The 72,089-nt window shown below is 41.9% G+C and overlaps 1 protein-coding gene across 1 annotated transcript; it reads left to right on the forward strand.

Moving 5' to 3' along the window:
* The first annotated feature begins 24,800 nt into the window (after positions 1-24,800).
* On the forward strand, positions 24,801-58,182 carry LOC147636042 (Dihydrolipoamide succinyltransferase). The gene is made up of 13 exons (XM_086801487.1): positions 24,801-25,237; positions 35,547-35,607; positions 35,691-35,730; positions 35,823-35,893; positions 35,980-36,054; positions 36,320-36,375; positions 36,463-36,507; positions 48,559-48,837; positions 48,984-49,078; positions 57,040-57,130; positions 57,236-57,346; positions 57,433-57,627; positions 57,729-58,182. The coding sequence occupies exons 1-13, from the start codon at positions 25,073-25,075 to the stop codon at positions 57,918-57,920; spliced, it is 1,476 nt and encodes a 491-aa protein (XP_086657613.1). The 5' UTR covers positions 24,801-25,072; the 3' UTR covers positions 57,921-58,182.
* The last annotated feature ends 13,907 nt before the right edge of the window (positions 58,183-72,089 follow it).

Here is a 72,089-nt window from a genome sequence, read left to right on the forward strand (position 1 = left end):
GAAGCGTGCCTTCACAAAGACAAAAAAGAAAGGAGAGGTACAATTATATGGCTTCAAGACACATAATTGGCACAAGATATTACATGTATATAAATATTCACTTATTCATTATCTCTTTATGATACATAATTTGTACGCTTATATACGTGACTTTCATTTTTTCCTATGCATAGTTTATTCTTCCAATTGCTATAGTTGGCTGTGGAGAGAAGAAGGTGAGAGAGGCTATTTAGAAAATGGGAAGCTTAGTGAGGTATGAATCTTCTTTTCAATTTACTAGCTAAGTTATGTTGCATATTTGGTATTCTCATGCGCTTCAAAGTTATGTATAATAAATAGTACACATGATTGCTATGTATGTAGATACATATCCTTAAAGGAGATAGATCCTACATCCATTGAGATGGCTCCTCTCAATGCTATTGAGGTAGTGTGTATGATCGAGGACAACTTTCCTAGAACAATTCTCACTAGCCAATTGCATTTTGTGGTGCATTGGTTGATGAAGTGGCGCTTTGTGGTGTTTTTCATGTTCAATGGATGTTTTTCCTTGAAAGGTTCATAAAAACCTTAAAGGACTTTGTAAGACAAATAGCAAGGCCAGAAGCAAGCATGGCAAAGAGATGATTGATACAAGATTATCTTGTGTATATCTCAAAACATCTATCTTGCATAGATCCTTCCATGTCACAATTATGGAGCAATGAGGAGGATGACCGACTAATCACAAATGTGCCCACAAGGAAAAGGAAGGCAACAAAGACTGGATGAAGCATTACACCACAATGTGAATACATTCTGAATTCTAAATAGTCCCATCATGGAGAAGTGGATTAGGAGATACAAGGATGCAATCAATAGATGAAAGGATGAGAGAAGAGCTTTCAAAAGAGAAAATAGATGCTTGCCATTCTCGCCTGGCTTGGAGCCTCTACCAAATGTGATCAATATAGAATGGTTTCATATGGAAATACTAATGGCATCACAAAATGGAGAGATGATCACAAAAGAAGAGCATGAGTATGCAAGAGGATGTGACCCTCAAGTAAGGACATTCTTCATCTCTATCTCATGCTTCGATCGTTATATACCTTGTTTAATACACTATACTAAATGTTATGCTTTTGTTTAATGTTAGTACAAACTATATAATGCAATATGGTCAGAGAAAAGACAGTTTCCCACAGAGCATGTGGATTCTAAAAGAAACACATTTGATTGTGGTGTGATAGTAACTTTTGAGCAAGAAAGTTGAGCTAGTAGACATGATACCAATGTCATAGAGGACAATCTTGAGTATTGTGGAACTATTCAAGATATTCTTGAGGTTGGGTTTAGAGAATTTAGTCTATTCATCTTTAGTCTCAAATGGTTCAAGGTGATATATAGAGGTGCTCAAGAAACCGTGAAGAAACATCCAAATGGGTTCTTTCAAATTGATTCCACCGAGTTTTGAAATCATGAGAAAGATACTTTCGTACTATCAAAACACTGTCAATAGGTTAGTAACCCAACCAATCCCAATGATAAATCTTGATGTAGTATAATAAAAGTGTAACCCCTTTGCTTTGTGATATTAGGTTGTGTTTCACGCACCGATCGAATTGATCCAAAGTGGTGGTATGTTATACAAGTTTTCCCTCATGAAAAACATATCTTTCAAGATCAAGATGTGGAGACCAAATCTCTAGATGAGGTGCAAGTACTATCTCAAATTGGCTCATTGGAAGAAGATGATGAAGAAAACATTTTGGAGGAGGCCATGCATCTTCTATCAGTGCACGGACCCCTAGGTGTGCTAGTTGGCTTATGCACTGAAAATGGTTCTATGCCGGGGCCAACTCGTAAGGAGGCAATTTCAACAAAGGTGGGACCAAAGAAAGTCTAGCACACCAAGGATTGTTTTATTTATGTTATTTATTTTCATGATTGATTGGTGGATTGTTTTATTTATTCATGATTACCCAAAACTCTTTTTATTTCATTCTAGTTACCCTATCCCCCTTTCAAGTTCATCCTAGTTACCCTATCTCTCCTCCTCCCCCTTTCAAGTCCATCCTAGTTACCCTAACTCTCTCTCTCTCCTCCATGTCTACTTCACTCCCTGACCGCAGTGGTGGCACAGTGCCTGGGTTTGGTTTGGTTGCCTTCCTAGTCATCTTCTATATCGGCTCATGGACCCTAGTTGTGCTAGTCAACTTATTTCCTTAACATGGTTCCATTGCTGGGACCAGTTTGCAGGGAGGCAATTTCAACAAAGGCAGGATCAAAGAAAGTTTAGCACCAAGGAGGATTTGAACCCCCATGTCCTTACATTCACAAGGGCGTTCTGATCTATCCACTTCAAGAGCATCATCGAAGGACCAGTCCACAATGAGGCAACATCCCATCAAACGAAGCCTCAACCAGTTTTGAAGCATTATGCAAATAATGATGGGTAACTTATCCCTTGTTTTTCAATTACAATCACATAATCTCCGCCATTGAAAAGTGCACTACAAGTATTGTTTAGCTACCTTTCCTTGGAATCCTAGCATCTCAATGTTCTTCAAGAGGCAAGTAATGCACTATTATTATGTGATAAGAAATAGGTTGCAACATTTTTGGTGTTATGTAACATTTCTAGCATGGTGACACCTAAATTGCCATTGCATGCTAGTGCAATTTAAGCCTAATTTACTTATCGTAACATGCTCACCCAAGCTAACTTTTGATAGGAATCCATGCTAAACAAAGGTTTAAACTACTTATAATCATTACTATCTACTCAAAACATTCTCAATGCAAGAGATAGTGATAGAGAGTAGAGAATACCCTTGAAATAGCTACATTCATGCATAGCAAGAAAAAAGTCACATACAAAGCAAACCCAAGGTGGTGGGGAAATAAATAAAACTTGCGCAGGAGTGCAAACAAGGGAATGAAAGAATATTATGAATAGATTCCATTCATAGCTTAATTCCTGCTATAGTTGCCATTTGAAACATCAAGAAGAGACCACACACAAACATAATATTCATGTAAAATAGTCCTGAGGCTAGGCACAATATCAACCGGACTCATGTGAGAAACATCTCCACTAAGAAGGCGTCTGATCAATAGAAACATACCCACAAACAAGCATTGAAGGAGTTAACATGCATAGAAACATAGAGGGCAGCTACAGAAGGCTGCAAGGAGGGTTGTGTACAGCTTACCTTGCCCATTCCTCCCACCTTCTCTCTCTAGAAGGCCGTCTATAGCAATGGATTTTTCATGATCACACCCAGCCTGGTGTCACGAGATGGTGATCTCGAGGCATGTTCCGAGTCGCCTACACAGGACTACAAAATCTAGGCTAAAACAAAGATTACTTTAACAATGCTACATATTAAGCTGTATAGCTCTTTTTTAAGAGGACAAGAAGCCAATCATTTTAAGTACTAGAACACTCAAAATGGACACCCTATGCAATAGTTGTGAGTAAAAACGTACCAGGGTACCTTGCCGAAAACGTAAAACTATATCACACCAGAGAGAGGTTTCAACCCACAAAATGAAATTGCTTATATTCCAAAATCTGACAAGATTACAAAAGGGATCACGAATGTGATGAGAGAAGTCTTGTAGTTGTTCAAGGCACGGGATCTCTTGTCCCACAAGCCTGCATGTCTCTAAGACCTAGGTAGGAGAGGTAGGGCAAGGCCACGTTACTCCACCTCAAGGTGCTCCCATATAGATGCAACATATTCGGGGCACCCACCAAGGTCACCTCAAGAGAACCATGTGAGCTGGATAGAAATCTCAAGCCTCACATACACCCCCCTTTTGGAGAGCTTGAAGCCTCTTTCAAGCATTTAATATTCCATCATATCATCCCCTATGGTCTGCCAGTTGAAGCATTTTCTCTTCTGGCACCTAGGTGCAATCAGTCATGGGACAGTACTTCCATCTGACATTAAGTTTTGGCTGGCGGTGTTTAAAACACGATTTCAAAATGAGGCCGGCTCAAAGGTTGTGTCTTATCAAATCTCATGCAAGCACATACTCAATAGGCATTTGAAGAGAGATTTCAGGCATTCTTGCAGGAATACTCATCACATGTAAATGTATGTCGCTCTACGTCTCTAATGGATGGTGTGGGAAAACATGTTTGTGGCAAAAGCGTTGGCCTAGGTTTGGATGTCTTTTTCCACATGCAAATGTTGATACAACAAATCTAGTAGAGAGGTTATGGTAGTACATTAAGTACACTCTATTGGATGCAAAAATCAACAGATCAGTAGTGGTCCTATTGCATGCTCTTGTAGGCGACTCTCAAACTACCACACATGGGAGGGACCTTATTGGTTCTTCATGCAAAAACAAGAGATAGGTAACTACCCTCTTTGCTCGCACCATTTTATTTCAGCATGGTGATTTTCTTCTTTGAATTGCCTCTTCTTTCTTTGCAGTCGACTCTGGAAGATTTAGTGTCCAAGGTTCAAAAGCAAGAGTCACACCGCACGATTACATGCAGGCGAGAGGCTCTTTAAAAGGTACCAAGATGAACCGTCAACACTCGAAGTGATCGAGGAGTCCACGTTGCTTTTCAAAATCCAAAGCATGTCTTCACCTGCAACATGGTATCATGTAAGCATGCAATCCAGCTATTGCACGATTGTCTAGATTGGACGCCCAAGTGCAAGCATGTGTATGGGGTTTGGCTAATATTACAGCATCACTTTCCACATCTGAATGATGTATTGCCCACAGTTGATAGTGTGTGTGCTATGAGGAAGATGCAACACAATACTCAAGTTGTTGGAAATTATCATAATACAAGACTAAACATTGAAGGGCATGATCTTTACGTTGGTGGAAATGATGAGGGCATGGGGGCTAAGTAGCGAGGAGGTCGCTCAAAGGGCCAACTCGTATTGATGAACAAATACATATGTGTCTTCAGGACTTCAAAGGGCTGTTTTGCAGGATCTCCAAGAGAGTCTCCTTACTTGCGACTCCACACGAAAGGGGCTGATTTTGGAATAGCTGAAGATATCAAAAGAGAGTGTTGCTGCCTTGTTAGCTCCAAAAAAGATAGATCTACCTTTAAAAGGCTCTGTTCGCTAGATCCAGGCTCATGTCACACTCACTCGAATTGGTCATGGATGGGAAACGAACATAGATGACTACCACTCCCGTTGAGGAAAGGGGAGCCCCATCGCAGCCACCACAACATGGAAGGTTCACAGGAGTGCTCAAACGTAGGCATCAGCATCCATGTAGAAGTCGGATACGGCTCCCGAAGAGGGTTTGAATCTTTTTCCCACATTGCTATAGCAAGACTTTGATGAATTGACCCTCTGTAGACACAGTTGCCATACATGTCATGCATCTCTCCCCTTGTCGAGGAGGCATTCTGCAGTTGGTTATGAAGCCCACCTTATTAACAAAGTTGTCAAGCTATGTGCTGACACATCCATTGAGAGAAGGGTGTGATTATAACTTGTGTATATGGGCTGCAAAAAGATGAGGAGAGACACTTTAGCATGTGCCTCCAGAATGGGATTGTGCTTCAAAACATCCATGCATCTCAACATAGGATCATCCTTGTATATAGTGCTTCTTGAACAACAGTATCGCTCTTGGATTGGAATAATATCTTAATTGGGAACCTCAATAACCTCAATAATATTACTTACTTGGTTCTTGAGAGCAAGGTACAAACTTAATATATTTGTTCATTCTATGTTAACATGAGATCAATTAAGTACTTTAATTATGCATGCATCCTTTGTACTGTTACTATTGTGCAGCTTTAATCAGCACCTTCATCCTTCTTGGGACAATGGCATTTACGTTATCATCATCTATGCATACAGACAAAAATGAACTGATATATTCAGAGCTCTGGCATGCTTGTGTAGGTCCCCTGCTCTCACTGCCGTGCAAAGGCAGTCTGAATTGTCAATGTCAATGTGTGTAAACATTCTGCATTTTAGTGAAAATTTGACTTTCATACAGATGAATCTACTCAGGGTAACCTCACAGAGTCCTAGTTGGACATAAGAGAGTCAAACATCATCTTAGTATCATTGACATGAAGGTATGGATGAGGAGAGTGAAGATGAGCAGGTTGTTCAAGATTATCCATGTGTGCATCTTCATATGCAATGCATTTGGTGCATGCACGAGTATTTCCCGGTTGAAGCTCACAAAAGCACTAGAATTATGAAAGCTATCCATAGCTTTGGGCACAATGTTTGAGATCCCAACCTTATGCGAGAAGTTTTAGACAAATTCCCACTATCATCACAACATTGTGGATTACGACAACACCATGAGCTTCCGCAAGGGATCCATTGCATAACTATTTAGGTACGGTTGGGGATAGGGGGCTGCCAGCCCGGGGTGGGGGCTCGCAATCCCCAAGGTACGTGGTGCCTTCTTTGTAGAAGGTCATGATGTTGGATACCATAGGGAAAAAAATGGGAAAGAACCCCTTTTTCCATCTTGGAAAGTGTCAAAAACTTCCTCTGTCATTTGCCATGACTAATAGTTAAAGAAAACTTGCTTTTGAAATTTAAAAAAAAGGAATACAATTTACTAACTCTTAATTGCTCCTACTTGGTATAACAAAACCATAGCTATGGTTTAGTGTTTATTAGTGTTATACTTAGCAAAACACAAAAACCACAAGAACTTTTAAACAAATTCCCATTATCATTTCCACATTGCGGATTACAACAACATCACGAGTTTTGGCAGGGGAGGCATTAGTTAGGTGTGGTTGGAGACATGGGGCTGCTGGCCGAGGTGGGGCTGGCATTTCCCTGCCCCCAATCGCACCTAACTAGGTATGCAGTGCCTCCTCTATACACTTGCTTACTTTTACTACTCTTCTCCTCCTAAGACCCTTAAGAAACAAAGCATAAACTTTATAAAGTTGAAGAAAGAGAAGCTTACATGCTTATCAATCCACACTTAATGCATTCTTGCAAGGCGAGCGTCTGCTGTTGAAATGCATCTCTCCATTTTTTGCTTCACCCAAGTAGAGATATAGTCCTCCTTTGATGTAGTCTTGAACTTATCATGAAGCTCACTCCATGCATGCTCCGCCTTTAAATATTGACCGCGCTCATATTTCTGTCGATTGAGTTCAAATTTCTTTTCTTTCTCTTTGGATCTTAGATAGGATTGCCTCTTCCAACATGTTGCAAGAGGGTGCGGAGAAGTACGACTTATTGCCTTCTTCTTAGGAGGACGGCCGGTTTGCAACTTAGGGATGTGAATGTCTATCCCATGAATGTGTTGTAATTGTTGTATCATTAACTTCCTCCTTGCTAAAGTTGTGAACAGGTGTTGCTTGTGCAGCATTTACGAATAATCCTTCCATCCACCCAGCAATGTGATAATGAGAAAAGGAAAATCATTTGCTTCATCCATGAGCCCCTCTAACCTTTTCCCCTTGGCCTTTTGTTAAGGCTATCAGGGGTCGAATTTACTTTTGACGTATGCTGCGAATCCTGTTGGGGGGGCGACTTAGGAGATCCCATGCCTCCATGTACTATAGCCGATTGCTTTTCTTGCAATCGAGGACTTCGCCTTGGTGTGCTTTGGCTTTTGTTACAGTCAATGCCCAGCTTCTCTTCATCTTCTCCTATCATGGATGCCTTCTTCCGCCTTTGCACTTTAGGTTTCTTAGATACCATGCTGGCTAGGACCCCCTCTTTTCTATGCTGCTAGAACCCGCCCCATCCAGCGTTCTTGCATTGCTTTCCTGCTGCGTTCTTGGCTCAATGAGGGCTGCCTCCTTATTGCTAGGCACACAATAAAGAGAACCCACCACGCATGCAACCAAGGACCCCCCTGCTGCGTTCTTGACAAAAAATGCACACAGCAGAGAGACCCGCCCCGTCCAACGTTCTTGCACATAGTAGAGATACCCGTCTCCTGCTGCGTTCTTGGCTCAATGAGGGCTGCCTCCAAACTGGTGGGCACACAGTAGAGAGAACCCACCACACATGCAACCTCGGACCCCCTTGCTGCGTTCTTGACAAAAAACTAATAACAGCAGAGACTCATGCAACCAAGGAGACAATTCCGTGCACCCAAATCGGATCCTCCTACCACCATGTGAAATTGCCAAGCTGGCTTGCTTGGTTGCCACATTTTTATCTTTTTGGCTTAATTTTGCCGAACTAGACGCCAATTTATACCACATCAGGAAAGAGGCCGAGTTTACTTTATGAAGCCTTAGTTTACTACGTTGGACGGCACCGATTCTCCCAGCCCCTCCACACCCTTGATCCCATGGTGAGGAGTTAGTCAATTCATCGTGCCTTCTAGAGCTGAGGGGTGGTGAACACGAACAACCAACGCTAGAACTAGCGCCAACCACACCAAGCCAGGCCCACAAACAACGCAGTGAGGGCAATAGCAGTGCTTGTGCTCATAGATGCTCTGTGTTCTAGACTTTTCTAGACATATGAACAAATTCATTTTATGGCCTCATACATAAGAATTTACAAACAAAAATGAGCACCAACCTTTACTCCACACTCTTAATGAAGCCTTTGATGTAAAAAGATTCTTCCCGTGCCCATCAAGCATATATCATCAAGTACACTACGTGTGACTATGCACACAAATCAGCATGACTCTCTCAACTTGTGATCTATATCACAATAACCTTAGAATAGACAATTGGGACTATGCTTTATGAGAAACCAATGCCTGGGTGTACCTACACACATCTAAAAGTGTCAACAAAGCTCATTATGTGTGAATACGTATAGTGTGAGCTTCATCTTGTGTGTCTACGCACAAAGCAATCTGTCAATCTGTCAATCTCTTTGTTCATGTGTCCAAGCTCCTACCTAAGCCTTTGCATAGCTTTAAATACTTATTTTTTTAAGTGTTCCTACAGCAGAGGCCGCTAAGAGGCACGAGGCCTTGTATAGAGATAGAATTTGCCAGCTATAGAAAGAGAGAAAGATGAATTGCCTACGACGAATCAACAGTGCAGCTCAGCTGTAAAGTATTTTCACGCTTGTACATGTGTGCGCTTGCGCTCATAGATGTTCCGTGATCTAGACTGTGGGATCGATTGTTGCATCGATATTGATGGGTGCTCTCCTCAACCTTTGCGTGCTATGTTGCGCCATTTCTGTGGGTTGTCTTTGCACACTGTTGTCACGTTTGGCACCGTTTGTGGCTGGGCGTTGTTGCCTTGGCCATCTACTGCAGTGCCTGTGCAGTGGCTGCATTGAGCGCCGTCACTGGACGCTGTTGTTTGTGTCGTCTCCAATCGAGTAAATCAAAGAGAGAGAGAGAGAGAGAGAAAGAGAGGGAGAGAGAGTTTACTCTCCTCGTGCTGGCCATGTGTATGCCCCGTCTTGGCGTCTTGTTACCCTTGTTTATGCGACTGCTCTTGCCCTCTTTGCTGGCCAGCTATTATACAGGGCTATAGCGCTGTTGTACACGTCGCGTACGAGCGTTAGAATACTTTACAGCTGGGCTGCACTGTTGATTCGTTGTAGTAGGGAATTCATCTTTCTCTCTCTCTCTCTCTCTCTCTCTCTCTCTCTAGCTGGAAAATTCTCTCTCTATACAACCTCTTAGTGGCCTCTATGCTGCAGAGAACACTTCAAATAATAAAAATAATAAGCTTATTAAAGCCATGCAAAGGCTTAGATAGGATCTTGGACACATGAACAAAGAGATAGAGAGACTACCAGATTGCTTTGTGCGTAGACGCACAAGATGGAGTCCACACTCTTATGTACGTATTCACACATATGAGCTTTCTTGACACTTTTAGATGTGTGTAGTCAGCCATATTTATTTGAAACCGCTATTTGTACCCACATATTTGTAAATTCACTCTTTCACACACTAGTTTGTACTTTTTCCAAAACAATCACATTCTTGCACTCCCTCTAGATCAATGCTTAGCACCTTCCCTAGAAATCACTTCTTAAAAAATGTTACAAAACCCTCACACATTACATGCACTAGTTCATTTACGTTATCCATTCACTTTTTTATTTTAAAAAAGGGCTTGAGAGTAGATACACAACCTATCACAATATATTTCAAACCACTACCGCATATTCATCATCTTCATGGGAACACCTTGTCATTTTGAGGATTTATCCAAGGCAATTCTTCTTCACCATTTCTTGGACCCCATCTTGCATTTATTTAATCATATGAGCATTGTTTACATTTAAAAAACTACAGCCTATTCCAAATGAAAAATTATTATTATTATTTATATATATATATATCTTGGTCATATGTAATGCACGTGAGATTTTTTAAGATTTCACCATGTAAGGTGAGTAATAAGCCTAGTAGAATAGGTTTGGCAATCCAAGTCAAGGAGGGTAGGAATAATGGCTTAAATTATTTTAAATTGGGATAGTAATATAATCCACAAAGAGGGCCCAAAGACTTAGCATTTATTGGCATTTTCCACATGTGCACAAGTCTTACATCCCAAAGGAGAGTAGGTGAGCATTATGCCTAAATAATTCAAGATTCCATTTGATATTATATACATATATGTACACTTTTTCTTCCCAAGATGGCTTAGCAAAAAGTCTTGGAGACATGGGAGACCCACCAAAAGGACTTTTTTCAAGGTATACATTTTTAAATTCAATTTTTGACCATCTTCCAATCAAAATTTAGAAATGAGAATTTTCTGTTCCTTCTATGCATCAAAACAAAAGTCAAATTTACAGAGCACGAGGCGAACTTCAATTTTAGTTTTGGAAGCTCCTCAATCTGAGCTACACAGAAAAAGTTATAGCGAAAACAATGGACTGCAAAAATTCTCGACAGTTTACCCAAACCTCTTCCTCACTCATTCTCTTACCCACAATTACATTCACTTTTGTAATGATTTCACCCCAAACCTATTTAAGATAGCCTTTGAAAATCTTGGCTCAAAAGAAAATTGTAATCATATCTTTTGAATTTGTCTTCACCACCATGGACCTAGCAGTAGTTGAGACCTGGTCCAATTACAGCCTCTTCATCAAACCATTTTCACACCACTTAAATCCTTGCTAAGGGAGTCCCTCTCCACCTATAAAAGGGGCCATCTATCGCTATCAGAGAACAAGTTTTCTCTTAGTCCTCAAGCTCATGCTAGCCTCTTCTTTCCCCATCACCCATACCTTCACCAAAGTCTTTGGTTTTCCTCTCTATGCTCACCGCATCATGTGGCTCTTGCTAACATCACCCTAGGTGTGTGAAATCCATGTGTGATTAAGTCACTCTCTCTCTCTCTCTCCATGTACTTTGATAACTAATAAGTAATCTTTGGTCTATTCCATATGTTTTAAGTCTCAGTTTCTATTAATGGATTGTGTATTTATGACATGGATGCTTCCTTTTTTGTTATTCCATTGAGTTGGTTTAGGATCAAGAGCTCTCTTCTTTTTTGTCTTTGTCAGTGTGTTTCTTTTGGGAGGTGATAGACGCCACCTTTCAAGAAAATCGCCCTCATAAATTGGGAGGATTATTCTCCAAGCCCCTTTAGTTTACAATTTTCCTATCACTTAGGTTTGTCTTAGAAGGATGAACCGCCCTAATTTGCCAATTAGGCCAAAGCATCCTTATCAACCTATTCCAGCCTTGTCAATTCATGTGGTTCTAAGCCACCAAGCTAATTTACAACGTCTTGCATTGCTCTTCGGGGCTGAGTGGCTAGTAGAGATCAATGCATCCCAAGAACCATTCATTTTCCCCTTCTTAATTATGAGCTCACATTTGATGTATTTATATTTGTTTTGATATCCTAATATCCACTTTTCCTAAGCTCTATAGCAAGTTTTCTTCCTTTATTTTCTTAAGCCCTCATCTTCTTGAATTTTTTCTAAATGGCTACTTCTTTTCCCACCTTCCATGGGAGAGCAAAGGAGGATGCCATGGAGTTATTGGATAATCTAGAGATGGCCCATCATGGTCAAAAATTGAATTTAAAAATGTATACCCTAAAAAGAGTCCTTTTGGTGGGTCTCCCATGTCTCCAAGACTTTTTGCCAAGCAATATTGGGAAAAAAAAGTGTACATATATGTATATAATATCAAATGGAATCTTAAATTATTTAGGCATAATGCTCACCTCCTCTTCTTTGGTGATGTAAGACGTGCACATGTGGAAAATTCCAATAAATGCCAAGTATTTGGGCCCTCTTTGTGGATTATAATACTATCCCAATTCAAAATAATTTAAGCCATTATTCCCACCCTCCTTGACTTGGATTGCCAAATCTTATCTTTTAGGCTTATTACTCACCTTCTATGGTGAAAAAAAAATAAAATCCCACATGCCTTACATATGACCAAGATATATATATAAGAAAATAATAATAGGAATGTTTTACATTTGGAATAGACTATAGTTTTTTAAATGTGAAAAATGCTCATATACTTAAATAAATGCAAGATGGGGTCCAAGAAATGGTGAAGAAGAATTGCCTTGGATAAATCCTTAAAAATGACAAGGTGCTCCCATGAAGATGATGAAAATGCGGTAGTGGTTTGAAATATATTATGATAGGTTGTGCATATACTCTCAAGCCCTTTTTGTAAATAAACAAGAACTCAAGAGGGTTAAATTTCTCAATTCCCATGCAATTACCAATCTATTCGAGCGTGAGATAAGAAATTTATTTTGTTTTTCTTTATTTTTATAATTTTTATTACATTAGTTTTATCATTAACTTTTTATAACATAGAGAAAAGAGAACTAAATTGTAATCACACACATTTTAAAAATAATTAGCTATAGTTAGACAAGAGTGTGCATGAAAGAGAAACATTTCTAGCATTAAAGTTAATCATTTAAGTGGAACTCTTACCAAGCAAGAGGGGAAAACTTACAAATATAAAATATCTATAATTAAGACAAAATTGTGCATGAGAAAACTCTAGAAGAAGAGAAACATTTCTAGCATTAATTTTAGTCATATAAGTGGAACTCTTGCCAAGCAAGAGGGGAAAACTTACAATGTAAAATATCTCAAGAACAATAAATCATTCTCTAATAGCTAAAGCAAAGATGTGATTTTTAAAAAAAAACTAGCAAAGAAAATATGGATACTATGTGGATACACATGAAAGAAACATCACATTATGTGAAAGATATAAGACTAAGCATTTGACTCAAAACTCTTGCTAGCAAAGAGGGAGAAACCATAAACGATAGCTAAAAAACACTCTCTAGAAACTTCATGAGATACTAGATGTGAATTTCCTTGTCAAGGACACACTTAGAATGACCATAGTAAATGGTCTCAAACAATATATATATGCTCCCAAAAAAAAATTTTAAAACCTATCTTAAAGACTAAAGAAAAACTCAAACTTGAAACGGTCATGTTAGTTTCATGTTTGATGCTCTAGATTAGGGAGAAGATATATGCTCTAGATTAGGGAGAAGATATATGCTAGAATATTATTTACTATTAAGACTCAAGACACCCGAACCTTGAAGTGTGATTAGAAAATGATGCATATATAAATTATGATTAATCACATCGATGAGTACATGTTACTTATTATCCTTTTACATTGGAAAAAAACACTTTTAGAACATTAACATTTGTTGTTGTCCTTTTTATTGATGGCATACTAGTATGGAAGGGTATAGAGGTTGAGGAATTTGACAATAATGATCCATTGTTTGTTAAATTTCTCATTAGTATACTAGTATGGGATGGTATTGATGTCGGGGAATGACACGGGACCTCAAATACTTTTTGAAGAATAATTAAAAACTCACATAAACATCAAGAGCTAAACCATAGAATTGAATTCAAACTAACAAGATTAAGCATAAAAACAAGAAATAAAATAGACATTACCGTCAATACACTATTGGGTGCAATCTCCCCCCCCAAGAACTATCGGTATCCTCCCACTTCTTGGGTATTTATGTCTTTATTCATAAAAATAGCCCCATGTCAAAAATAATTGCATGCTTATGCATGGGCTTGCCCTTTATTTGCTTTTACCAAAAGCTTAGATAAATCCTTCTTATCTAAACCACTAAAGGAAAAATACATAAAGAATCCCAAGGGCTAATTCACGTGCTACAAAATTAATAGGTCTATGCCCAAGTATAACAAAAGTGGGATGCCAATAATAACACAAACATCTCATAGTAAATACTACAACCAAAATACCAAAAATGAGAACCTTCCCAATAATAGCTCACGCCAAATCACCACCATCATGTCTTAGCCATATCGGCTTATGAGCACAAGGCTCATAAATCTCACCAACCTATAGGTTGTCCATTCAAACACATTACATATTAGAACATCTGCTAAAATTACACAACAACATATAAGCATTGAATCCAACTCGTAGTTCCAGCCATCCCTAAATTCATGTCTTACACATGGAATATTCGGAATCACCCAAATGCCATGCTACAAACATAGTGGTAATTAGGTGTCCCCAAGTAACCACAGAGGGACGGACGGACAATTCCTACATGTTAATCTTTTTAGAATTGGTTAAAATCTATGGCATAAATTTCATTGAAGCTTGTATAAATACCTTCAAAAGATATTTATAGCAGGTGTCCCTCAAACTTGAGGAAGGTAACTTTTTGGTCATATTTTCCTAATTAACATACAAATGTAAAGGGAAGTTTCTAATAAATTTTCTCTTAGCATCTCATGATGGAACACTTTGCTAATGGTTCCACCATCTCTTGATTTTAAAAGGTCGTGACACAATGCTTTCGTTTGTAAAGAAGATAAGGGTTTACGTATATATAAGCTATCTAACACTCTCGCATAAAAAAATATGCTTAAAGTTTTGGACCACTTATAGTTTTACTCCACAAACTTTAAATTTGAGCAAGAAATAAAGCTTGTTCTTTGTAGGCAGCCACCACTGTGAAAGTCTTTCCCAATTACTAAGTTTTTGCTTTGGTAAAACTTCCTTCCTTTCTCTTTTTATAGGATAAAGAAGGCTTTGAAGCTTGTGTAAATATAAGCTTTTAAAGCTCATTTATATTAGTAAGCTTCTTCTTTTTTTACACAGCAAAGTCCTCCATGGCATTACAGCGCACAATTTTGAAAGGAGGGAAAAGCTTTAAAGCTTATATAATAATAAGCTTCAAAGCTTATATAATAATAAGCTTCAAAGCTTAAACTTGAAACAAGCTCCTCCACGGCATCCTAAAAGTGCACAGTATCCAGCTTTCTTCAAAAAAAAGATATGAAGCTTTGTAAGCTTATGGTATAAAGCTTTGCTTAAAAACAAAAAACTTATAATATATTAAGCTTTACTAAAGCTTATTAAAGCTTTATAAAAGCTTCAATAGCTTGCACGAATAGTCCGTCGATGGCCAGCCAAAGAATTATGCCACCAATGCGCAACGTGAATGAAGAAGAAAAAGAGATTTCCCCATCGCCAGAGGGTGGAGAGGAAAAGGACGAAAAGCTTAATTAAAAAATATAATATAAAAGAAAGACTTTTTCTTTATTCTTAAAGAAAAAGAAACCACTAGCACAAGTTTTTGAAGAAGAGAAAAGGAAAATTATGAGCCCTCCATTATAGATTTTGTGCAAGCTTTGTGCTTTGCAATTTTGAAATTAGAGTATTACTCCTCTTGACTTGCTGATTTAATCCATATATGTGGATCCTTGAAGAGGTTGAAGATTGAGAAAGGTGGTTTCACAAGAAGAAGGATGGTTTTTGGTTTGACAGAAGTGGTTTTTGATCAAAAGTTGATATTCAACCATAGCCCTTCATCTAAATTTTAATCCAATGACTCAAAAAACCCCCATAACCCTTCAAGCTTTTGTCCATGGGTTCTTGAGTCTTTCACTAATTTACCCTTTAGATTCTTGTGAGCTTCCCCCTATTCTTCAAATCTAAGTACCCCTATGCTCTGATACCACACACTGACACGAGACCTCAAATATGTTTTGAAGAATAATACAAAACTCATATAAACATCAAGAGCTAAACCATAGAACTAAATTCAAACTAACAAGATTGAGCATAAATTAAAATAAAAATAATAAATAGAATAGACATCACCTTCAACATAGGATTGGGTGCAATCTTACCCACCAAGAAGTGTCAGCACCTCCCACTTCTTGGGTATTTATGTCTGGGGGGGGTTTTTGGCGAGTGGATTCCAAAAAGATGCCCCCCGCTCCATGAAGAGAGAGAGGGGCAAAGTAAGTTGGAGAGAGCAACATGACATAATTATTTGAGAGGAAGAGGGCGATAGTGAGCCAGAGGGAGTGAACACAGAAAAACATGTCAACAACACATCCTCTACATTGAGGTTATTAGTTCAAACTAAAATTAAAACCAAGTTTATTCACGTACACCTAAATATAAAAATGTGAAAACCATCATCTTTACTACTATGGGCCTCACTTGTTCTCCGGGGTGTAGGCACAAAGTAAGTGAATGGTGTTCATACCCTTTCGCACTTCCTCTAGCAAGACACGCTCAAGAGATTCATCAATAAAACCATGGGCTCACCATAATGCAATTAAGCCCACCACTTTGTTCTCCAGGGTGTAGGCACAAAGTAAGCGAATGGTGTTCATACCCTTTCGCACTTCCTCTAGCAAGACACGCTCAAGAGATTCATCAATAAAACCATGGGTTCACCATAATGCAATTAAGCCCACCACTTTGTTCTTCACTTGAGAAATAGCATCATCATTTCCAGGAAGTGGAAAGGATGTGAGACCTTTCCATTCTTGTGCACCATCTATGGTCTTCTGCAGAACCTCCACATTGGTGGCCTCCCTCTAGATACGTGTAGCAACAGCTTCAATGCTAACATTTGATGAGGTCATCACAAACAAAATGAAGGAGGGTTTAGGGTGGTGTAATCTACTAATAAGGCTTGGTGGCAATGGTGTATAACAAAGTGCTTTGGAGCTTACCTCTATATTTATAGTAGTGGGAGAGGTGCACTCTACTTTTTCAACAAACAAAATAAAAAATAATATTTAACTTTTTTAATGTTAATAATAAAGGTATCTTTCCTCGAATTTCTACACCACAATAATGAGGTTACTTCCACAAAGGTTACATAGGTCCCAAAATACTAGAGGTCAACTGATTATCCATGCATTCAATTGTCTAAATTAGGGTACGTTCTCCTACGAGACAAGGCATTGTAAAGCTCAAGGTCGGATATGATAGGTTGGTGGATGAACATATTCTCGCTTTAGCTTAAGCCTAGCACACGTAAATAAATGAAGTACAAGTGCTTGCATGCAAGATACGACTTCTTCTTGGATTCTCTATCTGCAAAATCTAGACATGTACAACATGGTTAGTCTTTCACATGCACATCATATTTTACCACGTGTGCATCATCTCCGTGCGATTCGGTCTTGAAGACTTTATACTTATGCTCCACTCTCTGCAGTACTTCTACCATCATAGCTTTCATTTTCAAAGTGGCCTTTATTTTTTTGGCCGCTTCCTCTGATATCGATGTGTGGCACTTGACTCATGCCATTTAGCATGCCTGAGCCACAAGCCTCTATGTTAGTAGTGGACCCATATGGCGGATCTTTTGAAGTTGTTGTAAAGAACCTTGAAGCCCCATTGCTACGCATAACACCTTCTGCATTCTCTCTCTCCACCTAGTTTCCACCTTCCTATAATGAATATACCTCCTCGTAGGTTGGTTCCTATAGAGCAACTGGCCATATCTTGGGTAGTGGATTGGGCTTTTGGGTCTATGTTGTTGTGTCCACAATATAGCAATGAAGCACGTGGTTAGGGCATAACCACATCCATCATCTAATGAGACCATTAGGGTGATAGCCTTCAAAGGAAGGTGCAAGCACCCCCTTAGTAGATTCGACTGTGTGCTGCCCACACCTCTTACCCCCATGAGGCATTTTGCTGCATGTGACCTTGCTACCAATGCATGTCCTTCGGATTGCCCACATTGCTTCATTCACCTTGCACTCAATGACATTACCCTCTGTGACTTCTGCTGTTCTTTCTCGAGTACTCCTTGTATCATGTTCCTTGAAATTAATCTTCCGTGGCCTCCTAGCATACTTGCGGTCTCTTACATGTGTGTTGTACTTTGGTCGATGTGTGGCCTCATCTCATCAATATCAATTACCACAATAGACAGTCTCTTGTAATGTGCACCGATGAGAGGGGTAGGCGCCTTATACATGGGTGTTCCTTCAATTTCCTGATTAACTGCTCGGACCACTTGGGTTGGGCTTGTAGAGCATCGTTCTTTTAGTTTCTCCAAGCTTGGGCCTCTCCCTATGTTCTTGCCTTGAGAATAAGAGTCTGCCTTTGTGTTTTATAAAATTGCATTTGCCATTTGGTAATACATGCATTGCAAAGATAAATCTTATGTCTATATCCTTCCCCTGCTAGCCAACTTCCATGCTTGCTTTCTGCTAGGTTTGTTCTTGGGGTATTTGGACCATCATTATTTCTCTCTATCGTTGTCATGACTGAACCCCAATGTGCTATGCACACCTCCCACTAGCTCAACTAAGAGTCCATTTCTAACAAATTCCTATCCATCACATGATCATTGTGCCACCATTGATGTATCAATCAAGCCTCCACTGATGCAACTTCACTGTTGGTAGGATCCATACACTACTTCTCACACATTGCTTTGTGCTCTCCTTGAGATGTAACTCTAGTCATTTAAGAGATTGTACAATTAGCTAGCTCTAACTACCTAAATACTCTACATTGGTAAGCCATGGTCATCCAATCTGATATTCGTCGGGTGTGATCAAACTGTATCCACACATGATGTCACAGGTTGCTAGAGCCAGTCCGTTGCATTCGATTCACTGAATCCAACCCTGAAGAGGGTCCAATGGTGTACATCTTGAAAACATATCACTTCTCACTTGAGGACCCTTGACCTGGGAACCTACTTGTATGGAAGAAGTCGTAAGTGCACTCTTGCTTCAGCTTCATAAGTGCTTCCAAGCCAAAGCTCTCCTTTGAAGGCCCTTATCTGGCTATAGTGACTGACCTCTGAAACCTAAAAATCAAATTGTTCAAATATCACAATTTACTTATATAGATTATAATAACTCTTTTACATAAACCAAATTTCCCAACCAGATTAGCGTACTAGCTGTTTTCCACTAGTGGTCCCATCTCCTCTGCAATGTTAATGAACTCTTGTTCCCCAATGAAATGTGAGGAACCACCTTCTCGCACTAGTGTTACCATTACGATTTCTTTGTCCACTCACATTTGTACCTTCCTTGCCCTAGCATTGAAATCCACCCCTAGTACCCTGGACATCATTTTCCTTGTCCTATCAGTTAGTTCCTTTGATGTGCCTACATGTAGTACCCTGGACATCATTTTCCTTGTCCTATCAGTTAGTTCCTTTGATGTGCCTACATGTATATTAAATAGTACCCATGGCCTCTTTGCCCCTTCGTTCTCCTTAGAGACCATACTTCCACATAGAACTCAGGTTATCAAATTCTCATGATTTCCCCATCAAAGGCACATTCTCCTTGGAATCACAAGACTTAAGGTGAGCCAATATAGTGGAGACTGTGATTCTTGAGAGCCTAGGGCAAAAGGGTAGATCTAATGGGGTGTCATGCATGCAAGGCGCGAGTGGGCGAGTGGTGATATTAATCGGCTCGTGGGAGTGCATGTATTGTGTACATCGACGGGTGGTCGGCGTATCGCATCTTGCATGACAGTCGCCTCTAGTAGTTGGCTCCTTCGTGTGAGGATGAAGGAGCGACAAGATGGGGAGATTAGGACCCAGAGGCTGAGGAGGAAATGAAGCGAAGAGCTGAGGAGGCTCAGGTGGTCTACATCAAAAGGAAGTGTGTCCTTGATTGGCTTAACGAACACCTGTGTAATCAAGTCAAAGAGAAGGCATGCCTGAAGCTAAGCCATGAATTCATCAAAAGCCAAGTAGGTTTATTCTCTATGTGTAGTGTGTTCTTGTTTTGTCCAAAAAAACCTCCATCGAAGGGAGAACTAGATAGATGGCTGTAGGAATCCATCTTGCATAATTGTGTTGTTTCTAAGATATTCTATCTTGGTAAGGGTTTTTTCAATGTTTTGTTTTTCAAAAGGCAATCTGTGACTAAACTGTTTGCCAAGGGCCCTTTGTTCTTTGGTTAGAGGCTAATTCATGTCTTTCCCTTCGACCCTCTTTTTTATGTTAATAAAAGTCTGCAAAACGCTTGCCCTGTTTGGGTCGAGGTGATAGGGTTGCCCCCTTGGCTGAGACCAGCTTTGCGTGATATTGCTCAATCTCTGGGTCTGGTGCTATTTGTCCCTGTGATGAGGTAGGAGGAAAACAAGGGAATAGTGTATGTATCACATGGAATCCTTCTATTGAGACTCTGAAATCTGTTGAAGTTAATTTAGGGCAATTAGGGAAACTAGAACTGAGTCTCAAATTTGGTGCATTCCCTAGAGCTTGCTTCAGGTGTGGGGCTTTTGGGCATATTGCCAAAGATTGTCCGACTGTGGTGACCTCTAGAGAGGATCTTAAAGAGGAGTATAGGGGAGGAATTGACAAGGAGAAGGATATGTTAGAGTCTCAAAAAGTTGATCCTAAGGGGAAGGAAGTGATGATAGATTCTGGGGATAAAGAGAAGGAAAGAGGGTGGGATAAAGTCAAGTCTAGAGCCATGTAAGGCAAAGTAAAGCTAAAGCTAGGAAAGCTATGAATAGTAGAAGCTATGAGAATAGGAGGTATGGGAGGGCGGAGAATCAAAATTCTATTATTTTTTCTAATCCCTTTAGTCCAGTTCTTGAGAGAGATAATTCCTTGTTGATAGATCAATACCCTGATAAAGCTAATAATGAAGTTACAAAGGAGGTTAATCTAGCTCAAAGTAGTCAGAAGGACTGTGTGGAAGTGGAAATGGTATTGGAAACTCCATTATCATGATGAACCATAAAGAGCTAAAAGGAGGTACCTGGAATGTGAAAGGAATTAAAAACAAAAAGAAATATAGCATTTTTTGGGATCTAGTGAAGTCTTGGGACTTATTTGTTCTAGCTGTCCAGGAGCAATTAAAAACAAAAAGAAATATAGCATTTTTTGGGATCTAGTGAAGTCTTGGGACTTATTTGTTCTAGCTGTCCAGGAGCATAATCTTTCTGGTAACATTTCGAGGATGAACTGTTTTGGGGAATGGGATATATTTTATGGTGGCATCAAGTCAGGTTTTATTGGGGTTATGACCATAGTTAAGAGGGATCTTAGCCCTAGTATTATAGCTAATCATCCTGAGGGAAGGATCTTGATAGTAGAGATCATTTTTAATGGTTAGAGAATATGGATCATTAATATTTATGGGGCTCACAATCACAAGGTTAGGAGCTGCATGTGGGGTTGGATTGGTGGTGTAAATGTTCAAGTACCTTGTGTTCTGTTTTAGGAGACTTCAACATGGTAGAAAGAGTGGTGGTAGCACTATTTTAATAGGGAAGGAAAAAGGGAAGTGGGAAGATTTTAGAAGGGGCCTGGGACTTAAAGATAGTTGGTATCTTGGGGATTGGAAAGATAAGCCAGGGCATACATATTTTAGTTTGCAATATCTTTCTTCCTCACATCAAGAATTGATAGAGTTTTCTTTAGTTAATAGGCTGCTTGGGTGCCTCACTCTTTGAGGGTGACTGTGGATTACAGTTCTACTTTATCTGACCATCTCCCTTTAATGTGGAGTTGGTCTCACTGTGATGGGTCTGGTCTAGAATTATCTCATTACCCCACTAGGAAATTGAGAGTTAATAATTTACCGTTGAAAAACCCTCTCTTTGTGCAATATACTGAAGCAGCTATTAATAACTTGAAAAGGAGAATGGGAGCTGAGGGCTCTTGGAAACAGTTTGCCAATGAGATGCAAGGTGTCATTAGGGTTGTGGGAAAACTAAGAGCTGAGGAAAGGAGAGCTGAAAAAAAAATGGTCTGCTCTTCTAGAAGAGTTGCTATTGAAAAGACAAACAGTTGGTGGGCTGGATTCTGGTGACACTAAGCTGTACTTTAAGTGTCAAGCTAATATCCAAATGGTGGAAGATAAATGCTTTAGAGAACATGAATATTGGACCAGAAAGAGACTCTTCAGCAATAAAAAGAAATCTGACAACAAGTTTTTTAAACTTTCCAAGAATAAAAGTGACATAGTGATGGGGGGGGCTGCATTTTAGATGAAGATGGCACTCCTTTAAATGACCCCAAACTGCTTGCTTTGAAATGGGTCAAATATTTGGGGTCTACATTGAGCTTAAAAGAAGATTCCTCTTTGAGGAGGTTCCAAGCTGAAAATAGGCTTGGCACTCTTAAAAAGAGGTGGTGACTGACATTTGTAAGAAAGCCTTCAAATTTGGTTATTGGGACAAAGTCTTTAAAGAAGGATTGGTGAAACTCATCCCCAAACAGATTGCTTGCAAAACAGGTTTGGGCATTGGAGGTCTATCACCTTATTGACTGTGATGTATAAAATGTTAGCTAAGGTGCTTGCTATCAGAATTACCCCTGTCTTGCAAGAGATCATTTCAAAAAAACAACAAGAGATCCATATATGGCAACATTTTTGCTACTTTATTGGGTAGAGATGTGGCCATTAAAACCCAACAGAAATGTATCATGATGCAACTAGATCTTGAGAAAGCATATGATAGGATACAGTGGTCTTTCATTGCAAGAGTATGGGAAGAATGGGGTTTGGTACCAGAATGGCTGCTTGCATCTATTCTCTTTCCATGGGTGGTTTCTCTACTGTACTTCTTAATGGAAGAATAGTAGGAGGCTTTGAAATCAATAGGTCAGTCAGACAGGGATGCCCTTTAGCCCCTCTATTGTTTGCTATTGCTTCTCATCCTCTGATCCTATCACTTGTTGAGATGGACTGTAGGGAAGGCAAGATTACTGGATTAAAACTCAAACATAGTGAGAAGCTGGTCATTCAATGTTTTGCTAATGATTCTCTTTTATTTTTAAAAGTTGAGAACATCAATGTGAGAATGGCCTTAAATATTGTTAAGGAGTTTGCTGATGCCTTAGGGTCTAAATGCAATATTCTAAAATCTAGGATCATAAGTTTGACAAAGGATAATGATTTTGATCTCCAGAGGTGGGGATGTGAGGTAGTACAAAAGGGCCACGTAGTGAGGCTGCTTGGAGTTCCCTTTGGGGTGGGTCTTACCAATAAACAACTAGTCATGTGGGCCATAAACAAGTTTGTTGAGAAATTAAAGAAGTGGGAAGGTTTGAGAGTACCCTTTCATATTAAAATTGGATGGTGGGGGGAGAGTATCCGGGAACTCTATGTTGTCACTTGGGTTATGGTGGACTAACAAGCTTGACCCCCCTCTTGCATCATTGGATATTGAGGTGGCTAAGTGCCTTAATAACAAAGGTATTAGACACCTAGCTGATTGTTGGGACAATAATGCTGCTAGATGGAAAGAGTTAAATGCATTATCCTTGGAGTTTCAGTTTACCAGAAAAGAGAGAGACTTGATGATGCAGGTGTTGGAGCTACTGTTGTTGCAGAGTGAGTTATGTTCCACAACCACAGATATTTCAATATGGATCAAGGATTGGGCATGGTCTAATGGTGTTAAACTGAAGGATGGAAAAACTAAAGACATTTATGCTCTCATGGAGGAAGGGAGATGCTAATGTTATGTACTGCAACAAAATATGGAATGTAAAGTGAAGTGTGGCAAGTTGGAAAAATAGATGGCATGTACCATGGAACTCTCAGATGCCTAGAAAATTTTAGGTTTTTTTGTAGAAGGTTTGTATGTGGGCACTTCCTATGGGGTATAAGATGCAGAAAAGAAACATGGCTAGTGGTGTATGCCCTAGATGCAGGTCTTCTTTGGAGAGTGGTAAGCATCTATTTTGGGACTGCCCTGCCCTAAGAAGCACTTGGGGCAAAATGACGAGGTGGATACAAAAGGGATTAAATATGTAAATTTTTTGGGAGGATTGGCTTCTTAGAAAATGGGCAATTAATGATGAATGCAGTGGACTGGTTTTTAACATTATTAGAGCTTGCATCTTATGGGAAATTTGGACCAGCAGAGAAATGACAGTTTTTTTGAAGACTACTTGTACAGGACTGCAGGATTCTGAGCTGATGTATAAATACATTTGCATGTGTTGGTCTTTCTGTAATGTAAATAAAATCTGGTATGTGGAGTTGGATGTACTATTAAGAACTTACAGAGGAATATCTCATAATGATGCTCCCTTTATATTGGCTGAGCTTCTTGCATACTTGGGGTTACTCCCTAATGTGGACTTGCGGCTGCTTGTTGCTGGTTAGATGTTGGATTGAGAAGAAAAGGTTCCCTAGATTTGGGCCCAAAACATAGAGATGGTACCGTAAGGAAAGTGGATCACACATTTGTGGCTTTTATTGAGAACGAGGTTGGCACAAGACCTACTGTTAAGGTGTGGTCAAAACACGGAGGACTCCTGGAGAAACAGTCTCCCTGGGGCTGCACTATTGAGGCTATGATGGAGGCTTGTTTACTTCTGCTGGGATATCAGATTTCTTGGGATCAATCCAGTTTTTTATGTGAAGATGACAGATGGGATTTCCTTTGTAAAATTCTGAACGAGATAAAAAAGGAGTAGAGTAGTGTGGATCTGGGGTATTAGAGGTTGTGAGAAAGTTAGGTGTGGGTGTGATATATGTTGGTCTGACTTTCAATAGTTAATATATATACTTTATTGTAAAAAAAAGAAGAAGAAAGGATCTAATGGTTACATATGGCGGTAGCGAAATTTACCGTGCATTGAAAGTGCCACGTGGATGCCAGCAGAGCATAGCACCGAGGCAGTTCTCTCGATACGAAATTGTTATGAGAGAGACTCTGTGCGATCCTGCTGGAAGGTTCTCGGGTGAAGAGGTCTCTCTCTCCGCAGATTAGGGTTTCCTTGGCGCGATAGTGAAGCACTTTAAAACGGCAGCTAAGGTTGTGTTCCGATCCTGCTGCGCAAAACAGGTTAGGGTTCTCAGAGCAGAGCAGGGTTTCCAGTGTGGTTTTAGGGTTCCAGAGAGGATCAGGGTTTCGGATACAGTGGCCCAACATGGCCTATGGGCGTCTCCTTCGGTCTCTCCTGCGCTCGTCTCGCCATTGCAAGCCCTTGCATTCTCAAACCCCGCGTTGTGCCTCCGATATCTCCTTCAATGGTTCGATCGGCATGGATTCAATGGAAGGTTTCGCATGCAAGCGGAAAGCTCAAAACACTAAGGTAAGCCGCTATAAACTCCTCTCCTCTGCAGTTGGCCTTGTATGTGGTTTAGCATCAAGAATTCAAAGATGCAACTTCTTGTTTTTATGTAAGCAACTTGTCTTGCCTGTGCGAGTGGGCCCACCATTCGTATGACGAATGTGGGCCCCTTACGAATATGGGAAGGATGGGCGCCGGTCCAAGCCCAAGGCTTGTTAAATACTTGTATGTATTGAGAGAGAGAGAGAGAGAGAGATTCAACTAGCATCCAATTTAGAGAGAGAGAGAGAGAGATTCAACTAGCATCCAATTTTGAGAGAGAGAGAGAGAGAGAGAGAGAGAGACTCATCTAATTTTGACCTATGGGACCGAGATACAAAGTAGGCTAGGAGTGGCCTCAAAAACATACAACAGAAATATAAAGTCTAATAGAAATTGACCTCTAAAAATCTAACAGAAATAAAAAGTCTAATAGAAATTGACCTCAAAATCTAACAGAAATTGAGCTCTTGAGAGGAGTGGGGTCTCTCGTAAGAGACTGAGCATGGCCCTTTCCTGGCTTGGGGGTACACAATTCGTGTGGGTGATGGTCCTTGCCTCCCAGTAGACCATCCCATTTCCCATCTTGCGAGCTTTCCAGCTTTGTTCGCTTTTGCTTGAGTTGTTCTAGTATGAGTTCCTTGGCTACTCAAAGAGATATACCTTTTAGTTTGTTTGAAGATTGACCTAAAAAGTGGGTACCGGTACTCTGTGGGAACATGCATTGGACGCCACAAGACCATGCTACTTCTTGATACGCGATGATTGGCTTTTCTACAAAAGTTGCCTGTGTGTCCTGAAATAGTTCTAGGCAACTCTTATCCATGATGCCCATGATGCGATTACTGGCGGTCATAGGGTCATGAACTCGACTTTGGAGAAGTTAGAGAGGCAGTTTTATTGGCCAAGAATGAGGCGAGATGTGTGCACACATATGCATCATTGATTTGTCAAAAGGTGAAAGCTCCTGGTGGGAAGAAAGTAGGGTGGTTACAACCATTACCAATTCTCGGAGGACCTTTCCAATAGAAGCATTTGAAAGATCGTTCTAGTCTTTTTTGACTAGGACGTCATCATTAGTGCTTGAAGCTAATAGATTGACAGTGTCTTACCAGGAGATTTCGGAGTCTATGAAGGAAAACTGGCTAAAGTGCAGGACCGATAAGTAGATATATTACCTATATAATCATGGGCTTGGCAGAGAGCTAAGGTATCTCATCATTCACAATTGTTGAAGCACTCCAAGGGCTAGGAGAGTCAAAGGGAGGCTATGCCAATGTCAACTTGAAGGTCAAGAACGGGCATCTTCAAGTTGTTGTTTTCCAGCCAAGGAAGGTCTCCAATAAAGCGAATACACCAGGGGGCCCTTTAGAGGGTATTTGGGACCCTATCTTCCCTCCCTCTCTTGGGAGCCAGATTTATCCGATGAGGATTGGTAGAGTTGAGAGGCCCTAGGTCATGATGTTCTCCCATATGATTGGTAGCATACCATCAGTCCCACATCAAATTAATGTAGGCAGAATTTGCTGTAGCCCTGATGGTAGTGGATGTACTCTTCCAAACAATCACATAGCTCCATCACATCAGTCCATAGTTGTTTCTCGTACCGGTACGAATGGGTTCGTACGGCACGACACCGTACGATATCGTATGGTATCGTACGGTACGAGTTTGTTTTTGTTTGTTTGTTTGTTTTTTTTTTTCTCCCCCAAATTTGTTTTTCCTTGAAAAAAAAATTCCAAATGCTAAAAAAAATATAGAAACCTTGCTTTACGAAGATCCCAAATGCTCGCAATACTTCCCAACTTTCGTGTCCACTCAGTATTCCATATGGGGTTGTTGAGAGACCTAAAAAATCTGGCAAGGTAGACTGGTAGTGTACACTTGATTAGTAGGATGAGAGAATCTTGCTACATCACTTGGGGATCCCTGGTATAGGTAGGCTAGACAATTAGATTCTCAAGTTATGCACGAGGGAGAAGATTTGGACATGGCCATTTTGATCTAGCGAGGAGTCCCTAAACTTATCACCCTAGATGCACTCCTCGTATTTGTGCAAGGACGGTCCCTTAGTCATAAACGCTACACTGGGAGACCTTTGGTATTGCATTACCCATCCAGGTTCTTTTTTGGAGACAATCGGGAGATCCAACCGGGAGAGACACATATCCATGTTGTGGTTCCTCAAGCACTGTAGACTTCTCCCCTCCCAACCTTCCCTCACATTCAAGCTTGAAGCTCCATAGGTTGTATGTGTAAAAAATAAAAACCGTATTTTATTGTACGGTATCCGAAAATTTCATATTGTACCAAAAATTCCCGTACGGTATCGTATCGTACGGTATCGTATTTTCGTACCGTGACAACCATGCATCAGTCACATGGATCCATGTAGGTACTTGAGGCGTGTCTTGGAGTCCTGGAGATAGCTAGCACTCCAAGGTCACCCTGGAGTATAGTATGCCTTGGTTTCCACTTGGTTCTCAGTATATGGGTTTTGCAGTACATTGTCTTCAGGAGTGTTCAAGGTGACTATTTGCATGGATTCATCTCTTGAATACAACGAGTCACATATCCAAACTAAAAGTTGCTTTTTTAAAAAGCAGCTCTAGGGCCAAAAAGCAAGGCCCTGAAGCTAGAAAAGCAAAACAAGAACTTTTGACTAAAGTTGAGTAATATTTTACTATTAAAAAGACCAAAAGCAAAGCAAAAGGATCACTTTTTGGCAAAAGCCAAGGCTTCCCCAAGTATAAAAGAAGCATGAGTCTCTCTTGAGCATCAAGTTGAAGAAGAACCTCTTCATTGCATGGCCATCTTCGTTGAAGTGTGGAGATCATCTTCTCCATTATCTGCTTGATCTTGAACCAAATCATGAAAATTTTCATCATTGCCCGTTGATTCAGAGTGCCTCTATCACATGTCCGTACGACTGTACAGATCCATACAGCCATACGAAATTGTACTGACATGTGTGGAGTTGTACGGACTGAAAATTTTAGAAACCCTAAAAATTTCAAAAACCCTAAAAATTTCAAAAATGCTAAAAATTTCAAAAACCCTAAAACTGCTCCAAAAACCCTAAAAACTACTTTTTGGAGATTTTTATCGATCGAAAACCATTGAAACAAGTTTTATATCAATTTTCTTGCCAAAAAGATCTTTCCCATGGTTTTCTATATATCGACAAGGTTGTAGGAGTTGTGGAGATTACTCATGGGAACTTGGACTTGGATTTAGACTTGAACTTGAATTTGAACTTGGACTACAACTTGGACTTGGACTTGGATATGAACTTGGACTTGGATCTAGACTTGGATTTGGATTCATTGGATTTGGATCTCGTACTAGCTCGGTGAGAGTTTCTTGTGGGTCATCCTCGTGGTGTGCTCGGCATTAGAAATCTTGTGCCTAGACATAGACATCGACATCGACTTGGATATCCTACTCGGCATATCTGTTTGTTTTGTATTCATTGATTGTATTGATGCAGGCCAGCGTGCCCGTGGATTGTTCTTGAATAAATTCCTAAAAGGGGGCGGGGCCTGTTCCCCGCTCAGTGTGGTGTATTGTGCAAGATCCCTATTCCCTTCTCTCTCTCCCCCCCCCTCTTTCTATATCTTTATCTCTTGGACACTTGGTTGAGTCTGTCACTGCATGCCCCATTGGGTTTACAATGGTATTAGAGTAGGATTTCTCTTGAAGAAACTTTCTTGGGGTGACAGAGCCATGCCGAGAGCAGAGGGAGACCAAGGGTCTAATGAAGGGAACAACTATGAGGCTAATATAGGACTTCAAGATGGGAACCAAGGTCGTCGATCCATTACTCATGAGACCACGGCCATGGCATCAGAAGAGTACCATGACTTTCAAAACAGATTAGACAGTTTCTCCAAGATGAAGAATTCCTAGCTTGGAGAGCCGAGAAGGAAAAGGACCAAAGAAGGGCTCAAATGTTTGAAGATTTCATCAAGGATGGAGCCACCAAAGCCGAAGGAATTGAAGCTGCTAAAGCCTATCTTCTGGCCAAAGGAGTCATCATTGCAGAAGGGTCTAGAGCTACACGCTCTATTTATCATGGAGGAGACAAGGAAGCTACACCTACGCCTACTCTTTCAGATGCAGTTTTCTTAGGGCAGGTAAGGGAAAGGAAGGCAAAGAAAACAGAGAGGTCGGAACATCATCGGATTGACATCATGCCAGGAACTTTGACGAATGGTTTGCAGTGGTGCTTAGCCCATTGCATGTTTCGACAAATAAAGCCGTGGGATCTTTGTGGACCAAAGTTGGAACAAAATCCTTTGAAGCATTGAGACTTTATGCTAGCAAAGGACCGGTGTTGGTTATTCTAGCCTTTTTTTTTGTGGTTGAACATGATGAGATTGCATTGGAGCAGTCTTGAACCAAATAGGCCATGCTGTATCCTATGGATGTCAAAGACGACAAGCAAGTAGATGCATTATCTCGGAATCCCTTGAGCCATGCGGTTTCTATGTGTTACCATATGGATTTTACTTTGATGAAGGATCCTTATGCTACCAAAGAGGATTTCAAAGATGTTTTGGAACAGATTGCAGGTTAGAGATTTGGTGACTTTTTATGTCATCAAGTAAGGTTTTCTTATGATGCAAGCCTGGGTTATGTGTGACACAAGGAATTGAGGCCAAGGTAATAGAAGAGTGCCATGCTCCTTCCTACATGGGGCATAGAGACACCTTGACTACACTTCAAGCTTTGGAGAGCTACTTCTATTGGCCTACTATGAGAAAGGACATTGAACTTTATGATTCAAGAATGTTTGGTTTGTCACAAGGTCAAGTTTGATCGACAAACACCAGCAGGATTATTGCACCCATTGAATGTTCTATGGGAGAGTATTGCTATGGATTTTATCTTTGGATTGCGAAAGTCAAGGAATGATGGTATATGGACCTTTCAGATTACCAAGAAGATCAACCATGTATGTCATCGGTTGGACCTTTTAGATCATTGGAGGATATATAATACCTTCCATGACAATTTATGGAAACCATGTACAGGAGGAACCTGTATTGAAGGATCCACCAGGGATGGAAGAGCCAGAACAGATTGAGTTTCATTCTGTGAGAAAGAGGAAAGACAGTGGTTAGAAAGTTCCTCTTGGAATTCAAGAATTGTTCTCTATTGGATGCGAAATGGATGCCAAAGAAGTACTTCAAGGACTATCCAGATATACTACGAGCTTATGAGGAAGTGGTGTGTCCAGATATATTTGAAGTACATGTATATTGACATCTTGCAATCAAGATAGATTTAAGAGGGAGGGATTGTATCTCTAGCCCGCTTCATAATATATATATATATATATAGTGGACTGTAATTGATCATTATTGTGCTTATCATGATTACTTGGACATGCTCTAGTTTGGGTGGCAACGATGCCCGATAGCCCAAGGAGCAAGATTTGTATATGGGAGGCAACGATGCCAGATATCTTGGACTTCGCAGTCGGGCGGTCATTGCGACCAGATGGCCCAGATGGCCCAGATGATTGTATTGGACTTTGCAGTCGGGCGGTCATTAAGACCAAATGGCCGAGATGATTGTATTGGACTTCGCATTCGGGCGGTCATTGCAACCAGATGGTTGCCCAGATGATTGTATTGGACTTTGCAGTCGGGCGGCCATTGCGACCAGATGGCCCAAGATGACTGTATTGGATTTCGCAGTTGGGTGGTCATTGCGACCAGATGGCCGAGATGATTGTATTGGATTTCATAGTCGGGCGGTCAATGCGACCAGATGGCCGAGATGACTATTGATGAATTCTCGGGCGGTCCTAGTGGCCAGATGGCCTTGGGTGATAGTCTGAGCGGTCTTTCTCGGGAGCCAGATAACTCAGCATGGTTTTTGATGAAGCCAAACAAGATAATCCATGAACAGGAGGATCATTACTTGTGCATTGCATATTGATGTATGTTTGAATTTCTTTGACTTTGTGTGCTCTTTTTGATGTGTGAACAATGCTTGGATTTATGGCATGTGACAGTCGACTAGGCTCTAGACTACCCGGCCAGTACTTGGTCTACCTAGTAGACATGAGTGATGCATACTTGTTTGTTGACTAGCTTCTGTCTAGTTTTTGCAAAAGGTAAGTATGCATTTATTAGATGCTCAAGAGAGGCTCATGCTTCTTTTATACTTGGGAAAGCCTTGCTTTTTACCGAAAAGTGATGCTTTTGCTTTGCTTTTACCTTTTACATTGCTTGCTTTTGGTTTTTTTAATAGTAAAATATTACTCAACTTTAGTCAAAAGTTCTTGTTTTGCTTTTCTAGCTTCAGGGCCTTGGAGCCGCTTTTTCATCTTTTAGCTTTTTGGTCTGGCACAATCTTCTCTTTCCAATGGTGCCCTTGGCTTGCGGTCAACGTAGTTTGACTTTTTGCTTTTTTCTGCCTTTTGACCAAAGCTGGTGCTTTTTCTTAATCAAACCTTATGGACCCTGTCCCCATGTCTTCTTTCACATGTGGTGTGTCTGGGCATGGGTTTCATCGTGAGAAATAGAGCTAGGAGGGCCAAATAGTTACATTCCCTCCCTCTTATATTGCAGTTGTCCTCAACTGCGGACTTCAAGTGTTCATATTTTCCATGTATATTCATGTGTTCCAAGTACATCATATAACTCCATATATTTCAAGGTACTAACCCCATCTGGTGAGCTTTGGATATGAACTTGGACTTGGACTTGGATTCATTGGATTTGGATCTGGATATTGGATCTGATGCTAGCCCGATGAGAGTTTCTTGTGGGTCATCCCCAAGGTGTGCTTGGCTTCAGAGATCTCATGCCTAGACATAGATATCGACATCGACTTGGATATCCTACATCGACATTTTTGTTTGTTTTGTATTCATTGATTGTATTGATTCTGGCCAGCGTGCCCGTGGATTGTTCTTGAATAAATTCTTGAAAGGGGGCGGGGCTTGTTCCCCGCTCGGTGTGGTGTATTGTGCAAGATTCCTATTCCTTTCTCTCTCTCCCCTCTTTCTATATCTTTATCTTTTGGACATGTGGTTGAGTATGTCACTGCACGCCCCGCTGGGCTTACAGTTTATCTCTTGGCAAGAAAATCGCAAGCCTTCTCCCGCTTCCAGTAGTGGGTGACTTTGGTTGAGACTACAATCACACAGAAGGTTCGACAAGTCCGTTTCGACAATGGAGGAGACTTCATCTCCAAAGCCTTCTGTAATTTTTGCTCACAGAAAGGTATAAGCACTCCTCAAGAGAATGGTGTGGTTGAACGCAAGAATAGGATTGTTCAGGAGATGGCCCGTACCATGCTTTCTTCTTCTAATCTTCCTCCGTCTTTCTGAGGAGAAGTTGTGAGCACTGTCGTTTACATCATCAACCGTTCTCTTACAAAGGCGGTTTCTCATATGACTCCAGAGGAGGCTTTTACTGGACAAAAACCTTTCGTCTCTCATTTTAGGGTTTTTGGTTGTGATGCCTATGTTCATATCCTTGATTCTGACAGATCCAAATTTGATCCCAAGTCCAAGAAGTGCAAATTCCTTGGGTATAGCTCTCATTCCAAAGCTTACAAATTAGGGGGTCCAGAGTCGCGATCCTTGGTGATTTCTCGCGGTGTTTACTTTGTTGAACCCTCATTAGATGATTCTCTCTCTCATCCCGAGCTTACCATTGAGGTCCCTTCTTCTTCCTCGGCCACCCCAACTCCACCACCAGCTTCTCCACCATCAACTTCTTTATTCCTTGCCTCTCCACCCCTTCCTTCCTCGGCTCCTCCTCCTCCTCAATGGTGGATTGCTCCCAAGATTCCACGATGGTTGGAAACCGCTGTTTGAGATTCTCATATCTACGATGATGTCAAGTTTGCCTTTCTTAATGGTGACTTATATGAGGAGGTGTATGTTGAACAACCTCAAGGTTTTTAGGTTCGTGGACATGACGGTAAAGTGTACAGATTACACAAAGTCCTTTATAGTTTGAAATAGGCACCCAAGGCGTGGTATGATGAGCTTGATGCATTCTTTCTCTCCCTTGGATTCCGGAGACGCTTTGCAGACATCAATCTCTATGTCTTTGCTCAGGATGCTTTGCTCTGCTTGATTGTCTTATATGTTGATGATTTATTGATCACCGGCTCACATCTTGCCAAGATTGAACAGCTTCGGTCAGATTTAGCTCACCTTTGAGATGACTGATTCGGGACTTCTCCACTACTTTCTTGGGATGGAGGTCTATTAGTCTTTTGATGGAGTGTTTCTTAGCCAGTAAAGATATTTGCAGCAGCTCCTAGAGACATTTGGGATGACCGAGTGCCGTCCAATTTCTTGTCTGATGGATCCTAACTCCAAGCTCTCCCGTGATCCCTCTCCCCTCTTCGAGGACAATACACATTACCGGAGGCTTGTTGGTTCTCTTATTTATTTGACTTACACCAGGCCCGACATTTCTTACAGTGTCAGTGTTCTCAGTCAGTTTTCTTCCGCTCCTCGACATTCTCATTGGGAGGCCGCTCTGAGGGTTCTTCGATACTTATCCCATACCTTGGACTATGGCCTCTCTTTCAGAGGAGGCATTGAGCTTGTTGGATACTTTGATGCTGATTAGGCAGGTGATCAGGATACTCGACGATCCACTTCTAGTTATTGCTTCACTCTTGGTTCCGGTCTTATTTCCTGGAGATCCAAGAAGCAGAATACAATTTCATTATCTTCCATTGAGGCTGAGTACTGTGCTTATGTGGATACGTGCTATGAGTTGTTATGGTTGTTCCAGGTGTTGAGCAATCTTGATGTACTCTCAGATTCTTCGGTCCGTATTCTTACGGACAGCCAGAGTGCCTTGGCGTTGGCTCGAACGTCATCCTTCCATGGCAGGACCAAACGTATTGAGGTCCACTTTTACTTTGTTTGTGAGCTGATCGCTGACGGCATCATTACATTGGAGTATTGTCCTTCTCAGAACAACATTGCTAAACCTCTTCCTCGAGATACTATTGATCAACTCCTTACCCATATGGGGGTCGGACCCCTATGCTGGAGCTGAGAGGAGGTTTTGGACATGTCATCTCCAGGTCTCTTTTACTCCATTTTATTCCCTTTTTATCCAGATATTTATTTGATTTTGTTAGGGATTTTTCCCAAATTTTTCCACTATTTTTATAGCCTATTTTAGGCAATTTTATCAATCGTGGACATTTGTCCTCGAATGCTACTGGCCGATTGCTCAACATGAGACGTATATAAGCATGGCCATTGTGCTTTCATGTATTAAACATTCATTCAATACATTCAATATTTCAGTCTCTAGCTCAAGTGTTGGATCTCTCTTGGCTGTCTACTCTCTCTTGTGTGATTTCTATTTGCTTCCGCTTCACATTCACATATTCTCACACAAGCTACCTTTCCACGTGATGTAGCTGAGGGAAACGTCTCGGCTATACTCATAAGCCCCATGCTTGATATTTTGGAGAGTGATATACCATCTATTGGGGGTTGATACTCCTCTCATGTTCCATGTTCCTCGTATTCCATGATGAGATTCCATGGATAGTGTTGTATTACCCCAGTGAGATAGCTTTGTTTTGTTTCTATTTTATTTTCCATTCCATGATGAGATATGCCATGGACATTATTGTATCTGTTTGGTCTCCTAGGCCCATTGGGTCTTTAGTAAACGCACAATATATCTTTCTTTTTTTCTTTCTTTCTCGCTTGCACTCTTATCTCCATCACATTGTGCTATCGTCAAGAACAAAGGTGCTGATATTCATTATCAAAGTATAATCCTGTCTGTAAGCTTCCGCATGTTACAGTGGTAGCGTTGAGGATGGTGTCCTATGCAGTGACGCCCCTGTATTCCAGAGTCTTCCTCCTTGTACCATCCCTTGGGGAGACTCTGATGCATAGGTGAAGGGATTTGGCCTCGATTCTCTTTTGTTCCTTGAGTTCGAATGAGAGAGAGAAAGAGAAAGATATATTAAGCATCTACTAAAGACCCAATGGGCCTATGAGACCGAAGTGATACAATAATGTCATGGGATATCTGATCATGGAATGGAAAATAAAACAGAAAGAAAACATAAACGTAGCTATCTCAGTGGAGAGAGAGAGAGAGAGAGAGAGAGAGAGAGAGAGAGAGAGAGAGAGAGAGAGAGTGTTTTGCTGATGCTTTGAGAGAGAGAGAGAGAGAGAGAGAGAGAGAGAGAGAGAGAGAGAGTGTGTGTGTTTTGCTGATACTTTGAGAGAGAGAGAGTGTGTGTTTTGCTGATGCTTTTACTACTGCTGCAGCAAGCTGTTTTCATATCTCAATGGCAAGTTGTTAGAGGCCTATCTGTACCAGCCACTTTTGGTACGCAGACCATGGAATGAATTGATTTGAAGATTTTGATTTTCTCACTAAAGTAACTTTCTAACAGTGAAGGTTTGGTGCAGATGTTCCATACATTGAAGCCTCAATGTGGTATAGGAGCAAGTAGGTTCCATTTAATTTTCAATGATTCAATTCCTACTGGGTTCAAGTGGGTTTTTATGAAGATAATAACAAATGAAACGGGGTTGCTGCAGAAGCTATGCTCAACTCCCAAGGATGGAAAATACTATGCAAGCATCTGTGAGGTTCATGTCTTCTGGTCAAGGTGTGCCACACTTTATTGAAGCTCATTCAAGTTAATGTATTGAGGCTTCTGGACACTTTTGCTTACTAAGCATACCGAATTTTCAGGCGAAATAGTTGAAGTTACTGTGCCTTTCATGGGAGAATCCGTGAGAGATGGAACAATTGCAAGCTTTTTGAAAAGTGGGTTGAAATCCAGTTACATGGAAATGCAGGCATGCACAGACAAGCACTCAGTAACATGCACATTTATGTGCACAACAACCCCTTGCTCTGTTGTGCCCGCCAGCGTGCACTTAAGTGCATTTGCACTTGTGTGTATGCACACGTGCATGCTGGTATCACTGATTAGATGTGCATGCTTTTCAAACTTCATGACGTTAATCATCTTTCTTTATGTATTATATCTTAAGCTGGTTATTGAATCTTGTTGTTTGGAAGAGTGCAGAGCCGGGTGATCAAGTGGATGTGGATGATGTTATTGCACAGATCGAGACAGACAAGGTTTATCTCTATCAAATAGTTCTGCAGCATTTGAAGTGATTTGTGATTGTGGAAATCACTGATCCTTTGGGATGTGAATTGCTACAGGTGACAATTGATGTGCGAAGCAATGCAACAGGCATCTTAGAGAAGGTGAGAATTGGCTTAGTGTGTGTTTTCTTGGCTATGGAGGCAGTAAATTACCAGGTTATGAAGAACTGAATTTTGTATGTATATATTGTCGTCAAGGTCTTTTGAAAGGAGGGGGGGGGGTTGGGAATGGTTTGTTTCCAGCTCAGAGACTGGCAGAATTGTTAACCAGTGCAAGGTCCTTGTGGGGGAGGGACTCAGGAGGCTTGATTCCTTTTCCTTAATGCTATCTTTGATATCTTTTAATCACATGTAGCTCCAATGGTTAACACCGTAGGATTCATTTCCAGTTTACAAACCGGAGGAGAATTGAGGATAGAGACAGAGAGGCAGAGATGGGCAGCAGGCACGGTCTAGGTTGCATTCCTTTTGGGTGCAGCTATGAGTCTTCTTATTGGCAAGTAGGCAGCTTACTGGTCAAGTGATCAAACCTTGTAAACTACTAACTATTAACAATGCAACTAACCAACTGGTGAAACTTGGTTACTAGCGCCGAGTGACCAGCTTTGGATATCCAAGTAAAGCAAGCAGCCAAGCCTATAAGTAGACTGGTGCTAATGGAGGTGTGATTCTTGGAACTACTTTGAAGCACAAAGAATAAGAAGAGAAGGAAGCGAATGACAATGGAAAAGAAAACTTGATTCTCTCAACCTAACCTACTGCGTATTACTAGAATGAACAGAGCAAAAGATTCTTCTAGATCTGCTGAAAACCAAACTTCTCATAAATCTCTCTCCAAGCAGAGCAAGAAACTCCTCTCTCAATTTACTGAATTGAAGGCTTGGACTGATTGACTTGGGTAATTGCTGTTCGGGCTGAATTTGTAACCAGAAATAGGGGGCTTGCACACTTAACTATTAATGCAAATAAACACTTACTAGTTGGCCACAGCCAAAACCCACACAAAACTTGAAGGACAGTATGCACAATGACATCACATTGGGGTCAGCCATACAGTGGTACCAGAGCCCGCCAACTGTGGTAGCTATTAGTGTGATTAAAACATGGCCAGCCAATCCACCAGCAAAGGGAAAGGCATGCTTCAAGAGCATGAGAAGACTTCAGATTTAGAACATCAAGTTACGGATGAGGAATTTTACTGACAATTCATTGACAGGAAGATTTCTTAAAAACAATGAGAAAATCACCTCACCACTCCTAGATTTGGGATGCACGAGAATATTTCTTTGGCTGCTCTCTCTCTCGAGATCACAGGATGACTAGACGCGAAGCACCAAGTCATATAGCAAGTTATTATGCCCAGAAAACAGTAAGTAAGGTTGAGGTACTTCTCCATATTGCACAAGGACAAGACTTTGGGCAGACTTAGTAAAGAAAACCTAAGTTTCTCTAAGCTTGTACTGTTTTTCACTTTGTACACTAGTAAATAAGTGTTTAACAAAATTAACCCTTGTAAGAATCTAGAAGGAGAATAATGTACTTGTCTGCCTTTTTGTTTTTCAAGGAAACATGATTAATGGGTGATAAGTTTGGTAGTGTATGGCTTTACATCTCCCAGTTTTGGGAAAATGTTTTTAATGGAAACTTTGGGTTCATCTAAGGATTGAGGATGATTTTCTGGCTTATATCATATGAAGCCGAGAATTCCAAGAGATGAAATATATGGAGTATGGATTTTATGGAGGGTCTTTTGCTAGGACTTTAATGGATTTTGATGACATGTGTGAATCCATGGTTGTCAAGACTCGGCTCCATGGGCTCCCTCATAAAGGATAAGTTTCTATGGCTGAAATGCCTATAACTATCTTGTGTGGCAACACCTATAACTACGCATTTGGGGGTTTGTCCCTTGAGGTAAGGCTGAGGTAGTGGTTTCTTGGGGCAACAGTACTGAGAAGATAATCTCTTGCTTAGTATCTGGTGAAAGATGCGGGGCTTTGAAGAAGACTGGCTTCTTGGGGCCAGTTGTGTTCTTCTCCCCATATGATCTGCAACATTGAGCAAGCCTTGTACTCAACACTCATGTGGATTTGTCAGAGTATGTTGAGAGGTTGGAATCCCTTCATCAAGTTTAGCAGGAGCAGATGTCATGTACACACATGGACATGGCTGATTATCCAAGGCTAAACCCTGATTTGCAGCCGATAAACAGAGTGTTGGAGCACAAATTGGATATGCGTCAGTGTGGTAAAACTGGTAAGATCCTTTTTGGACACACTTTTTGGGTCTTATGCACAAGGGACCAAAGGTGGGTTGTGCATTTCAGTATCAGTATCAGCATCAGCATCACTTTTGCCTCATGTTATTGGTCATGGTGTTATCATACTTACTAGAGCACAGTGGATTATGGTCATGCAGGAGGGACAGAAGTTGGGTATTTTGAATATCTGTGTGCCTAATATGTAGGGAGAGAGGGTGGCCCTACAACATCACAGAATTGCTTTCCCAAATTGATCATTGGATTGTTGGAGGAGACTTCAACATGGTTGAGCAGCCTTTTGACAAAAAGGGTGGCCGTGAGGGTAGAACACACCCTTTGGACAGAGCCTTCTAGGAGAGAGTCATACACTTCTTCTATGGCAGGGATTGTTGGACAGAGTATGATTTCCAGAATGTCCATACCCATGCTTTCTCATTATGTATGTACATTGGACTGGCGTCTATAGCAGTTGCATATGTCGGGGATTGATTGTTAGCACATTCATCCCCAAATTCTACCCATTTCTGGTGTCCTTTTGGTTCCTTTTGCATGGCCCTTGCTTGTGGGCCGGCCACCCCTTTTTCTAGTATTTTTTTGGGATTTTTCCCAGCTTTTCTGGCATTTTCCAGTCGGCCTGTCGAGTAGCTCCAGTCGGCCAGCTTCCCCCTACTATAAATAGTGGGTGCTGGCCTCTCATTGTTCATTAAGTCTTATGCATATTTTGCTTCCTCACTTATGAGACTTGAAGTGTCTCTTGCTTGGGACTGTTTTGCTTCAGTGTATTCAGCATAGTTTGCTCCATATATCTCTCTCTCTCTTACACTCTCTGTTCAGCACATTCTAGTGCCACTCTGCTTCCGCTGCACTCTTTCATTGATGCCACTCATGTGATACCGTGGACTTGGCTTTCCACTGGGACACGTGTTTGTGAGTACATGCCTGGAAATGCTTGGAGGATTGGTGTTCCATTGGGTCTGGTACCTCATGTACTTGCGTGGAGCGCGTATAGTCTCATGAACGGGGATTGCCCATACCAATGCTGCATTGCATAGCATCTTTATGAGCTTGCTTGCAATTGAATTTGCATGCCATTTTTATGCTTGCTTGACCGGACAATGAAATGCATGCTTCCAATGCTTTACAGGATGAGCAAACTCATGTGGTTTAAATTAAGGAATAGGAACATGTGGGACAGCTGTGCCGTGGTAAAGAGAAAATGCGTCCATAGCCTTAAGGGTTGAACTTACTCGTATGCAGGCTCTTCTTTATGCACAATAAGAAGAATTGAAGCTCTATCGCTGCGAGGATCCATTGGCACATGATCGTTTGAAGGCCAAAAAAACTGAATCTTATATGGATCATACAATGGCAACGATTGCTTAAGAGTTGCACATGCAACCAAGGGATGCAACACGTGCATACTTGGTTAGTACCGAGGATGCCTATGAAGAAAAGGCAACCATCCCACATGTCTTGGTATCCTCGTAGGTGCTCGAACAAGAACTTATGTCTTAGAGGATGAATCCTCATGATATTGGAGAGGAACCATTGGCGACTTCACGCCATGCAAGAGTACCTTATGTAGCCTCCAATGCATTGAATGAGATAACAATGAAGTGGGATTGGGTGAAGTAATGAAGAAACGGTAACTGCATATGTGCAAAAGTTTTGGAAAGTGCTTTTGGAGGTGTCTCCATTTATGCATGTCACCGAGGCGGAAAGGAAGAGAAGGTTTCAATCAGGATTGCAAGCCGTGTACAAGCGGGACTACAAATGTATCCTGGTCACACCTTACACTAACTAATCGTAGCCGCCATTGCCACCGAGCAATTGGAACTCAAGCTGAGTCAATTTAACAAGGCTAAACCCTCATTTCAAGGTAAAGAGAGGGCTGTCCAAAACTTGTAAAATAATGGACAGCCACCTAAAAAGGACCAAAACCAAGATAAAAATGTTTCAAAAGCTGAAAATGAGTCTACCAAGTAGCGTCCTTTCCAAGTTAGAGACTATGGTCTCACTCCGGAGCAGAAAAAGCAGTATATGAGCGAGGGAAAATGCTTTACTTGTGGTAGCACTGAGCATATTGCAAAGCATGTCCAAACAAGAAGAAGCATGATAATGCGAATGCATCAAAGCACAATGTGCATATGGTTTCGGATGTGCAGGAGGGCAACACTTTACATGATAGCAAAGACAGGGTTGTATGTAAGACTTGGGGACAACTAAAGGATCAGTCCGCTTTGTTCATGTTTGATGATTGTGCAACTAAGAACTTCATATCTACATAGATGGCAGCTGCTTTGGGTATTGAAGTGGCGCACATGGGTCCTCAAATTGAAGCAGGGGTTGCCTTTGTTGGAAGAGAGAAGTGCAGGTTATGCCTATTATTGGCAAGTTGCACATACACATTCAAGGCTATGTGGATCATGAGGACTTTCTTGTAGCACCTTTGAATGGCTGTGATGTATTGCTTGGAAAGCCTTGGCACACACGCATTGATCCATACAAGGCTTATAAGGCCAACAATATCATCTTCATGCATAAAGGCCGATAGCATGTGATTGATGCTGGGGTGAAGAGGGTGATACCATTTCCCTTGTATCTCATGTACAAATTAAGAAGGTAATGAAAAGGAGTGTTTTTGCATACTTGATTTTTGTACGGGATTATGTTGAAGAAAATAATGTGCATGTAAATATTCTTAGTAATGAATGGCTGAAATTTTTACACGAGTACACAATGATTGTTTTGTTGATGAGTTACCACCCGTACGATCGGAAGATCATCGCATTGATCTTGTGCCGGGTAACTTACCACCTAATAGGCCAGCCTATCGTGTGGGTGCATTCATAAAGAAGAGATCATGAAGCAGGTAAATGAGATCATTCACCCATCCTCTTGGTTCAAAAGAGGATGGATCTTTTCGATTGTGTGTGGATTATAGAGCTTTGAATAAGCTCACCATTAAGAATCGATTTTCGATTCCACGCATAGATGATATCCTTGACAAGTTGGATGGATCGGCATGCTTTAGCTGAATTAATCTAAAGAGTGGGTATCGTCAAGTGCGTGTGGTGCTTGAGGATGTACATAAAACTGCTTTCATGACAACATTTGGGCTTTATGGGTATCTCTTATGCCTTTTGGTCTTCTGAATGTCCCGGTTACATTCAATAGAATGATGGATCGTATATTCCGTGGGTATATGAAATTTACAGGTGTCTTCTTTGGTGACATCCTAGTTTTCTCGAAGATCGAAGAAGAGCATATAGTTCATTTGGCTATTGTTTTTGAAGAACTCCGTAAACATAAACTCTTCATAAATGCAAAGAAGAGTGAGTTTTTCTTGTCAAAGATACATTATCTTGGGCATATTGTGTTCAAAGATGGAGTGTGGATGAATCCTGCAAAGATTGATGCAATTCGGAATTGGCCCGAATTGAGATTGGTGCATGAGATCCATAGTTTTCTTGGATTATGCTCTTATTACCGCAGGTTCATTCGGCACTTTGCATGGATTGCTTCTTCTTTGCATGATTTGACAAAGAAGAAGGCAATATTCAAATAGAATGATGTAGAGAGGGATGCATTTCTCAAATTGAAGGATGCAACTACTCATGGTCCAGTGTTGATTATTCCGGATTTGCAAAAGCCATTCAGTGTGGGATGTGATACATTTGGAAATTGCATAAGAGCTGTCCTAAATCAAGAGCGACATGCGGCTTATGAGATCCGTAGATTGTATGATGCAGAGCTCTCTCTTGGCATCTATGAGAAAGAGCACTTGGCTGTAATTCATGCATTGATCATATGGAAACATTACCTTCTTGGGGCTGATTTCACTGTGAAGATAGATCACCAGAGTTTTAGGTATTTTCTTACCCAAACTAAATTGTCAGAGAAACATATGAGGATGGTCGATTTTCTCTCTATGTTTCATTTTCAGATCTTGCACACCCTAGGAAAGAAGAATGTAGTGGCAGATGCATTTTTACAAAAGCCATATGTAGCAGCTATCTCGGTTGCCCCTCATGGACACTTGTTTGCCATGTGTGATTTGTATCATACGGATGCTCATTTTGCCACTATTTGGGCTAATTTGATGGTTGGTCATGCACATGTCTCATATGTGATTAAAGAGGCTATGCTCCATATGCTGGTCATAGAGGTATAATGCCTACTACGCACATGATTGAGCGGTATTTCTTTTGGCCAGGTATGCGGAAGGACATAGAGGCACATGTACGTGCATGTATCACCAATCAAAAGGTGACATTTGATAGGAAAAAGGCACCAAGTTTGCTTTAGCCATTGCTTATTTCCACGCAGCCATGCAAGGTGGTACCAAACGTTATGTACTGCACGGATTCGTACGTACTGTACGTTATTTGGTACGGAAAAAAAATTTTAAGGTACGTAAAAATACGTACCATTGGTAAAAAATACATAAAATCTCAGAAATTTCAGCCACCTACATAAAATTTCAGTCCATGTCCACATTGACATATAAAACTTTCGAAATAGACACACAACAAGGTCACAAACCTACTAATTCAAAAGTGAGAAATTAGAATCACAAGTCGTCAATCATACTTAATAAGTTAATCGTACTTAATACTTATTACTTAAGACAAGTCACATTGTCACAAGTGAGTCGTCCACAGATGGTGGACTAAGGCTCTGAGAGAGAGAGAGAAAGAAAGAAAGATATATTAACGTCTACGAGAGGCCAAAGTCGGCCTATGAGACAAAAAATAATACAACTGTGTTCTTCCGGTCATCGGAAGAAAAGAAAGAAAAGAAAAAGTGTGCATGTGTTTGGATACAACTATGAATCATCATGGATCGGTGGAGCCCATATACAAACAATATAAGGGGGGGGGGGGGGATGTGGATGGAGTGATAAGGCAAGATGCATCTCTATATGCTGAAGGGGTAGTACAAGCATGCTATGCAGATCTATGTCTAACTCCATCCAGTGCCATATGAGGGATATAAGATATCATACATCGTCGATGCTGAGGTTGTGAATGGCGTGAACATGTACCCTGAGTCTGAATAGAAGCTCCTGTGTCTCCATCTGGTGCCTCATTCGGATAGCTGCAATCTCTTGGTGACGGAGTCGGGGTGCTCTATGTCCAGTCTGTCTAGGTCTCCTCGTGGCTCTCAATTCCTCTGCTCTCTGTGCGGTCACCCCACGTGGTACATCAGCTGGCACTGGCATAGCTCTCTGGAAGAAATCTGTGAGCTGGGACTGTCTCCCACCCCTAGTGGGAGCGGGTGTCTGGAGGAGTCTCTCTCAAGAACTATGAAGCTCTAGTAGTAGTCTGCCAAGCTGTCGTCGCTGGTCCGAGGCCTCCATCAACTGATGTAGTGAAGAGTGCTCCTCAAACAATCGTGCATATCTATCTCCGACCCCCTGGTGGGCTCTACATCTACATACAAAGTGATCCTCAGTCTCCACCTCCTCGCGGCACAATCTGCATATCCGCTCAGCTCTAGGAACCCGTGCCGCTCTCCCAGCCTCTTTCTCTAGCTAATGTGATGAGACTCGTAGGTGTCCAATAGCAACGCGAGAGCTGTGTGGCATGTATACATCCATGTACCGCAGTCGATGTATAAACCCATCCCCTGAGATGCTCATAAAACTAATGTATCAAAGAGCCACCCCTTCGTGCGGGGTTCCTGAAAATGTGCCTGATGACACTGACGCTCAAGGCCAGCAAGAGCTGCATACCCCCGGGTCACTCTGTCTCGGACTGCCTGAGCCATGGAGAAGCGTCCAGTTGAGCTAGTAAATGTGATGCCAAGGTAAACATAAGAGCTCACCTCCTCGACCCGCCCTCTTGCTAATGTGAGAGTAGTGTGGCTCTTGACTGCGGGTGAGGTGCAATCATAACCTCGATTTTCCCCAAGGTTCACTGTGAGACCCTGCTGTGCGCAGAAGTCATCAAGAGCCACAAGGTGTCTTTGAAGCCCAACCTGCGTGTCGGATACCAAGACGATGTCATCAGCATAAAGCATAACATGGACAGTAATACTTGATAGCTCAACCCCAGAGCCTCCTCCCTGTGTGATGTAATCGACCACCTCATCAATATAGAGCCCAAAGAGCATGGGGGAGAGCGGGCACCCCTGCTTCACACCAATGGTGCTAGCAACTGTGTCGGACAAGCCTCCTGGGCATCGGACTCTCCCAAAGACCTGCTCATATAGCCTGTATATGCTCCACATCATGCCTGAAGGTATGCCTAGTGTCTGTAGTCGCCGAAAGAGGCGCTCTCTGGGCACAGTATCAAATGCTTAAGGAGTGTCACGACGCTCCTTTTGCTGGACACCCTGGGATACACAGGACATTATCGTTAGTGAAACACACTTTTTATTGGCCAAAGATAAAAGGGTATGTAGAAGATTATGTTCTCAAATGTCAAGTTTGTCAAGCAAATAAAGCTGAACGCTTTAGACAGGCTGGGTTGTTGCATCCTTTGCAAATCCCAGGTAATAAATGGGAAAGTATTTCCATGGATTTATTACCGGATTGCCAAGAACAAGTCAAGGCCACGATTCTATTTGGGTTGTGGTAGATCGCTTTACAAAAATGGCTAGATTTTTACCGACACCACGGAAGACCATTACAGCTTTACAATTAGCAAGACAGTTCATATAGCAATTGTTTAGACTATACGGGTTACCGCAGGACATAGTCAGTAATAGGGACTCTAAGTTTACAAGTGATTTTTGGAAACTTGTTTTTGAGAAGTTGGAAACAACTTTGAATTTGAGTTCCTTTGATCATCCTCAATCTAATGGCCAGACTGAAAGAGTGAATTAGATTTTGGAGGATATGCTTCGAGCATATGTATTCAAAAGACAAAGTTCATGGGAGGATTATCTTCCTATGTTAGAATTTGCATATAATAGTACTAAGCATACGAGTACAGGTTTTAGTCCTTTTATGCTTATGTATAGTTTTCAACCTCGATCACCTGTTACAGTGGGATTCTCAGGACTTCAGCATGATGCAGCATGTAATTTTTTGCAAGATATGCAAGAAATGTTACAAGTTGCGAAAGAATCTATTAGTGCTCAAGACAGAGACAGATTTTATTCTAATAGACATCGTTCACCCAGAGAGTTCTCTGAAGGAACGATGGTGTATTTGCAAGTTCCGAAAGATTCCGAGACTTTACGAACATGTCTATATCCGAAATTATCCCCTAGAGATTATGGACCATTTCGTATTACACGACGGATTGGTTCAGTCGCATATGAACTGGATTTGCCTTCTCATGTGAAAGTTCATCTTGTATTTCATGTCAGTAGACTTAAGAAAGTATTGGGTGGAATAGACCAGTTAGTTACTCCTCAAGAAATTATGGATGTCGAGGACATGACATTTGTTCTAAACGAACCAGAAAAGATTCTTGGATTTCGTGAAAGAAGATTGTGTAATACACCTATCACAAAATACAAGATCAAGTGGAAGGATCGTGTTGAGGAGGATGCTACATGGGAGACATTGACTACCCTTGAAAGAGATTACCCTAGTTTTTTAGTGAGCTTAGGAGTGAGCTCTTAGAGGAAGGGGAGTATGTCATGTGCACAGTGTGTATGTCCCGTGTGCTACAAGCACACAAGACTAGCTTCGAGGTTTGGGGAAGCTTGGAGCTAGGCAGGCTGATTGGCGAGCTGAGTTAGGGATAGACTAACGGGCAGCACCGTAGTATGGACGGGCGGGCGCCCAAGTGTGGACGCCCGATGACCATCCAAGAGCCTGTAAAAGGGTGGCCAAGGTTAGTCATTAGTTCATAGAGTCTCACGTGTCTTTGTGAGAGCTCTATGGTCAGGAGCCTGGATCTAGTGCAGACGTGCACCTGCTTTATGCAGCTGAGGCCAGCAGCAGTCTCGAGGCCCGCGGGGGTAGCTTCGTGGCGGTATGGGACGTCAGGAGGTAGAGATTGGTCAGTACGTCCATCTAGTTAGCTCAACTCGTGGCTCGGTGGGGACAGCCAAGACTTGTGGGCTTGCCCACGATTGTCAAGGTTGGGAGGTGAGTCAAGCCTGCACCCCCTACGCGTTGCTTGGTTTGTTTTGCAGGTTTCGAGTCTTGTACCAGGAGCGTTCTATGAGGAGATCCTATGGGGATTTTACACCCACTTAAGGGCCCCTACCATAGGGGGTGTATTTTCTCGTATTAAGATGCGAGGGTATTTTGTAGGAAGCGTGACACTTAAGAATTGTGGTCTTGCGGGTCTATGGGATCATGTAAATGTGCTTCATATGCAGTCGCCAATGCTCGGGACAGCCTTATAGGTAGTCGACCAGCTGTGCTTGCGCTATTCCTGGAGGCACCAATCACCAATGTGATGAAATCAACTCCCAAACCACCTCTTTATAGTAAACGGACGGTGCTTTTGCTGTTGTTTTCCATAATTTAAAACAAGTAATAATCTTCAATAACTTGCTTCCAATAGGCGCCAACAAAAGGGGTACATACTTGGCACCCTAGTGCAATATGACACTGCTGTGAGCAATTCAATCCAAAAAGACACTTTCCCAATGAAAAGTACACTCGTAGGTATGGCCTAATGTCCAAACTGATTATGACAACACAAAAGTGTGTGATGGCATTAACAATTGGTTATGAAAGACTTGGATTTAGAGTAGGTGAGTTCAATAGGAAATTTGGCTGTAGACTTTTGGCAATTAATGCTCCAACCTCTACTTGTAATTGCAAGGGTACCAGCTAGCTTTATTTTGTAAACCCCCTGTTATGAGGAGTTGTCATGGTTGAGCAATCTTGACGCCTAATATGACCCAGTTTAGACATTGGATGGTGGCCGCTGGTGCAGGCCAAACGTTTAGAGATTAGAGATGGTTTAGATAGGTTTGGTACATTGTGAAAGAGGCTACACACAAGTATAGACTGATATTCGCAAAGTGTAGATTGATATTCTCATATCTGGCCACACTCTTGGGGCATCTGGTCCTTAGACCATGGGACATGTAGATGAGTTTGGATGGGCCTTTATGGTATTACCCTAGTCAGGTGAAATGGTAGGTTGGGTCAAGTTGGACTCGACTAGGGACCATGGCCACCATAAGCATACACCGCAAACAGAGGCCATCTATTGTTCTTTTCAGTAGTAGTCAGTATAATTCTGGGTCTTTATTCATTTGCAAGTTGTGCTTAGATTTGCCCATGGAAGATCTTGCATTTGTGTGTGCAGCACAAGACTATTGGGTACGCGTTAATAGAGTTCATTTCTTGGAGTATGGTTGCCAAGATTGTATCCACAAGAAGGATCAACTTTTTGAGCTCAACATGGTCTTCGTTTATCGTGGTTTGATTATGCATGTGCTGGAAATAATGGCAAGGGCATGTTTATAGTTGGAGCTCAACATGGTCTTCGTTTATCGTGGTTTGATTATGCATGTGCTGGAAATAATGGCAAGGGCATGTTTATAGTTGGAGCTTTGAAGTAACATCATCTACTCCTACCTTTGATTGCTCTCCTCTTCTTTGTGGAAGTTGAGTTTTTGAAGATGGCATCCATGTGGGTTGATGTGATTGAGTTTCGGAGGGCTAAGATTTTGTACCACCTCCCAACAAGATTTTTGGAGACCAAGCATAGCCGATGTTTTATTTTGAGGTTGCTTTTGCCAAGGACCTTTCTTTCTAAGTCTTTTGTGAAATAAGTGGCATTAATAAGGAGTAGATTCTCTTCATATTACCTATGTTTGCCCAAATAGCGGCTTAATTAGTGTTAGTGAGGTGATTATTTCAATCCTAATCTTATGTAAATGGTGTCGATGTTAAATCTTATGGTCTCCTTAACTGTATCGACTGTATAAGTCACTTTTATTTTTTGTGGAATCTGCTATATGGTCAGTTGACAGTTAAGGAGGGGGATACTGTTTCTCCTGGAACTGTTGTTGCAAGTGTTGCAAAAGGGGAGTCACCTTCCAAGTCATCAGGAACAATGGAAAAGTCAACTATGGCATCAGCAGCCTCTGCCAAAGTAGCCATAGAAACAGAGAAGAAAGTCAAGAAACCTAAAGTGGAGACAGCTGCTAGTCCTCCACCTGCTCCTCCCAAGGCTCCTCCTTCAGAAAAGCCTTTTAAAGATGCTACGGAGCCAAAACTTCCACCAAAGGACAAAGAACGCAGGGTACGCCACACATCATTTGAATACAACTTTGTGTGTACTGCACAGGAGATGTCACTTGCTGTCAATCCATACACACCCTGTAGTGTTTTGCAGCAAAAACTGTAGTTTTTGTCTCTTATAGCTGTTGTTGCTGTGTGCAAGGTCAGGTGCCTATGACTCGGTTGCGGAAGCGCGTCGCCACTCGACTCAAAGACTCACAGAATACTTTCGCGCTGTTAACCACTTTCAATGAAGTTGATATGTATGTGTTTGTTCATAAAACTTGCTTTTCATTTATTCATTTTGGTCTTGCTTTGTAAAAACTCAGTACAAGTCCATTAGTTAGTTATTGAGAGAAAGAAAGAAAATTTATTAACTTCTCACAAGAGATTACAAGGGTCTATGCGACCATGGCAATACATGAGAAAGAAAGAAAGAAAGAAAGAAAGAAAGAAAGATAGATATATTAACGTCTGCAAAAGGCCAAAATTGGCCTATGAGACAAACAAGTAGAACAATGATGTTCCTCCAGTCATCAAGAGGAAAATGTGGAGTGAGAATAAAATGTACAAGTATGACAACACGACCATAGGGGACTCAATGGTGGTGTACAAACAAGAGGGTGTGGATGGAATACTAGGGCTACTAATGCATCTCTATATGCTGAAGGGATGATATTTTATCTACTCCTAGAGAAGAAGAAGAAGAAGAAGAAGATATATTAATGTCTTGCAAAAGACCCAAGAGAGAGGTCTATGAGACAAAAAGTGTCCATGGAATCTCGTCATGGGGAAAAAGACAACATAACAAAAAAAGAACCAACACTAATCCCTAGGTAGATGTAGATATGTATGGATCATCATCGTTATCCTCATCATGGAGGATCACCATCCTCATCATTATGGATACAAAGTGGGTGTACACTGTAGAGGATAAAGTGGTGTGAGTGTGGAGAGGGAGCTATCCATCGATGTGTGGTAGGGGTCCATAAAGGATGTCCAGTGTCGGCGAGGGGGTGAGGAGGACCCCTAGAGTTGCAGGGCCAAGGAGAAGCTGGGACGAGGTAGCAGCTAGAGATGCTCGGTGGTGGGCTAGCATCTCATCAATCTGGGGCTGGTGAGCCTGGGGTGCTCGAGGTCCAGGGGGGTGAGGTCCTCTGGCTCTCCGAAGTGCGGTGGCACAAGGCAGGGTAACTCCAGTCGAGGGCAAGATGGTGGGCCCCCCGTCGGTACTGTGGTGGCGTCATCCGTTTGAGTGTCCTCCTGTGGGCGGAAAAAATTGGTGATGGTAGACTGAGATGGGTGCCGGGGTTACGTATCTCTGAATAGTAACTCTGTGTCATCGGATCTCCATCAGGAAGAGTCTGAGACAACGCTGATCTGGATACTCCATAACCCGAGACAATGGCCCAAACCCCTCTCTAAATAGGCAATGGAATCTCCCCTGATCTCATAATACACCGGGCACTGATAAATATAATGCTCCTGAGAGAGAGAGAGAGAGAGAGAGAGAGAGAGAGAGAGAGAGAGAGAGAAATGAAATGTTATATTAACGTCTTCAAAAGGCCATAATGACCTATGAGACCAAAAAGTTACATCATGGTGGATCTGATACAATGTCTGGATAAAAAACCAGAAAATGAAAAATAAAGATGATACTACTGGCACCTAGAGAGAGAGAGAGAGAGAGAGAGAGAGAGAGAGAGAATGTCTTTGAAAGGCATAAATGACCTATGAGAACAAATACATAACATGAAGACCTTGAAGGTCTTGAGACAATCCTGTGGTCTAGCAAAAGAAAGCATTCAAAAAAAGAAAAATCCTACTAATGAGCTAGTAGAGCTACAATGCTAGGCATCAGATACATTCACCTCAAAAGCAATCTGGTTCTGGTTTTGTTTTGTGTTTTGATTTGGGTTTTGGTTTGTTTATGTGAAAATCAGAAAATGAAGTTGGTTTTAACGTCTTCAAAAGACTGAACGCCGTCTATGGGACCTAAAGCAGTATGAATCCATGAGAATTCATGAAAATACTGAGTCGGGGAAAAAGGTGAAAAGGAAAAGACTAGCACCTATACAATGGTAATCTCTTAGGGGGGTGACATCCTCATAATCAATCCAAAATATCTAAAATAAGTGAAATTATGACCTCAAAGAGGTTCTCCATATCCACAATCTGCAAGGGAGCATCCATGTACCTCTGTGGAATCTCTCGGATCTGAAAATGCACCATGGAGGTCCGCCTTGGGCTAGAGGGCTGTGGGTGTCTAGTGCATTGCAACTAATGTGAGTGAGAAAGAAAGAATGTAATATTAACAACTACGAAACACCCCAAGGGTCTATGAGACCAAAAGTGATACAATGGTACCACGGATATACCGAGTCATGGAAAACTGAAAGAAGAAAACATGTAACACTAGTGTATGTACATGTAATCAGCAGATGATCGTGTGTAGAGTGATATGCCATGATTAGTTAATGACAATGTACGTCTCAGCTGGAACTGATGTGATGGTGGAGGGAATGTTAGACCTCTATGATGAGAGCATGTCATATCGGAGGAGAATATCCTGGATCTGCCTCTGTTGGATGGAGGGCTGGATCGAGGGCGTCTGGCCTGCAGGAGAGATATTAGGCTCGCTCACTGAGAACTCCTCGGGGATGCGAAGCTGAAGCGTGGGTGGGCTCTGGTGTCAGAGCAGAGGCACTGGTATGGGTGGTGGACTCTGATGTGGATGCCTGCATTGTGAGGAAATTTGTGATGGCTCTCTCAGAGGTTTCCTGTTGAGGCTGGGTGTGTTCAAAGTCTCCTTCACCTTGAACCAAGGTACTAAAGACTCCACACCTTAGTTGTCCACCCAACACAGGAGACTCTTTGACCTTATCCTTCACACCTACGCCTCCTAACCCTAAACCTAGTTGGATAAGACTCCATACCTTTATTGTCAACACAAGAGACTCTTCACACCTAGGCCTCCCAACCCTGAACCTAGTTGCAGAAGACTCCACACTTTTAATTGTCCACCCACAAGACAACACAAGAGACTCTTTTGACCTTATCCTTTCCAAGCCATCTACAATAACCAATTTTATAATAAGGTAGAAGACCCTAGCCTCATATAAACACCTTACACTCATGACACTTCCGACACTCTTGATATGGTTTTGTATAAACACTCATGATATGGTCTACCTCAGTACTACATCCATGTATCGTCTGAGCTCCATTAAGTACATATGCCCAGGCATCTATGAGGATCCTCATACTGTATCACCTGTGAGAGGGCTGAATCCCTCTCAGAAAAGGCAATGGATTTTCCCTTTTTTCCATAGTAGGCTGGGCAGCTAAACATGTCATGTGCGTCATCCTCTACCTCTCCCGTGGTACATCCTCTGCATATCCTCTCCTCCTGTGAGATATCCTCGGCTTGGTCAGTCTCTACCCTGAGGTAGTGCGAGGATACCCTGAGCTGGCCAATTGCGATACACACAGCATGTGATGTGTGTATCTGTATGTATCTCAGAGATTCTCAACGATTGATCTCTGTAGAACTTACATTTCTTACCAATCTCTGACAGGTACACCCACATCTGATATATGTGTAGTCCCAATAGATCAAACTGGATGATCCGGTTGATCTCCACAGTGAGAGGTCAAGGTAGGGGAAATCTAGGCTGTCTTGAGACGGGGGAGATGGTCCATATGTATGCCATGTGTATGAAACCCTTGAACTACCTCCAAATACCATGCACGTGCAGGTAATGGTGGTAGCCATTTCGATGAAGAGGGCAATCCAGCCCATCTGACCTGTTCCCTCTCCCTCTCCCTGTCCTGATGTAACTGCATAGAGGACTCTAGTGCTAGGTGCTGGAGGCACTTTTTGTCAAGATATACATGCTGAATGTAAGTGACGGTCTGAAAGAGGACATCTGTAACAGATGGGGCCACCCCAAAATGTGCATGTTTAATATTGTGTGGTACTGATGGCTTACTTGTGATCATGCATGCAACATCATCACGTGTAGCCTCTTTATGTTCCTCCATTCATCCTTCCCTAGGCCTGGCCCCAGAAGGCTGCAACATACATAGCTGCTGGTCATAATAGTTTGTCAAAGAGCCAACACTTAGTACATTACTTCTGAAAATGTGCTTGAAACACAATCTCTCTCCCCAGACGGGCTAGAGAGGCATGCCCCCTTGCTAGGGGGTTAGTGGTAGCTGTGGTAAAGCAAAACATGGAGCCTGTAAAAGTGATTCCAAGGTATACGTACTTTCGCACAATCTCCACTGGGGCCTCTCTATATAAGAAGGATAATTGTGAGGTGACCACGTGGTAAATCATAACTTTAGTTTTTACCAAATTGACCGTAAGGTCTCTCCCCTTGCAAAATTTGTTTGATGCATCCTAGTGTTTCTGCAAGCCTTTGGCTGAACAAGACAATGTCATCAGCATATAGCAATATGGGCACTAGTGTCTGGGCCAATATGGTGAGCCTCTGCCAATATGGGCACAAGTGTCTGGTGAGCCTCTGCCTCCAAAGGTGCAATCTGATCAATGTATAGACCGAAGAGTGTAGGTGAGACTTGACAGCCTTGCTTAATCCCAATAGTGCTACTTATCTCTCTCGAGAGTCCACTGGGTGCTTGTACTTGGCCAAGCATTGCCTCATATAGTGCCATCACACCCGAGACCATCTCATGTAAGAGCTGAGCTCCTATAAGCATCCTTCTGAATGGGATTGTGGGGGGACAGAGTCAAAGGTTTTGTGGAAATCCACAAAGCGGAAATACACGTCTCTTCCATGACCTTGCCTTCTTTATGATAGCCCACAAATTAAAGATATGGTCGAGCGTGGAGGAGTTTCTGCCAGAGCTTGCCTGGCTTGATGCTTCCGTGTCCTATCCTTTTTACCATAGAGCTCATCATGTTGTGCATAGGCTTCCCAAAGGCTAGGGTCTATGATAGGTGGGCCGGTTCTTTTTTCCTCGAGAATGCGACAAGCTCTCGAGTTATCCTTGCTCAAAAAGAGCAAGTATAACTTGTGTTCTTGTTTGGCAAGAAATGCACACTTCTTTCGACGAGTGAGGTTGCACATCTCACGTGCTAAAATCAGCCTGTATTTCCTCTTGTGTAAGAGGCGGAGCCTCGTAGTTTTGCACTCTTCATCATACCACCCGTATTGGCGTTGGGAACTGTCATATTTTTGACTATACACATGGAGGAACACCATGGAAGGGTAGGTATAGACCTTGGTGTGTGTTCCAGGCATGGTTTAGTACATGTGGAAGGACTCCATGGAAGGATTGAGATCTTGGTGTGAGCTCCTGGCATGATTGGTTACATGTGGAAGGGCTCCATGGAAGGATTGATATCTTGGTGTGTTCCTGGCATAACTCAGTACATGTGGAAGGGCTTCATGGAAGGGTGGATACCCTGATGAGAGTTCCTAGCATGCCGATGAAGTCTCATGGAAGGGTGGACACCCTGGTGAGCATTCTTTATACCTGTATGGGCGGTGCCCGAGAAGGGTTTGGTACAAGATAAATAAGTTGGGAGATGGAATCTAGAATATTATGCATTAAGCATTTGTGTGTGTTTTGACATGCATGAATGACTTGTCTTGACTGCCCGGGCCCTGGACAATGCTTGGTATTTTTGCTTGTGATTGTCCATGGGCTCCGGGGATGCCTGGAAACCCTGTGGAGGCGCGTGTGCACACCTGTTTGGGACCAAGGCGGTGGTCTGCTGTATTTTGCAGGTGGTAAGTGACCCCAAACTCAATTTACAGCTTTATTTTATTATACTAAGGTTTATGAGTGCAGGTGTTCGCATACACTTAAATTTGGGCAGACAAATTATAAAGTGTTTACATACACTTAAGTTTGGGTGGACAATTTTTAAAGTGTTCACATCAAAAGGACTAGTTTTTAATAAAACCTGGCCATTACTCAAGGTTGTTAGCCCATCAAGCCAAAAAAGCTCCATGAGTTGCGATTCTGGGAGGGGAGGGCCAAAATCAGCTAGGTGCTCCCCTTTCCAGCTGTTTTGGCGGTGGAACATCCTGGGCTTGAGACAGTTGTTAGTTGAGCATGCAAAACAGCTTGGGAGAGCTGGTCGACTATGGATGGGGCTGATTTATAGTTGGTCGCTAGCCTCCACAGCTTCGACAAGCAAAAGCGATTCTTCTCTCCCCCTTGAAGTAGGCGACCCCTTCGGGCTTCTCTACAGGGCTGGTCGACTGTTGTACAGCAGGTTTCTGGGCTGAATTTTGATGCTCCGAAGGCATAGAGTTCAAGGCAAACAACCGGGCACCCATCTCATCTCTTGGGGTGACTTGTACAACATGTTTGTGGGCTGGCCCAACTTCAACCCCTAGTGCTGTGTTTTGTGCAAGTTTTCATATTGTTGTTTCGATGGTTTCAAAGTATGATAATGATATTGTTAGATGCTATGTATGTATTATGTATGGGATTGCACACGCTTCCATATTTGCGACTCTGGTATTAGAGCTTTGGTTCTCTAGTCTGTGGTAAATCCCCTGGTTGCGCATAAGATTACTATGTTGGCACAAAATTTTGATCTGCAATCATGGCTGATCATGTGAGTGATGATGAGCATGTGATGAATACACCCGATAGACAGATGCAGGATGAGGTGCTCAAGGATGTACAAAACACCCCACTTGCCGCACCACTTACGGATGTATTGTCTGAGTTGGAAACTCTGAGATGCCAAGTTAGGCGATATTGTGATGAGACTGCAACACTGAGAGCCATACATGAAGATGTCGATGTACAGTGGGTTTTGCAGTCTAAGAGAGAGAGTAATAAAGATGGTGAGGTCTTCAAGGTCATAGCTTCTCCGAATCCCAAGGAATTGGCCAAATCTTACTTGCAGGAAAAAGGAGAGATGAAGAAGGATGTGTCTCATCATGCCACTCGTACAAACTCTAAGGAGTCTGATGATGCTTTCTCTCGTTCTTGTTTTACCTCTGGAAAACGGGAACACTCCAAGCATGAAGACTCTTCTCATTCTCGGAGTAAGGGAGAGAGATCTGTTTGTCCTGACAGGTTACGTAGCAAGGAGGAGGCCGGAGAATTTAAATTGGGAGATAAGGACATAAAATTTGAAAATTTCCCACAGTCATATAAGGACCGAGAATTTAAATCGGGAGATTAGGACATTGCATTAGGACTAGGAAATAGTTTCATCCACTATCATATTGCATGGAAGAAAATTCAAAAGAAGCATGGGATAAACTAGAAAAATTGCTTGGTAACAAACAAAAGAACACAAAAGTTCGTTTAAAAGTTTAATCTTTTGGATTGGACATCAAAGAAAGTGAGTCATTTCAAGCTCACTTAAACAAAATGAAAAGTTCAATCTTTTGGATTGGACATCATTGAAAGTGAGTCACTTCAAGCTCATGCTCACTTAAACAAAATGAAAAGTGTCATGCAATAACTTATAGGGTGTTAGAGCTCTAGTGGATGAGGATGCAATCCTCCTCTCAAGAGCATGACCTTCCCGTTGGTGACTCCTACCTTGAAAAATCTACCCAACGTGACCTTCATGGACATTGAAGCCTTGATTGAGGAGAAGAAAAGACTCAAAAGTCATCACATTATGGGGAGAAAGCATTCTTTATCACGAAAGGACCAAGAGCCAGAGTGAAGTGTTAACTTTTGTGGCAAACTAAGCCACATGGAGAAAGATTGTTGGAATGAAGACTCAAGCCAACACTCAACTAAACATAATGATCAAAGAAGAACCAAATGAAGGGGCTTCCCAAGGAGGCCAATCATCGGAACATCTCTTCTAAATGATGGAACATGGCATGTCTCCCAGCTTGTGTTTAACCTACTCATCATATACCTACCTTTGTATAAAACTTCAAGCCCTATGCCAACATTGTAGCCTATGAGGCACCTACAAATGACTAGTAGTGTAGATCCAATGTATGTATGGTGGCAGTAGTTCATCACTAGAGGGGCGTGTTGAAAAAAAAAAGTGATTTTGGGTTAAGAGCAAGGGGGAGTGCTATGTGACCTTCAAATGAAGTAGTAGTTGCATTAGTCATAGGACTAAGGCTCAAAGGAGGCCCAAATCTGAAGGAGTGCAATGGCGGAGGGACCTGCCTCATGAGCTTGGTCATTATCATGGCTAGCATGAACTTTTTCTTCTAGATATTTTTTAAATCAGATCCATTTGATTTTGGTCCAGGACAAACTTGCTAGAACTGCGCTCACAGTATAATGAGAAGTTTCAAGAGAAGCACGGGGTGAAGCTGGGTTTAATGTCGTGCTTCATAAAGGTAAGGGCAACGCATTGTATGTAAACAGTTAAATCTACTGAATTTCTTTTACACTCTTCCACATACCTTCAAGGATACACAGCTTTTAACCATCTACCTTTGCAGGCTGCTGTCAGCGCACTGGAACAGCAACCGGTCGTGAATGCTGTCATTGATGGTGATGACATAATCTACAGAGACTATGTGGACATAAGCATTGCTGTGGGTACTAAAAAGGTATGGCTTTTCATAGAAAGGTCATGCTTTGACACTGCATTACTTTTGGGGGGTATTCATGTTCCTTTTTTCAAACTTCTGTGCAGGGGCTTGTAGTACCAGTGATTCGCGGTGCAGAAAAGATGAATTTTGCAGAAATAGAGAAAACGATCAACCATTTGGCTGTGAAAGCAAATGATGGATCGATTTCAATAGACGAAATGGCAGGAGGAACTTTTACTGTATCTAATGGTGGTGTCTATGGTAGCCTTTTGAGTACACCCATCATTAACCCTCCTCAGGTAAGACACTTAAGATCGCATCCTAGTATGTTTTCTTTTTGAACTCCGTTTTGAAAAGTCTACCCTCTGAGCATGCACCTTATTGCTTTGGTTTTATGCAGTCAGCAATCTTAGGTATGCACACTATCCAAAAGCGGCCAATGGTGGTGAAGGACAGTATAGTTGCCAGGCCAATGATGTTTGTGGCCCTTACTTATGATCATCGACTTATTGATGGAAGAGAAGCTGTTTATTTCCTTCGACGCGTCAAAGATGTGGTGGAAGATCCAAGAAGGTTGCTTTTAGATGTCTAACAAAGTCTGGTGTCTTCGGTGCCATTTTTTTGGTGTGAGTATCAGTTTTGTTTCCCCTTGACTTGCTCAAGGCCCAAAGTATGGACTTGTCCCATTACTACCTTTATGACAGCTGCGAACGTGGAAGACTTCCATCTAATAAAAGTTGCCTTCTACATGGGTGCAGTTACTCCTCATCTGACAATTTTCCTCAAGGCATCCTTGAATTCTTTTCTTTGGTTTTTTGATATCCAAGCTCAAAAGAAGAACCTCTTTACAGTAATTTTTTTTAGTAGGCTATCTTATAAATTTATTTGGCCAATGCATGTTGACGTTACTAGGCCCATTCTGAGTGATGAGATCCCACATGGCACATGCATAAACAATTTGGGTGCATTTATAGTGGGGGATCTGCAGCCTTTAGATCAAGAGCATCTGTTCTTTTGCATTAACAGTGTGGGGTCTGCACAGGGCATCTAGCTAAAACACGAGCCTCACATTAGTTTTATGTGTGTGTGCGCGCATGGAGTGTGTGGGTGTGGGAGCATATATTGATACCAAGTTCTACACCCACTATTGGGCACTGATGACGTTAGTGGGGATGTCATATTATCTAGTCCATACTATGCATTATGGAGTTGATGGTTTATTGTCTTATAAGGTGAATTTGGGCATGTTCTTGTAAGGTATATGTCATAAGAGTGCATTGGGAATATGTTGTAGGCATTTCTTACTAGTCTCTATATATTGTCATTGAATCTTCTACAGTAGCATTGTTTGGAATGTGCTAACAAACACACTATTCCTGGTGAGCACGCACGTGCTCTAAAAATAAGTATTCTTAATGTCCTAAAAAATTATAGCATTTGATGCTGCATCTTCTTTGAAACAAACCAGCGTAGAGATCATGGTATTAAGGGTAAATTGACCTTAATATAGCCCTTTTAAAGACTCCTAAATATTTGGCATGCTAAGTTCTCTAGAATTTAAAGAAACCTAATATTTGAGAATGGCTAGGCTAGACTTTGAAAGCGCTTGAATACTCATGCACTTGTCCATCTTTAGATTGAGATTAGGTACAAGGTTTTTTGCTTACTGAAAACAGCAAAAAATCTTCACAGCACACTTTGATGACACTTTTTTTAACACCCCCCACCACAGTTTATGAGTATATGCATAAATTGGTCAACTTGGCAAAGCTTTTGCTTGCTTGAAGACTCTATTGTTGCTCCATTTGAATAACATGAACTCCGAAAAACCATTTAGTCAAACAAACTTTGTAGTCTTCTCACATTCCACCACCACATCCGTTGTTTTAGAAACTACTAGAAAGAATTTGGCCTACATGCTTTTTTAAAGTCCTTACAAACTGCTAATAAATATCTTTTACTGTCCTCACTTGAAAACATAGTCAAAGAGAGTTAACCACACCGCATTGTATCATCATTTCAAAACACTCGGCTTATATTTTTGTGGATGTACATGGCCAAGAAGATTCTCTAGTTGTTCATGCACTTCTTGCAAGATCATGCCATGAAAACTACTTCTAGCTCATACATTTTTGTTAAAGACAACATAGATGTGTTGCTGTCAAAGCAAATGCATAGATATATTGTGACGCCATGAGAATACCAAGCTTTCAACCCCTCCCTTGGCAAAGCCACAAAAAATGTGAGCAAGTTGATGATTTGTTGAAGAAATGCCCACTTATATTTCTTGATCTGCTAAGTAGTCCATTTGGGTATGTGTATATTTGTAGGACGTATGTGCTTGCTTTTAAGGAATACACTCAGCTTTTTTTCTCTTTAAGAAAAAGCTCCCTTGGTCCTACATTTTTGATGTTTTTTTAGTTGAAGTTACCCTTTCACTTATTTATTTTTATTGGCAAGTGCCCCTAGTATAAGAGGATTAGAAATTTTTTTTTATTAGGACACCATTGTTCCGACCACACATGGAAACCCCCTTAGAGCTACCAAGGTGCACTCACATAAGGTTGCTAACAAGTCCATTTCAAGGCTAGTTGTGTACCAAGGCAAAGCCACACACAGAGGGTGGCCAAACAACAAAAAATAAAGCCCTTGCCCAACCATCAAGGGCTAGAAGAGCTTTTTGTTACCAAGCCTTGAGACTTATTTTGGGATAAGAAGCCTTAGCTTCTCCAAAGCTTTGAGGAATGTGTGCTAATACCCGTCCATTCAACAACATCCAACCAAAATAAAGTGTTGCTCTTTTCTTTTTATGTCACCCATATGCTCAAGCTACTATTGTACTTGATCTCAAATCAACCTTTGACTTCAAGCCCCCAATCTTAAAAGCTACAGCCTCACACGGTTTCTCTTCTCTCACTCTCTCTCTTGGATGGTATGAATGGTGGCTTTTTTTGGTTGGGCTTGGTCAAGATGATTGGGCATGCTAAATGGTAGATTTCACTACCCGACAAACAAGGGTTTTCATGGCCGAGTGAAGTGCAAATAGATTCACTGTAATCCTATGATCTCAAAAATTGCGTAAAAAGGCTAAAAACCAATTCGTGAAGGTGGGTAAGCTCTTATATAAGGTCTGCTACACTAGAAATTAAGAGACCTCAAGTTTCAAAAGCCTTTAATGCTTTCACAGATTGGTCGCCTGCTGTGAAAGGAGAGAAGGAGGTTTTCATGGCCGAGTGAAGTGCAAATAGATTCACTGTAATCCTATGATCTCAAAAATTGCGTAAAAAGGCTAAAAACCAATTCGTGAAGGTGGGTAAGCTCTTATATAAGGTCTGCTACACTAGAAATTAAGAGACCTCAAGTTTCAAAAGCCTTTAATGCTTTCACAGATTGGTCGCCTGCTGTGAAAGGAGAGAAGGAGATGATGATTACGGTTGATGAAAGGTTTGTGTCACCTGCTTTTCTTTCTCTGTCGCCAATCTGCAAGCTTTGATGGTTGGTTGGGGACTGCTACCATTGTTAGTGATGGTAACCCTTGAGGTGTCGGTGGCAGCTTGTCTACACAGGAAGAGAGTGAGATTACACAAGGTTGGCCCAGGTGATAGTCTGGCTATTGACCCTATGTGTCGAATGGTGGGAAGCCTAGCTTGCAGTGGCCAAGGTAAGCAGTGGAGGGCACGACAGTGATGAGGCAGGAGGCAGCATGGGAAAGTAGGCAAGGGGGAGGAGTTCGGTGCTTTTCATGGACTATGGCAACCTTTGGCATTCATCGTAGCATTTGATAAACTGAGTTGTGTATGTGAAGAGTATAGGCCACCATGGATAACCTTGCGACATTCATGTCCCCCTGCAAAGTGTCCTCCACCTATTCTAGAACGGGTTTGCTCAAGCAAGGCGACAAAATCATCTTCATTAATGCACTTCCTCATAATGTCATATTGACCCTTCTTGTAAAGCCTTCCTGCTATCAATTGATAGGGGGGCTGCCTTCCTAATGAGGCATCTACTAGCTCTATCCTTTTTGATGGGACGGTCAATCCATTGGCCAAGAAATGGGTGATTTCTTCACTCCATTCTGGTAACGTTAAGAACGATGGATAGTGGAGTGTCGGAAAAATCATCTTTCACCCCTAGAGGGGGTTCTTCATTTGGAATTTTAGAAAGGTGGTTAGCATGGATATGCACAAACCCCTTTCGCACGATGATGGTGAAATCAAACTCTAAAAAATAAGCAACCATTTGGCAGTGTGGTGCAAGGCTTATTCACCGAATACACCAATGCTTGATGGCGTCGACAAAGAACATGCCCCATGAATTTCTATACCTCCTTGTTTTGACATGTGGTGGCAATTGTAAGATCGAATGGTTCTTGTTTTCATCAGTGGAGATGTCGTTCTTGGAAATGATGTGTCCAATGATGACACCGTGTTTACCCCAAAATTGACATTTGAGTGGGTTTAATGAGATGTGATAGAGCTTGCACCTCTCGAAGACTAGCCAAAGATGAGCAAGATGCAATAGAGTTTGCACCTCTTGAAGACTAGCCAAAGATGAGCAAGATGCTCCTTACACTTAGAGTGCATGCATAGGTCATCAATGAATACCTCCAAGATCTTCCAAAGGAGATCTTTAAAGGCCACACACATTAAGCATTGGAAGGTGGCATGGGAGTTGGTTAAGCTGAATGGCATGACACAATATGTTTAGGTTCCCATATACCATCTTGTATTGGTTGGTTGGGTCGATCATCACTTGGTTATAGTTAAAGAAGGCATCTAAGAAGCTGTAGGCTTTTGCCTTAGCTACTCTTTCCAACATATGGTCTGTGTAGCACAAGGGGAGTAGTAATCGAGAAATGTCATAGCATTGACCTTTTTGAGGTTAATACACACTTTAAGCTTTTATTTCCTTTTGGTAATGATCAGACACCCACTCGGTGTGCTCGTACATGAATCCTGTGTCAATGAGCTAGTCTAGCTCTTCTTTTGACCATTTTACTATACTTGGGATTCATGTGGTAGGCTCTTTGTTTCGATGGTTTCGCGCCTTGCAAAGGGATGGTGTGTTTCACTACTGGACGAATTCCTTTCATCGTCTAACACATCTTGAAATTTCTTGAGCAAGGCTATTATTCTCCTTCTTGCTCAGTGGTAGGTGAGGTCCTTAGCACAGTGAACATTAACTATCAATTCTTCCTCTTGCTCAGCACAGTGAGGTCCTTGTTGGTAATGAAAATTGGCTTGGGTTCTTCACCTGGGCTATCAAGGTTTATTTCCTTAACCTCAGTGGGGCCATCATATTAAGCATGTGGCTTTTTTCCTGAGCTTCTTTAAGGCTTCTTGCCACCTTGTAGTTCTCTATCCCCAATGTTTTAGGACTTAGACTACTTGCGCACTTGCCTCATATGTTCTTCTCGAGGCGAGCTCCTGAAGTTTCACTTCCTTCTCTGCCATCTCAGGCTTATTGACTGGTAGCTCAGCTGTCTTGGAGTTCATGGGCTCCTCATCACTTAGCCTCCTAAAGATAGTGAAGCTAATGAAGATTTGTCTCCATGGGGAGAAGATACTTCTTAGACTTTATATGCACTTTCCTCTTTCTTGGCTACGTGTCTATAGGTAACACATAAGTTGGTCCTTCTGTGGAGGAGTCCTCATTAGATGAATCACTAGCTGCTCTTGGCTCAAAGTCATTTGTTAGCTCTCCCAAGAGGGATGCTACGCTCAGCATCATGAACATGGAGGTGATTTCTATCCTATCTAATCGTGCAAACCTTGTTCCAAGCTTTTGTGGAAGAGTGTCCATACTTGCGAAGACATGGACCCAATCCTCAAAGTCGTTAGGCTCTAGGAGAGGTTCATAGTCTTGGTTCTCACCTTCACTATCCAACAACTTGTTGCAACATTTACACATGTTGTGACCAAAGTGGTTTCAACAGTTGTGTTGGACTCATTAGTGAGAATTTCTCGACCCATGGGACGAGTCTTTCCTATTTTTAGGTTTATCTTCACTGGTTGCCTTTGCCTATATGATTGGTTTCCCAATCATGAACCAACCTTACTTCTCTCATGTAAGGCCTTTCGAGGATCATTGTGTATGACCTTTGGAACAATTGTGTTGGACTCATTGACGAGAATGTCTCGATCCATGGGATGAGTTCCTATTTTCAAGTTATCTTCACTGGTTGCCTTTGCCTTTACGATTAGTTGCCCAATCTCATGAACCAGCCCTGCTTCTCTCATGTAAGGATCATTGCGTATGACCCTTTCTCTAAAATCCGTATTACCACAAATATGTGGTGGAAACTTAATTTGAAAGTCTTGATTTTTATAGCTTGCAAGACACCTAAAATTTTGGGTGTGTTACAATCAGCAAGCTTCACTATAAGGCTTGTGCTTAAGAGTGGCAAGCTACCCCAAGCCTAAAGGTTTGGGTGTGTTCCCATTGGCAAGCTTCACTATGAGGCTTGTGCTTACGCCTCTCCGTGAAATCCTTTCAACACCACCATCCAAGATTGCAAAGAGACCATGAGTCCCTTGTACTACATGACATGTAACACTCAATTCATTTCATCGTTTTTAAAATAGTGTCCCAACTTATTCATGGGAACTTTTAGTTGTTCTCTGGTTTTTGCTATGGATTGAGGGTGCATAATGGGGCATATCTCGTCCTTTTTTTTGCTATGGAGGGAGGGTGGGGTATGGCTAATCCTCCTTCTCCTCCATTTTGGGTTCAGCCTTGTGGGCTCTTAAATTTCCATTCATCCACTCTTATAAGTCTCTGTAAAGTAGCAAATTTCCTTGCAAAAGAGAACTTATCGGCACTTGGACCTCCAAGGGCAAGAAGGATGTGAGGCATGCTATGTACCTTTGGATGATCCTTGCACTCAATGGGGCTTGTACTCACACTAAGGTGGACTAGGACTTGCTAATGTGTAAGGTGTGTGCATTGATTCTTCCCTGGGATGCGAGGGGATGAGATAAAGTCATCACTTGATCACCTCAAAGAAAATGCTACATTGGCTATAGTGACCCATGGAAGGCCAATTTTCACTTTCCATGGAACGCTCTCAATGCATCTAGCAATGTGGGGCTTGGTTAGATTGGTTCTAGATGAAGATAGGCTTCGGAATAGGTTATGGTTGTTGCAGCTTCCAAACTTAAAAATAGTCTGGCCTCTATTACTAGTCTTAAAATAGTTCAGCTTGTATTACTAGTCTCTTAGAAATAGTTCAATCTTTATTACTAATCTTAAGAAACTATGTACACACTTTCCCTATTTGACATCAAGCACAGGGTAAGGCCACTTTATATGTTCTATAGCGGCATCATCTTACAAAGGTTAAGTGCTGCCTGTTTGAGTGGGTAAGATGGAAAAGTGTCTTATGGTAGGTTGGGCAGATGAAACCATGTTAATCTATAGAGTTAACGCTCTCTCTCATATTTTTTGCTTTGGTGAATGGTTAGAGCCAAATTAATTACATTTTTTCTAATCACATAAAGAAATTCTTTAAACAATTTTGAATGGTTAGTTGTCTTGATTGCCCTTTTCTTGGCTAGCAATTCTTGTAATTTTCTCACTTCAATTCACTGAATCGCATCGTATGTTAATTCTAATACTCATACTATCCTTCATGATAGGGTATCTTTCCATCATTGTCAAAGATAAATAAAGATTGATTGTACATATAAGTTGTATTGTAGTTCATTACATTTTTTGCAAGCTGAGTTCTCAGAAGCCACTATAGCCCAAGGTAATAATGCATATTGATATATATGGTCTTACCCCTTCAGAGTTTTAAGGAAAAAAATTATAGCAATCAAGATGGTTGAGATATAGTTCAAAAACATGTCTTACAAGGTGATGATAATTGCCAATCCAAAAAATGGTATAGGTTTCTTTCAAGCTTTATATAATCACAAACGGAATGAGAGCAAAGGATTGGATTAAATCACAAAAGAGAAGCTTATAGTATAACCTCATCTTGCATGATCGATCTATAATGTGCATACTTCCTTTATCATTTCAAAATTCAAAGTTGTGATTGTGTTTTAAAAAAAAAGAAACTTTGCTAGAAAACCTTCAAAAAAATCACATAGCCAAGAGAACTTAAAAGATAAGGAAAAGATCCAAATGTACATAAGGAAGGATACTTATTGGAATTATGTGTTTTAGCAAGGAAAGAGTATCCTTAAGGAGTTGGTCAAAATTAGTGGTCTCCTAGAACTCAATGGTTTTGAAACATACTACAAGGAGCAAATGTGCTTGCATTTATGTTAACCTTTGACGGACATTGAGACGTATTATGTTTTACGTCATTAATTTAAATATTCTGAGTCATGGGCCGGGCTTGTCGGCACCATATGTTAAGGATGAAGGGATTGGGTGATCGCCGATGAGAGGCGCACCTTGGATATCAGTAGGATAAGGGTTAGGGTCGGCCGGCCATGTATGGGCGCCCAAGTGTGAACGGCCAAGTCACCTATATGAGTCAAATGTAACCCTAAAATCCTCATTCTCATGTGTTGTGAATACAAGAGTGCTCTTGCCTTATCTCCTGGGTTTCCTTCTCCTGCGTGTGTGAGAGAGAGAGAGAGAGAGAGAGTGTGAGAGAGCGATCGAGCGCACTGTGTAGCAGCACGGCGGCGGCGGCGGGGAGGCGGTAGAGCGGCGCGACGGCGGCTCCTCCTTCACGGCTTCGACACGGGAATCCTTCAAGGCGGCAATTAAGCGGTGAGTGACACACCTTTTGCATTCTGTTTTGAGCTTCCTTCCCTGGTTGTATGCTTGCAGCCATTCGTGGCTCGCATACGGTGCCCGGCAAGTCCCCAGCTACGACCTGTGCGGCAAAAGCGCACATTTTTGGCGCCGCTGCCGGGGAGTTGCCCTGCACCAAGCTCCAGTTTGCAGCTCGGCTGCTGCGTGAAGTTTAATCTACACTGTAGGAAAGCGACCGTGTGTTTGTTGCTAAGGTGTTTCTGTGTTTTGTAATCTATTTCTGCAATTTGTCAGCTGCATTTCTGTTTCTTTTGTTATATTTCCGCTCCGCGTTTGAGCGCGGGTTTCTGTTATCTGGTTTCTGCGTGTGAGGGGGATTTTCGAATCCCCAGATCTGTGCTGTGTGTGAACTGCGCCGCGGCCAAGGCTGAACCGTAAAGAAACCCTAGAAAACTTATCTTTTTTAAAAAAAAATTTTAAAAAAATAAAAAATAAAAAATTAAATTTTATTTTCAAAGAAAGAACCAAACGTGTGGAGAGGAAAGATTTTCTAATTGGAGAAAAAATTTTTGAAAAGAAAGAACCCCAATTGACCCACGACCCACGACCCCGGCCCCGGCCCCGGCCCCGGTCTCGGTCTTTTGATATATATATATAGGAGAGTGAGCCTCCATAGCTTTCTTTCAAGTGAGAGCTTATGGGAAGTTGTGCCCTATATGTAGCCCACTCCCCAAGGAGTAAAGTGAGTATGTGGGATAAAGCCCTCACCCTTTCCTCCACAAGCAAATAGGCTTTTGCCCCTTCCCCCCAAGGGAAACGGACTGTTTTGAGGACCACGGGAGCTCTGGATAGGCGAACACGGTGCTGTAAAGCACACTAGGACCCTTTAAACGATACGCTCGTTTCGAGCTATCACACGCCCTAGTCCAAGTTCAACCGTAAGTAAGGGGGTCAAAAACGGGTTAAAAACAATACAAAAACAAGTAAAAACGGGGTGCGAAACACCTAAGAAACCACTTGTGTGAGTTTCAAGGGTAGTTACCAACGCACGTAGGGTACCCACGTCACATGCATCTACGTTCTGGTCGGGTATTAGAGCCTGAGCCACTAGAAAGCGTTTCAGTTTACGCAGGCTCACACCATCCCTCCACGTTGGCATCTTGGCCTTCGGCTGGAACCCAAGGGAGTGCAACCCAAGATCCACGAATAGATACTGCATCAATCGCTCAAGCAAAGAAAAAGAAAACACGGCGGAAGAGATCGCTTAATGCCACGAGCTCCAAGCCCAGTTCAAAGACTAACATAGGGACAGGAGACGACCCCGTGTATATGAATGATCCTGAAGATGATTCTGATTCAATAGAAACCATGGGGACCAAAGCCACTACCTTAAGGGAGGAACCCACTCGGGAGCTCAACGAAGGAGAATCAAGCGAGTACATAAATAAGGGGAAACAGAAGGAAACTTCCTCGGCCCCACAACCAAGTCAGTTAATGCCCTCTCGACCTCCCAAATTGACTGAGACTCCCCAAGACAAGCCACGTGGGCCAAAAACCCTCAAGAAAAAGATTGGAACTTACCCAAACCCAGTTGAGGAGATTGAACAAGTGCAACACTTAAGGGGTTTGGTGGAAGAAACACAAAGAGAACTGGAGCCAAACCCGAGAAAAATCAAAATTCCAGACACAGTGTTTCCTATGCAAGTTCAGCCTCACCGGAACCATAAACCGTTAGCTATACCTAGTATCATTCGGGAAGAAAGTGAGGATAGGACATCCGAAAGTGGGCAACCACCCTTCTTGCTGGAAAGAATGTTTAGTGAGGGAATGCCTGACCCCATTGAAGAGGAAGTGATTCCATCTTCACCAGTCCCTAGTCAAGGGGCGATGTCTCGAAAAGTACCGTTGAATGTGTCTAAGCTAATGGATTTCATGTCCTCTGAGATCAGAACCACGATCATATCCAAATTATACGGAGATCTTGAGCTATTCTTAGCTCTTCGGGCATTTCTCAATGGAGAACTAAAGGCGGGGCTACCACAATTTGTAAATATGGATAGACCCGACATGCTTCAAGATGAAGGGGAACATTGGGATCTACAACCCAACCTAGATGAAGACTCGGTCATTGAAATACCTGTGAACAAGTTGGGACAGTACTTTGAAGGGGACGAATCTAATGCCACCCTCCCCATTACTACCAAGGGATTAACTCTAAAGGGAATCCTTGATGGTGGTGCTGGAGTGAGCATTGTGACTAAAAACTGTTGGGAATCTATGGGAAGACCTCACCTCGAAGTCACAAACATAGTGGTCAAGATGGCAAACGGAACCATAGCTAAACCTATTGGAATGTTAAGGGACCTTAAGATCAAGGTCCTGGGATACAAGGTAAAACATACCTTCATTGTAATGGATTTCTCCAAGCATCCTATGTCATATCAAATGATCTTAGGACGTCCTTTCATGAGGGAAGCACAAATGGTACATGACTGGTCGAAAAACCATGTCTACCTACAATTCCAGAACTCTGTCATTCGAGTTGATCTTGAGAATGGTCGTGCACATCCTTTAGGAAGCAAGGTTATCATTGATAATCGATCGGATACCACTATTCACTCCGCCCCATTAAGGTATTGCTATACATGCAAAAAAGAGACTGATGATGGGAAAGATTCTCCTTATATGGATGTCCTACCGGGTATGACCGAGTCGGATAACGTGGATTGGGTACACCTAGCGGCAACCATAGACACATGGGGAAATAGAGGCACAAGTTGGGTAACACCTGAGGGGCAAGATATGCCACCGTTAGTGCCAATAAACATGATAGGTGTTATGCACTTGACCCCTGATGGCGAGAAAGTGGCAAACTCCACCGACACTGAAAGTAGCGAAGAAACTGACCCTGAGCCTGATGGAGAAAATGAATCAAATATTCACCCAAAGGTGGAAGCAAGGTGCTCAAGGCCTAGGACAGTGACCTCCTGCAGTTCATCCGAAAGTGAAGATCGACCAAGTGAGTCCGAATCTGATAGAAACAAAAATCAAAAACTTGGTAAGAAGAAAACGAAACATAAGCGCCAACGCTATCGAGCTAATGTACGCACTGCAATAAACAAGGAAAGATCTACTGCAGAATGGCTTAGTTATGTAGGAGCCATTGATGCTCATCGAAAGATAGCGGATAATTGGGGACAATACCTCCAAAGTGTCATGTGGTGTATTCCGCAACCTCATGACGTCGCCCAATTGGAAATCGAAGAGAAGCCGAAACTAAGTAGTACTGCAAGGAGGCGGCAAAACCAAGAGTTGGCTCAGCAACAAAAGGAAGCGGAACTAAAAGAAAAAAGCCTGGCACAACAAGAACCAGTAGAATTACACCCCGCACCCGAGCATTTCAAATCATTCACCACAGGGGAACGTAAAGTAGTCTACACAAAAGCCCAACGAACGCCTACCAATGGGAGTAGCGGTGTCTACGATGGCCCGGCGGTAGTCAAGGAGATAGACTTAGCAGATCCGGGTGAGGAGTCTAAACCAGTTTTTATTGCTCAAGACCTCACCAAGGTGGAAGAAGCTGCACTTACGAAGCTTCTTAAAGAATTCAAGGACATATTTACTTGGACATATCATGATATGAAGGGTGTTCCACCCTCGGTGGTGCAACACACGATTCCAATGATTAGCACTGCTAAACCAGTCCAGCAACGTCCCTACCCAATGAATCCTAAGTACGCAAAGATTGTACAAGAGGAAATTGAAAAGCTGGTAAAATGTGGATTCATATACCCAATTGAGCACTCAGAATGGGTTTCTCCGATAGTCATTGTGCCAAAGAAGAATGGGAAACTCAGAGTGTGCGTTGATCTCAAAAAGGTTAATGCAGCCACCAGAAGAGATCATTACCCCTTGCCTTATTCTGAACATGTGCTTGAAAGAGTGGCAGGCAAGGAGGCATATAGCTTTTTAGATGGGTACTCGGGTTATAATCAGATCACAATTGCAGTCGAGGACCAAGCTAAAACAGCATTTATCACGGAGTTTGGAGTGTTTGCCTTTCGCGTCATGGCCTTTGGCTTGACCAATGCACCTGCGACATTCCAACGATTGATAAACACGGCCTTTAAGGAATATCTAAGGGACTTCTGTGAAGCTTTCTTAGACGATCTTTGTGTCCATTCCTCTTGGGATGAGCACTTGATGTGTTTACGAAAAATATTTGAAAGGTGTAGATTATATCGCATCTCCTTGAATCCTTTCAAATGCCAATTCTGGGTTAAACACGGAGTTATCTTAGGGCATATAGTGTCCAAAAATGGGATTTCCACCGACGAAAGTAAAATCAAGGTCATTCTGGAATTACCCCCACCCACCAACTACAAGGGAGTCCAACGCTTTATGGGCCACGTTGGTTATTATCGAAGGTTTATTCTCTTCTTCGCCGAGATAGCTCGACCATTGTATAAGCTTCTCATCGAGTTTATTTGGACCGAAGAATGTGACCGTGCCTATGAGCTATTAAAGAAGGCCTTGGTGAGTGCTCCAATCTTGAGAATGCCTAACTGGGATTTACTCTTCCATGTGCATATTGATGCATCAAATTTTGCTATTGGGTGTGTGTTAACTCAACCTGGAGAACACAAGCTAGACTACCCCATTAGCTTTGCCAGTCGCCAGTTGAACGATGCTGAGATGAACTACACCACTACGGAGCGAGAAGGGTTGGCAATGATATATGTAGTAAGGAAATTTCGTTATTACCTCCTTGCCACCAAGTTTGTTTTCTATGTGGATCATCAAGCATTGTTGTATCTGGTAAACAAACCATGCTCCACAGGAAGAATCACACGATGGCTATTGATTCTTCTTGAGTTTGATTTCACTGTTGTTGTGAGACCTGGCAAAAAACATGTTATGGCTGATCATTTGTCTCGCATACCTAATGGTGAAGCTCCTACGGGAGTTGATGATGACTTACCTGACACTTCCCTGTTCATGGTGGAGACAATGCCTGAATGGAGTGAGAAGATTGTTAACTTTTTGGTTAATGGCTTTCCACCCAAGGAGCTTCGTAAAGATCTAGCTCGAAAGCTGATCAAAGAATGCGAACCCTATTGCCTGATAGCTGGGACTCTTTATAAAAGAGGAAAGGATGACGTTCTTAGGCGTTGTGCCCGAGAGGATGAGTATCTATACATTTTACAAGAGGCACATATGGGCGTAGTTGGTGGTCACTTCTCAGGAGACTTAACTGCGCGAAAGATCTTACAATCAGGGTATTGGTGGCCCACTATGTTCCAGGATGCATCACTCTTTGTGAAGGGTTGCGATGAGTGCCAACGATATAAGAAACCCCAGAGGAAAGATCAGATGCCCCTACATCCGATCAAAGTAAACCAACCATTTGAAAAGTGGGGTTTAGACTTTGTAGGTCCAATTAGTCCAGCGGCCCGAAACACACAATCTCGCTATATTATTGTGGCCACTGACTATATGACCAAATGGGCTGAAGCGAAAGCGACACGTAAGGCAGATGCGAGGACAACAGCCAAGTTCCTCTTTGAAAATATAATCACACGCTTCGGTTGTCCTTTTGAACTTGTGAGCGACAATGGTACGCATTTTATAAATGAAGTGATTAAGGAGCTCACAACAAATTTCATGATATCCCATCATAAATCTACTCCTTATTATCCGCAAGCGAATGGCCAAGCCGAGAGTACAAACAAGACATTAATCTCTGTTTTGACAAAGACAGTTGAAGCTCATCGCACGGATTGGGATCTAAAGCTTATGACAGCTTTATGGGCCTATCGTACTGCGTACAAAGTGGCTATTAATTGCACACCATTCAAAATGGTATATGGCCAAGAAGCAGTCATGCCGTGGGAATTTGTCATTCCTAGTCTTCATGTTGCTACTCAAGAGGGTTGGGATGGTAATCCCTTAGTAGAGCGTCTATATATCCTTGAGCGGCTAAACGAAGAAAGACAATTGGCTGTATACAATGCCCTTGTGGAGAAGGATAGAAGGAAAAAATGGT

The sequence above is a fragment of the Cibotium barometz genome, chromosome 8 (assembly GCF_041138505.1).
Source record: "Cibotium barometz isolate CiBa-2024 chromosome 8, ASM4113850v1, whole genome shotgun sequence".
Classification (NCBI taxonomy): Eukaryota; Viridiplantae; Streptophyta; class Polypodiopsida; order Cyatheales; family Cibotiaceae; genus Cibotium; species Cibotium barometz.

Bases quoted from the DNA above. Each gene is read 5' to 3' on its own strand.
- LOC147636042 (XM_086801487.1), top strand. From the start codon at position 25,073: ATGGCCTATGGGCGTCTCCTTCGGTCTCTCCTGCGCTCGTCTCGCCAT. The intron at 35,894-35,979 runs GTGTGCCACACT...CCGAATTTTCAG, and splicing joins GTTCATGTCTTCTGGTCAAG to GCGAAATAGTTGAAGTTACT. The intron at 57,347-57,432 runs GTATGGCTTTTC...ACTTCTGTGCAG, and splicing joins TTGCTGTGGGTACTAAAAAG to GGGCTTGTAGTACCAGTGAT.